This window comes from Miscanthus floridulus, chromosome 1, assembly GCF_019320115.1.
Source record: "Miscanthus floridulus cultivar M001 chromosome 1, ASM1932011v1, whole genome shotgun sequence".
NCBI classification, from domain to species: Eukaryota; Viridiplantae; Streptophyta; class Magnoliopsida; order Poales; family Poaceae; genus Miscanthus; species Miscanthus floridulus.
The window spans coordinates 91,921,234-91,991,629 of record NC_089580.1 but is presented as its reverse complement, the minus strand read 5'-3'; the positions used below and the strand labels follow the sequence as shown (position 1 = coordinate 91,991,629).

General features: G+C 44.5%; 4 protein-coding genes across 12 annotated transcripts; 2 read left to right on the top strand and 2 right to left on the bottom strand.

Annotated features, from left to right (window-relative positions):
- Nucleotides 1-10,202: 10,202 nt before the first annotated feature.
- Nucleotides 10,203-10,919, bottom strand: LOC136507395 (uncharacterized). The gene is made up of 3 exons (XM_066502134.1): nucleotides 10,888-10,919; nucleotides 10,574-10,766; nucleotides 10,203-10,499 (listed from the first exon to the last, which is right to left on the bottom strand). Exons 1-3 carry the CDS (start codon nucleotides 10,917-10,919, stop codon nucleotides 10,203-10,205), a joined length of 522 nt encoding a protein of 173 aa, XP_066358231.1.
- A 603-nt stretch (nucleotides 10,920-11,522) lies between these two features.
- On the top strand, nucleotides 11,523-36,558 carry LOC136537681 (protein OPAQUE1-like). 9 transcript variants are annotated; one of them, XM_066529646.1, is made up of 38 exons: nucleotides 11,523-11,854; nucleotides 12,009-12,152; nucleotides 12,423-12,568; nucleotides 12,654-12,810; nucleotides 12,909-12,967; nucleotides 13,315-13,471; nucleotides 15,584-15,733; nucleotides 15,834-15,970; nucleotides 16,749-16,895; nucleotides 16,966-17,067; nucleotides 17,934-17,991; nucleotides 18,073-18,174; nucleotides 19,249-19,286; nucleotides 19,361-19,487; nucleotides 19,586-19,759; nucleotides 20,132-20,263; nucleotides 20,430-20,539; nucleotides 20,696-20,756; nucleotides 21,937-22,114; nucleotides 28,201-28,406; nucleotides 28,625-28,744; nucleotides 30,919-31,053; nucleotides 31,308-31,529; nucleotides 31,916-32,034; nucleotides 32,109-32,199; nucleotides 32,302-32,346; nucleotides 32,425-32,508; nucleotides 32,646-32,816; nucleotides 32,893-33,042; nucleotides 33,637-33,813; nucleotides 33,955-34,092; nucleotides 34,836-34,906; nucleotides 34,994-35,090; nucleotides 35,166-35,222; nucleotides 35,309-35,365; nucleotides 35,476-35,556; nucleotides 35,635-35,714; nucleotides 35,833-36,558. In XM_066529646.1, exons 1-38 carry the CDS (start codon nucleotides 11,720-11,722, stop codon nucleotides 35,972-35,974), a joined length of 4,557 nt encoding a protein of 1,518 aa, XP_066385743.1. In that variant the 5' UTR covers nucleotides 11,523-11,719; the 3' UTR covers nucleotides 35,975-36,558. The 9 variants fall into 9 exon arrangements, 8 of the variants coding, with proteins under 8 accessions (XP_066385743.1, XP_066385737.1, XP_066385749.1 ...); XM_066529640.1 differs by having other exon boundaries at nucleotides 35,632-35,714; nucleotides 35,833-36,556; XM_066529652.1 differs by having other exon boundaries at nucleotides 30,955-31,053; nucleotides 35,632-35,714; nucleotides 35,833-36,555.
- A 2,902-nt stretch (nucleotides 36,559-39,460) lies between these two features.
- On the top strand, nucleotides 39,461-43,153 carry LOC136537673 (serine/threonine-protein kinase RIPK-like). The gene is made up of 4 exons (XM_066529633.1): nucleotides 39,461-39,942; nucleotides 41,594-41,729; nucleotides 42,023-42,159; nucleotides 42,269-43,153. Exons 1-4 carry the CDS (start codon nucleotides 39,532-39,534, stop codon nucleotides 42,758-42,760), a joined length of 1,176 nt encoding a protein of 391 aa, XP_066385730.1. The 5' UTR covers nucleotides 39,461-39,531; the 3' UTR covers nucleotides 42,761-43,153.
- Nucleotides 43,154-44,810: 1,657 nt separating this feature from the next.
- Nucleotides 44,811-48,905, bottom strand: LOC136537663 (subtilisin-like protease SBT1.8). The gene is made up of 2 exons (XM_066529625.1): nucleotides 47,221-48,905; nucleotides 44,811-45,875 (listed from the first exon to the last, which is right to left on the bottom strand). The coding sequence occupies exons 1-2, from the start codon at nucleotides 48,854-48,856 to the stop codon at nucleotides 45,214-45,216; spliced, it is 2,298 nt and encodes a 765-aa protein (XP_066385722.1). The 5' UTR covers nucleotides 48,857-48,905; the 3' UTR covers nucleotides 44,811-45,213.
- Nucleotides 48,906-70,396: the final 21,491 nt, after the last annotated feature.

Below are 70,396 nucleotides of genomic sequence, written 5' to 3'. Positions count from 1 at the left end.
CATATACAATGAGTTAGAGCATTTAGTGGTACTTTGATAACCGCGTTTCGATATGAGTTTCACCCCTCTTAATAGTATGACTATCAAACCTAAATGTGATCACACTCTCTAAGTGTCTTGATCACCAAAACAAAATAGCTTCTACTATTTATACATTTGCCTTGAGCCTTTTGTTTTTCTCCTTTTTTCAAGTCCAAGCACTTGATCATCACTATCATCATGTCATGATCTTCATTTGCTTCACCACTTGGAATGTGCTATCTATCTCATGATCACTTGATAAACTAGGTTAGCACTTATGGTTTCATCAATTCACCCAAACCAAACTAGAGCTTTCAAGTGGGTCGAGCCGCTCGTGCAGTGGGCCACGCGGTGGATTTAGTCTTCCTTTTTTCAGTGAATTAATAAATGTTTATTCAATATAGTTTGAGCTGATCTTTATAAAATTATAATAAATTCTATAGGTGTCTAAAAATAGTGAAACAAAATTTATTAGGTTCATAAAAAATGCTATCTATCTTTTGGTGTAGTTAGTTTATAGTTAGCTGTGATAATGATAGATTCATAAATTCACTTTAGAAAGCTTAGTATTATTTAGCTTAATATTTGTAGGAATTTTTGTAGCAAATTGGTGATACTTTAGCCATGAAATTTTTATAGTAGGTTCATTAGATTATTATGTGCTCACTGTAATTTTTGTAGCCCTAGAGTAGGTTGATAAATAGAATAGCTAGTACTCCTTGTTTCATCATATATAGAGTAAATCAATATTAAGAATAGGGATTCCTTCAGTTGCTAAGTTAATGCAAGAAACGTTTCATACTTGTTTAGTGGGAATGATGAGTAATGTAGCATCTTAGTCGATAGAGCTAGTTTAGTAGCTTGACATGTGTATTCGTATTTTAAGAGTTGCTGTTGCCATGTTACTAAGTGTTGCATCATTATTTCTTGCATGTAGATAACGAGTTGGTAGAGTTCGTGCCTACGGACAAACGGGACTAGGAGGAGATTATTAAGGAGTATGAGGAGGAGATTCTCATACAGGAGCCCTAGAGCTATTCGCTACTGACTCTGTTCACACACCACCTGCCCAAGGCAAGCCCGGTGCATAACCCCTATTTTTAAATGGTTAATGAATATATATATGATGCACATTTATGTTATAGGCATTTTATGGAAACTACATGCATAGATATATCTACCTATGAGTCCTACTAGTATAGGTCGAGTAGCTGCTACACTTAGGGTATCGGTAGCGTGAGTAACCTGTCGTTACTCACAATAGGGGATAATTATGATCACTCATGATAAAATGGTGGAAAGGAAAATGGAGACCAGGCAGGGATATGGTTTGGGTATTGGTGGGTGTAAGATGTTGTGCCCTGCGGCCAACAGGGCATAGCTTGGTTACACTTTTTCTTCTGTCTGTGTCGGTTAAGGACCGGCCGTTGCATCGGGTTCTAGGCAAGTCACAGACTTATTATCCTGAGCACATACTTGGGTATGGCTGCAGGGAAGACTTGTTATTCTCTTGTCGTGGGTTCTGGCTTTTTTTGGATCGACTGATTGGAGGCGGGGATGGTGGAGGTCTAAGCACCGCACTAAGTCTAGGACTTAGGAGCGGGGCTTGGAGTCCAAGTTTAGACGGAGACTAGACCCCATGATAGGAGAGTGATGGGTTAGTCCTACTTGTGCCTGGGGTATAAGCGGGGTATGTGTTTTTGGGTACCTAGCTGGGGGCATTGATTCGCGAATCCAGTACGGCTTGTCTACAGTCTAGCACCATAGTAAGAACTGAAAGATGAAATGTGATGAAATAGAATTGATTGCTCAACTCTTGCTTAAAAGTAGAACATGTGCTTACATAGAATGGCTAGATAATGAATTAATCATGATTGCTAATAATAACACAAATAAGGATTTACTGGTAGTATTGCTTTCTACGAAAAGGAAACCAGCAAACCATAAACCTTATCATATTCTTTGAAGTCGGGAAATTATTCCCACTAGTTGAATAAGTCTTGCGAGTACATTATGTACTCAGGGTTTATTTACCCCTGTTGCAGGTTTAACTTGAGGAGTTCCCATTGTGTGAAGGATTCTTCTGGTGGGCACAGACGGATCCTTGTTCATTATCGATAGATGTCTATTATCATTCTGCTGTTTAATATTCCACACTCTGGATTTGGTAATGTAATAATGCATTTCTAAGAACTCTGGATGTATGAAATGGACTAAATATTGTAACTCGTTTTCATTATTGGATCCTTGGAAAAAAATATGGACTATTCGGGCTCTCCCTTAGGGTGTGCCCGATGGAACCCGCCCGCTGTAGTTTGCTTTCGGGGTGCTTAGTGTCTGGTGGAAGACGAGCGCCTCCGTAAGTGCGTTATTTCGGACGGTTCTGCCACAGAAATCCAACTAATTTTCCATGTACCGCTCGTGCCTCGTTCCTCTTCCTCATCTGCCTATCTACCCTAGCCGCTCCTCCCTCCTCTCCGGCGGCCACTCTCCTCTTTGGTGACGACTGTGACCGGATTTGGAGATGACCACGACCTACGGTGGCCACTCCTCTTCGCAACGAGCACACAACCTTCGGCGACGAGCATGACCGGATCCAGCGACGACCATGATCGAATCTAGCGGTCGTTCCTCCTTGTGACGAGTGTGCCCTCCGATAACCGCTCCTCCTCTCCAGCGGCGGCTCCTCCCTCTGCGACGAGCGCCTTCCTCTTCGATGGCGGTTCCTCTCTCCGCGATGAGCACTACCTATGACGGCTGCTCCTCAATACGCGAGGAGTGCGCATGGATCCAGAGGCCGCTTGCGCTCGCTAGTTCTACCCACCTCCAACTTCTCCATGGAAGCTGGCTCCCAAACGCCATGCTTTTTGCCGTTTCGATTCTAATCGAAGCCAGCTTAGCGAGGAAGCCATCTTTGAACCAAAGCTTGGTCTAGTAAAGCTGTTCCAAACAAGGCCTATGTACTATGCACTTGTCGTCCATGGCCCTCAGGTACCTGTCTGTGACTCTGCGTTACATGCACGACCCTTTGACCTTTGCCATGTGTCGCGCGCCTCTTTGCGTGTCAGTCTATGGGCCCCCGTGCATGTGTGTTCTTCTGTTTGCATCTCTATTTGGCTGATACATAAGCTGGCTGATAAGCCGGCTGAAGCTATTTTATTGTGAGAGAAAAATACTGTAGATTCTAGCTGATAAGCCGGTTAATAAGTTTAAGCGAACAGGGCCTGGTGGACATTGTCTGTTAGCATCCCGGTGCTCATTCCAATTTATCTATGGGCCTATTTAGTATAGATTATAAGGGCTAAAATAAGCTAAAACCAACAGTCAAATGACACACTATTTTGCAGCTTATTTTAGTTGCGCTTATTCTCAATGCTCTTATTTATACTGAAAAGCAAAAGGCGGATCAGACAAGTTTACTTTGACTGTGCTTTTACTCTATTTGTGCTAACAGGGTCTGTAAAGAGCAGCTACAACCAATAATCTTGAGACAACCTGCTGTCCGCCCGATGCTCATTTCCATTCGTCTACAAGAGCAGCTACAACGTATAATTTTGGCGCCAATATTTGACACGCTGAAAATTACTTTGCTAACAAACTTCAAGATTCAAATTTCATAGCACGATTTGCAACAAATAAATATCCTCGGGACTTTTTGGTTTTTGCTGAAGCCGTTTCTTAACCGTGTGGTGGGGCTTCGGACATAGTGTAGCCGCTCCAAAAGCCCTTTCAAAGTTAAGAACAAGTATATTGATGTTGTCTCTTGGACGATTTTATGTAGTATGTAATTTTAAAATAATTTAATAGACAACATGTATAATAGTTGTCTTTTAAGTTGTTTCACAGTAAGTCATAAATTCTTAATTTGTGTATAGAATAAAAATAAAGTTGTAAGTTGCATAATAACAACTCATATAATGTTATAATGCTTGTCTCATAATCTTAAATTTTAGCTTATGAAGTGTTGTTTCACGAAACAATAATCTTTTTTCTCTCTCTTCTCTTTCCTTTACATCCGTAAAAATCTTACGTGTCACTGTATGAGAGACTGATATATACTCTTTGGGTGTGTTTGGTTCCCAAGCTTAGGGGCTAGCCAGGCTTGCATAATGCAACTTGGGCCTGTTTGGTTGCCTGTATGGCCTGCTAGCTAGGCTTGGACAAGCCCATTTTGTACCGATTAGGTGGCTTGCTAGAAACGCCCACTCCCCTCGTTTTCACGGAGCAAGGCTTGGCTAGGGGCGAGTGGTCATTCGCGTCACCTCCGTTTTCGTCCTCGCGGCTTCATCCCTCCCTCCAGCAAGGTCCTCGCGGCGGGTCCTCCTCCTCCTCCCCACTGGCCAGCGAGCCTACTGCTCCTCCTCCTCCACCCCACCGGTCGACGACCCTCCTCCTCCTCCTCCCCCACCAGGCGGCGAGCCTGTTGCTCCTCGTCCTCCTCCACCCAATCGGTCGGCGATCCCTCCTCCTCCCCACCGACTAGCGAACCTGCTGCTCCTCCTCCTCCTCCACCCCGCCGACCGGCGAGCCCTCCTCCTCCTACCGGCCGGCGAGCGTTCCTCCTCCACCACCCCGACGGTAACCTCTCCATTCACCTCCTGCGATGGCGGCAGAGGTTCTATGTGGCGCGGGTGGAGGTCGAATCATGGCAGAGGAGGTGGTGTCGCCGTGCTCGTTCGCTGGCGGAGCTCGAGGGCTAAGCATCTCGCACGGCCATGGCAAGCAGCAGCAGCAGACAACAATCGAGCGGAGCAGAGGTGCTGCGACCACGACCATGGCAAGGGGGTGGAGGTGCTACGGCCATGGCAAGGGGCAGAGGTGCTATGGCCATGGCCATGGCAAGGGGGCGGAGGTGCGAAGGTGTTGCGGCCATGGCAAGGGGGCAGAGGTGCGGAGGCTGCGGCCATGGCGAGGGGCCGGAGGAGGAGCACCATTACCATGGGCGGCCATAGGAGCTCCATCGCGCCACCACAGATGATGCCTACCAAGTGTTTGACAAAATGCACCAAAGGGGGTAACCATACCTGCTAAAAGATACAGTGATTGTATGCAAAGGAAAGTAGCCAACCAAACATGCCATTTCTAACCCAGGCTTGAGCAAGGAATGCAACCAAACAAGTGCATCTTGCACTACACAAGCCGGGCTGAAGTTGCTTAGGCTTAGTTTTGCTAGCCAGGCTTGGTGAGAAAGTGAACCAAACACACCCTATCTTTCTCAAAATAAGTGACCTTTTAGCTCATGATGATAGCATAGCGCATAGCTAAAAGGTCACTATTTTTTACGAAGAGAGTAGCAAGTGTCTTACAAAACTACATAATTTTGGAAATGCTCGGTTCACCTGGATTTTTTATTTTTTAGCCCTTTTTTGAAAAATTTTCACAAATATGCCCCTGGAGGTATGATTTCAAAATCTGGACCCTTATCTCGGCGCCATTGTTGCTGGAGCCAAGCTTACACGTCTCGGTGCCATATCCTGTGACGTGAACAACAAGTTAGTTTCTTTGGCATTTGCTTTGGTTGAGAAGGAGAACAATGACAGTTGGGGATGGTTCTTGAGGCTAGTCCGGATATATGTGGTTGTGCCTGGTAGGGAGGTTGGCGTCATATCTGATAGGCACCAGGGCATATTTAATGTCGTGCGAGAGCAGATAGAGGGGTATGCACCTTTGCACCATCGTTGGTGTACTCGGCATCTTGTCGAGAATCTACTCTGTAAGGATGGTGTGAAGGATAACTTTGATCTGTTCTAGGAGGCTGCTCGACAGCTTGAGGACAAGTACTTTCAGAAAAAGTTGGAGCAGGTCAGAACCGCATCAAATGCAGAAGGTAGACAATGGCTCACATGTTTGATGAGGGATTTGGAGAAATGGATAAGAGCTCACGACGCCGGTGGATGGAGGTACGAGTTTTAGTGCAGCAACATGGCAGAGTCATTCAATAAGTTACTATTGGGAATACGTGGTATGCTAGTGAATGCAATCGTTCAATTCACCTTCTACAAGCTTATTGTCTGGTTCAACGATAGACACGCCCATGCATTGAAGTTGTAGAGTGATGGAGAGATATGGGCTCCGAAACCAAAGGCACACCTAGAGAAGGCAATTGAAAGGGCTAGCACACATGAGGTTATATGCTTTGACCACGCCACAGGGACTTATCAGATCAAGCATAGGGGTGGTATAATATTCAACGGCGAGATCCGAGAGTCGAGGATGCATGTGGTTATCCTCCAAGATTTCACATGCACTTATGGTAAACCAAGGCAGTACCACTTTTTATGTTCCCATTTGGTGGCAGCAGCTAGGCATCGCAACTATAATGTCAAGAGCACGATATCTCACGAGTTCAGTGTTGACACGCTTGTACACACATGGAGCCTCCGCTTCGTGCCTTTCCGAGACCCTAGAGAGTGGCCTCCATATGATGGACCAAAGTACATTGCGGATCTAGCTTACCGTTGGAACAAGAGTGGATCAAGGAAGAGTAAGAGGCACAGGATGGCTATGGATCAGATACCCGAAAGAACGAGGCGTGGGAGAGGAACCCCATTTCTTACTGACCCCGAGCAGTACGAGTGCGGCAAGTGTGGTAGACCTGGCCACAATTCACGCACTTGCCATTGGCAGATTAGTGAGGTGCGACTATTGGTTGCTTTTATTATTTCATATTTGCCGTATTCATTTAATTAATTATGCATGTCTCAATTTATGCATGTAATTGTGTTAATTACTTGTACATTTCTAAGTTCATGTTTTATTGTATATTGAATTTCTGTTTCATTGACTTTTTTGTAGGATGGCACAATTCCACCTACTCGACCCGACGTACGAGGTGACCCATCGAGGACGTCGCATAGTGGAGGGGCAGGTAAGAATCTATATGTTTTATTCAATTTTTTTTAGCATACATATGTTCGTGAACTAATGGGAGACTATATTTTATTCCATGCAGGACCTTCCGCTCCTTCGTCCTAGAACCCACAATGGGTTCTTGGACATGCAGTACGACAACAGGTATACTCCTTTCCTGCAAAGAGCTGGCCTAGATGTCATTTCTTTTTAGATTTATCATGGGTTGCCCAAGTTCAACTTAGCGGCCATAACTACGTTGGTTGACAGGTATTATCTTCAATCATTACCTCCATTCATGGCCATTTATTCATGCGCTTGTCTTTTTGACATGTAATCTTGCTTTGTCTAAAATATAGGTGGTAGCCGGAGACTCACAACTTCTACTTACCTTTCAAAGAGATCACAGTCATGCTCTAGGACTGTTAGAAGATGCTAGGCCTGAGGATTCATGGCAACGCAGTGACTGGGCAGTGCAGGTCAGAAGGTTAGAGAGCACGAGTAGAGGCCTTCCTTGGGCATGAGGTTAGCGAGCAAGGGGCTTGCACTTCTGGAGTTCTAATCTCCTAGCTCCGGCAAGAGTTCGCATAGTGCCCACATGAACCATGATGATGCATGAGTTCAGGCGCTACCAAGCTCGATACCAACGTGCGACACGTTGTAGACTGAGACTACAATGGATAGAAGATGACTACGCCAACATCGAGTCCTCCAATGATAAAGACACGACGTACGACCAATCTACTCATGCAGCAATGCAGGTGGAGGCAGCACAAATCTTAGACAGAGTGGTAAGTCAATTGTCTTATTTGTCTACATTAAGTTGCATACCAATACATTTATGCGTTTGAGGTATCTATTTTAGTTAGTGCCACCTTCGAGCCGTAGCATCCTTATAATATGTTAGATTTTTGTACAAAAGAAAACAAAACTTGTTGATATCTGTTGAGAAGTATTATTACTAAGAACTTTGTTGTAGGGTAATACCCTCAAATGCTCCGTTGAAGACATTGAGTGCTTTCGTCCGAGAGTCAGGGACGACGACACGCGTAGCTTCCTAGACGTAAGATTCAAAATATTCTTTCAAATATATTATTAATACATTAAATTTTTTCAGTTAACATAATTTTGTACAACAGAGGCTATCACATCGGCTACGCCGTGTGGCTGCTCATTGTGGTTGTAGGACAGCCACGACGCAAGACATTCCGTAGGCAGAGGAGACTTAGGTTCCTCTAGCCAAGCACCTACAGGGGACGAGGATGATGATGATGTGGACCAGAGGCACGAGGAGCTTGGCCCCTCTCAGCTTCAGGACGCTCCCTTGACTCAGCCTACACAACCTTCAAGCACTAGGCGACGCCGTCCACCTGACCCTTACACTCTAGGTACCAGCGCTCTTGGTCACAAGGGTAAGGGTAAGACTAGGAGGCAGTGAGGGTTTATGGTAGATATTAGTATGTATTATTATGGATTTTGTAGTTACTTTTTTATAACTATTTAGGACTATATGGACATTATGGACTATTTGGATTATGCAGGACATGTTATGTTGATTGTGATGTTCGATGTGGTTATATTGTGCTCTTTGGACAATTAAATGTTTGTATTATATAATGATGTCTCTGTTTGTAACTGTGGATGCTCCTGAAATAAGAGAAACTCTTGTGAATTTTTTTTATGAATCATTAATTATACTACACTGCTAAAAAGACATAAATGTAGTACACAGATTAAATATAAATTCATTAGAACGTGTATAGTACAATCATATCGTATAGACGCTTTGCATATAGCATCTAGACTTTTCAGTAACAGTGAACGAATCTAGGTTTTTTAGACAATGAAAATAGACTTTTCTGTTATAAAGATGAGGAGTACGATGACAGCAGCGATTTATTACTTCACTTACATAGTACATCTATAACATCTAGGATTTTCAGTAATAGCGAACGAATCTAGGCTTTTCAGACAATGAAAATAGACTTTTCAGTTACAAGGACGAGGAGTACGATAACAGCAATGATTTATCACTTCACTTACATAGTATACCTATAACATCTAGGCTTTTTAGTGATTTATCATGTCAACGACGAATAGACTTTTCAATAAATGAATCTAGGTTTTTCAGTGTCCATTAAAATAGGCTCTTTAGTGAAACTAATTAGGCTTCTTGTGACCAGTTATAACACATTGAAATGGCAACTAAACCTGCCTCTGCCTATATATATGCAATGTTGGATGCATTGCTACTTACTTTCTAACTAGTATTTTCTTTCGTTGCGGTACCAATGTCTGGAGGATCGTCCAGAGAGAGAGGAAAAGGGAAAAAAACTATCATTGTGTGGGAGGGTTTTCTTGGTCCCGATTTTTTTGAGGAAACTCTTTATTAGAGGTTCTCAGTTGAGAGCAAAAGTGATTTCATCAAAGAGGCACCATTGAGAGGATACGATGAACAGAAAGAAGAGTGGCCAAAATGCATGTATGGTGAGGACTGTCTAGTGTAGATGTTCACTGAGAGAATAGATGGAGATCGTCGTTTCTTCAAATGCCCATGAGCATGGGTAATTGCTATTACTATTTGTTTCTTCAATATGTTCATCTTTTATAAAACTTACATGACATACTTATTGTAGTCTTTCTTGGCCGAAGAAAACTGTGGGTTCACTAGGTGGGATCGATCCTTGATCTATTTATCCACATGCGGAGTACATCTACAACCTGTAGTACCGTATCTTCAATCTAGAAAGAGAAGTTAGCAGCGGTTACAATGACGACGAATATGATGACAACAACAATAGTGTCGATTCACAGGAGGCACTCTGCAATGATCTATATTGCACCTGCCCTAACCACAAGAACAAGGGACCTCCGTTGTCACCCCAGCCACCACCACCATCAATAATGAGAGGCTACTGTAGGGAATGTGTAACATAATTTGCTATGTGGCCACACTACTAGGATTGCCCTATCTTATTTACATAGCATATCCATGTGTTTGTTGTTTGATTTAATTATCTAAGGCATGTTAGGTTTAGTCAAAAAGAACTTTGTACCCTAGTTCGGTACATGTTCTCACATGCCATTTTATGTGTTTTGTGTGTTGAATTATATAATACCCTACTTTGTTAGGTTGTGTTTGCAACACGTGATCATATTTCACTACGTCCGCAACATTATAATGAATATTATGACCACAAATAATAAAAACAACTCCATAATAAAAAGTTCAATACTATGCCATATTAAACAACACAATAATACTAGAAGTACGTGACGACAGTAGACAATATTGTTCATGAATAAACCATAGAACTAGCAAGTCTTGGAGACTATTGAGTGCAACGAGGCCACTTTCCCTTTCTCAGGGCATCGAGGTTCTCCTCCATCACTGCTTTCGCTCGACATGCACGCTCAAGCTTCTTCTCCCTCTCCTCCCTGTACGCAGCAACACGCCTCCTTTTCTCCTCTTTCTTGTGCTCTTTTTTTGCAGCCTCCTCTCCGCGTCTCTTCTCCATCATCTCCTTGTCCTCTGCCTCCCACCGCAACAATTTCTGCATCCATTCCTTATCTTCAGGCTTGATCTCAGTGTCGATCCATTGCTCAAAATCACAGAGTGGTGGAGGGGTCTACAAAAAATATAATTGTTACAAAACAAAAAAATCATGCAAGATGTCATATGACACAAACATCAATTCCTCACCATCTTGTTAATGCGTCGCTGACGAAGTGCAGGCTCAAATACAAAATTAGAACACATCCAATATCTCTGCCTATACGTGTCCTTTTCATTTGACTTGGCTACCTTGCAAGGATCGTCGCAAAAGCACATGGGCACTAGAACACCACTAGGCAGAGGCAATGGATCAAAAGCATTTCCGGTCATCCGGCCATAACTACAATTCAACCAATTTCGTTCTAAGAACCGAAAGCAATTAACATTAAACCCTAAACTTAGGGTTTTCCATTTGATGCACAACAATGAACCCATAACATAACAACATGCGCTGAGATTACCTTGGTCTGCTAGCTTTTCTATACCTTGGCATCATACGATTGTATAATACAAATATTAAAATTTGCATAAAATCCTAAGTAATGGCGATTCTTAGGTTGAAAAATCCGAGTAATATATACCGAATCGATGTGAAAAAAACTAGGAGGGAAGCGAGGATACCTTGCTCTCGAAGATCTATGGATCAAATCAAAATTTCCAAAGTCCAATATACCGATTCGTGAGGTAGGGCGAAGTGGGGAGAGAAAAAACCTGAGAGATAGGAGAAAGAAGAGGAAGAAGGCTCGGACAGGAAGGTTGGGGGCCGGGTTAAAACACCACCTCGTCACCATAGATATTGACATCAAGCTTAGCGTCAAGATCTATGGTGCCAAGCTCGGCACCAGGATCTACGGCGTCGAGCTACCTATCAAGTCACCGTCACGTCTGTGTCGAGCCCAAGACCTCGACGCCAGCAACGATGGCGCCGAGAAGTGTAAGCTTAGCGCCAGCAACGATGGCTGACTCGGCGACAGCAACGATGGCGCCGAGCTAAGGGTTCAGATTTTAAAATCATACGAGTATATTTGTGATTTTTTTTAAAAAAAAGCTAAAAAATAAAAAATTGGGTAGGTTCACCCATCGTCTTCCACACATTCTCTCTCCTGCCCCGCCGTTTCCTCCAACGGTCGGTTCGTCCCACACGCGGGCGCTCGAGCGCGACTTCCGCCGTCTCCCTCCCTTCCTGAATCCCGACCACCTCTCCTTCCATATGGGCAGTCCTACTCCAACCGCCTGGATTCCCCCACAAACCGCAGCGCCACCGCTGCGACGCCTACCCCCGCCGCTGCCGCGATGATCTTCCGTCCCGGCACCGCCGTGTGGGTGGAACACCCGGACCTCGCCTGGGCCGATGCCGAGGTCGTCTCCTGGCCCGCCTCCCCGTCCTCGCCGTCCTCAGTCGCTGTCGTCCTATCCACCGGTGTCAAGGTGAGGGCGCAACGACCCAGACAACCCATCGTTTCGATTTCTAAGCCCCGCTGCGTGCGTTGCAGCATAGGTGTTCGTCGAATTGCTAGCTTCGTGGCTGGGTTGGTTTGCCCGTTTGGTTATTATATTTGTGGCTGATCTGTGGTGTGGGCAGGCTGTAGTAGACGGTAGGAAGGTCCTGCCGCGGGACACGGAGGCCGATCTTGGGGGCGTCGACGATATGACCAAGCTCGTCTACCTCCACGAGCCTGGGGTGCTCTGCAACCTCGCACTCCGATACACGCTCAACGAGATCTACGTGAGTGTCTCCATCTTTTCCACTCTTTCTTTAATCTCACAATGTCCATTGACTGCACATTACTCGTATCCTGTAAGAAGTCTTTCCAAGAGAATAGTGGGCTAGTGGTCTCGTGTAAGATCATGTACGGGTCCAATGTATGTGGAATTGAGGGAAGAGATTATTTTGCCGATCTGTGCTAGCCTGTATGTTGTGTTTTGTGGGAATATGTTGCTAATGTTGGTGTTATTTATGCCATACATTATTCTGACAGTTCTGTTGTTTCTTCAGACATACACAGGGCGCATCTTGATTGCTGTAAATCCTTTTGCAAAGCTCCCCCATATGTATGATATGCATATGATGGAGCAGTACAGAGGTGTGCAGTTCGGTGAATTGAGTCCACATGTTTTTGCCATTGCTGATGCATCGTACAGGTATGAAACATGGAAACCAGCTTGCAGCGTGTTAGTTAGAAATTAGAATATAGAGTTTTACATGGCATATTTCTCTTTCTTGAAGAGCTATGGTTAGCGAGAACCACAGCCAGTCCATATTAGTCAGTGGAGAAAGCGGTGCTGGAAAAACAGAGACCACCAAACTCATTATGCGATACCTTACTTTTGTTGGGGGCCGTGCAATTGGTGATATCCGCTCTGTGGAGCAACAAGTTCTAGAGGTAACTTCATCAATTCTTTTGGTGCATGATTAACATGCCCTGTAGAAGGCTTTATGTTTTCTCAACTCTGCATCTATCCTGCTCTCATTTCAATGCAGTCAAATCCACTGTTGGAAGCTTTTGGTAATGCACGGACAGTGAGAAATGATAACTCCAGGTGAACTTTACTTCTTTCATTGATTTTCTTGGAATCAATCAACTTTTTTTACTATTTTGCATAAAAAGAATGCTTGTTTGATTCTTTGGCCGTACAACTATATACATCTTTTATTTGATAATCTTTGAATAGTGAGGGTGCTATGCTTATTAATTTTTCAAAGGTGCTAGCGTTTTAGGTGTAATCCTCATTATAAAAAGAAATGAAGCTAGACACTTGTATCAGTATACTCATAGGTGTGAGAAAAAGGTTGTAGATAGGCATGATAGTATATTACTAGTAGGTGTACAGTGTACTGCTTTCTTCTATATACCCATATGTTTACTTACTAGTTTATTTCACTGCAGTCGATTTGGGAAATTTGTTGAAATTCAATTTGACAAATCCGGTAGAATATCTGGGGCTGCAGTTCGAACTTACCTCCTGGAACGGTCTCGTGTTGTGCAAATTTCTGAATCTGAAAGGAATTACCACTGCTTTTATCAACTTTGTGCATCTGGGAAGGTTTGTTTACAGACCTTTGGTGATTTTATATTAGTTATTATCCCTGAGACTAATTGTGATGTTCCCCATAACATGAAGCTGTAAAATTTGGATCTGGAAAATCCCCTACATTGTTTTCCAGGGAAGGACAAATTTTCCATTTCCTGAGGATTAAACTGATTTCAGGTGCTACCGATAGATGCAACTGAAAGATTATGCACATATTTCATAAAATAGGGTATGTTGTCGTCTATAACAATGTTTTTGAGGCGCCGCGGCGAGGCGCCGCGCCCGACCCCCTTCACAACGCCTAGGCGTTTGTGGCGGACGCCTAGGCGACGCCATACACATATTGTATACCCCATTTGTTGCCAATTCTTGAGCTCATGTTACTAATCAGTAACATACTAATCAAAGCAAGTGTATACCAATCAAAGAAAGACCTGTTGCTGTAGCAACTGTAAACTAATCAAAGCAAGTGTATACTAATCAAATCCATGTTGCTGTAGCAGTGTATGAGCAAAAGCAGAGCACGAGGCATTAAATACTACAATACTCAGAGCAGAGACAGGATACCAGGCACCAGGCAGGGTCATACCAGGCGGAGGGAACAGAGAGGAGGTAGGAGCATACCAGGCGGAACAGAGAGAAACAAAGAGAAGGCAGGGGCATACTAGGCAGACGGCAGACGGCCGGCGGAGGTGGAGACGTGAGATGAACGGGCAGCTGTGGACAGGCGGACGGCCGACGGAGGCAGACAGTCACGGCGGACGCGCAGATGCGGATGGCCGATGCCTGCAGCGGAGGAGATGCTGGAGCGGCTCCACGGCAGGTGCGGACGACCAAGCAGAGATGCAGGGGCGGCTCCTGGGAAGGGGCGGCTGGCCGGTGGACTCGAGTTGTCGAGCAGAGGAGCAGCAAAGCGGATCTCAAGGTCCGCCTGCTACCTTCTCTCTCCCTCTCCCCTCGCCCGCACTCGCGGTAAATGCCTCGCGTGGTAGATTTCTCGCGCGAAGAGCCTATCTAGGTCACAGTTCCCGCGCCAGGGGCGGACGCGCGTTCGATTTTCCGCAGGCCGCGGTCATTTTCGCACCCTTCCCCTACGGCGCGGAAGCGCGGTCGATTTCCCGTGGACACGCGGTCGATTTCGCGCCCTTCCCTCGCTAATTAGCATCTGGCGTCCATGGCGGGGCTGTAGGCGTCCGTCCGACGCCTTTCTACGCCTAGGCGACGCCAAATTCGATTAAGCGGACGCCATACGAGTGTAGGTCGTGGCGCCCTCGACGCCCAGAGCCTCTGCCACGCCTTGTCGCCTAGGCGACGCCTAAGCGACGCCTAGGCGACGCCTCAAAAACAATGGTCTATAATCTCACATAAGTTTCAACTTGAAATACAACTTGTGTAAAGAGAAACAAAAAAAAGACAAATGCCACTAAGAAGTGAAGCTTCACCTCAAATATGGAGTTAAGTGACTATATATTACTCCCTCCGTTCCAAATTGTAAGTTGTTTTGGCTTTTCTAGGTACATAGCTTTTGCTATGCACCTAGATATACATTGTCTAGATACATAGTAATAACTATGTTTCTAGAAAAGCCAAAATGACTTACAATTTGGAGTGGAGGGAATAGTATTTTCATCAGACAAAGTGAAGCAGAAAAATAGTTTAGAGGGCTATCCTGGACAACCGAAAAACTTGGGGGAGTAAATGGACATTTTTGTTTATGCAGTTCTTGTTTGCGTGCATCCAACTGTAATTGAGTCCACAAATTGACCAATTATGAATTGGGTGCTTTTAACCACTCTGCCATAGATGCTTAACTGGTAGCGTTGTATATCATAAATAGCCAATTTTCGTAAAGAAGGATTTGCACAACAGACAACAAAATGCTTTCGTTTGTGGAATCATTTCTTCCTCAACTTTGTTTGAACTTGGTATTTTAGTATTTGTGTCAACTACTCCATGAAATTATTTTCGTTGTCATGAGAGATTGAGACTCTGTTGGGTTAAACCTCCTCATAGCTCAATATTTATCAATGTATGTTGTCTACATAAGTAACATTGTATGTGCTGCAGTTCAGAGTTACTTAGCTCACAATTAATACTTTATGGTATATTAATTTGTATCACCAGGATGCAGATAAATACAAGCTTGCTCATCCTAGGAACTTTTACTACCTAAATCAAAGCTATATGTATGAATTAGAAGGGGTCAGCGATGCAGAAGAATATTTAAAAACACGGAGAGCTATGGACATTGTTGGTATATGTTTTTCTGATCAGGTTCATCTTGCCCTCAATCCAACACTAGGACAGAAAATTACCAAATTCTTGTTTCTCTTGATAAATAATTTTGACTCGTGATGCTACCATGCACTCTCAGGAAGCTATATTCCGAATTGTGGCTGCTATCCTTCATCTAGGAAACATTGAATTTTCTCCTGGAAAGGAGTTTGATTCCTCTGTTATTAAGGATGAAAAATGTAAATTCCATCTCCAGATGGCTGCTGATTTACTTATGTGAGTATTTTATTATTCTTTATCTTAGTCTCCTGTCACTGGTGCTGTGCAACACAAAACTGCAAAGTGAACATGTTACTTTCTGTTGTGGACATAGTAGGCTCATACTGCTAATTCTCTCAGACTAAGTTATGTGTTTGCATTTGCTACTTATTGTTGATTCTGTTTTCCCAGCTTTCCATAAACTATTTCATCATAGATTGCTAATTTGTGTTGCCTCACCATGAACCCTTCACATCAAAACCCAGTCTCTCCTATTTAGTAACCAAAATTTTAAAGGAATATGCTCCCCAAGTTTCACACTTACATAAAAAGGTAGCCTTTTCTGTAATAAGCTTTGTTGTTCAAGCAAATTGACAAATGCTATTAACTTTTATTTTCTTTACAAGCTTCTGAGATATTATAGCTTCGAATGTAGTGAAGAAATACCTTAATGCATCAATGACTCTGTTAACTTTTCTAGATTCATAAGTATGTCCCATGGCCTTCTCTTTATTTTAGCATGCTCATCAAACAACCCACTTCTTCATTTGAAAACTAACTTTTTGAGAAGCACAGTGCCTTACTCATTTAGTTAGAGCTTTAGACATTGCCTTTTTATGTGCTCTGTTATTTTTTGGGGCAATATATGATATTAGCAGTACTCATGATCACATGCATTGGTTCTTTGTGAGCATCACCAAAAAAATTCATCAACAATTTAAAAATGATTTATAAATTATGTTAATATGTTTTGTCTAGGCATTATTTTATGGGAGTTCTTGTTTTTTTTTCCTAGGGTTGATGCAAGCCTTTTACTTTCAACTCTGTGCTATCGCACAATTAAAACTCCTGAAGGAAACATAATCAAGGCAGTTGACAGTTCTGCAGCTGTCATCGGTCGTGATACTCTTGCAAAGACTGTTTATGCTCGACTATTCGATTGGTATGACCATGTCTCCTCGTGAACTGCTTTACATTTTTTCAATGCGGTGCTTATAGCGTGGCTACTGCAGGCTTGTTGACAACATTAATAAGTCCATTGGGCAGGACATGGAGTCTAGGTCACAGATTGGGGTCTTGGACATCTATGGTTTTGAGTGTTTCAAATATAACAGGTCAGGCTTTCGGTCTTTCTTTCAAACTAATAAGCAGAGGCCAGCCAAATTTTTAGCTTTGTGTCGGTGGCTATTCTTCAAGGAGCTTCATAATTAAAAAAACATTACCTAGTACAAGTATTATTGTATTAATGTGATGCTAAATTTTGATATTTTCTTCAATTTTCAAGAAGACAACCAAAAGCCTAATATTTTCCTGTCAAGAAGCAGGTTGACCAAACTTTGAAGTTTGTTATGTTAGCCATTTTTTGAAGGAACTGTTTGTCTTGAAATAATACCACCACAATTATTTATGCAATGCTAATTTTTGTTAACAAACACCAGTGCCAGATTTGGTTAGCAAATAATGAGCTAGCTCGCAACTCAGTAATGTTAGGCATGTTTGGTTCTCTTGGCTTCTCTTGCATAGCATGCTCTTGGGCAAGGACTTTTGAATGGAATAAGAATTCTGTTGGCTGCCCTTGGTTGTAAGAGAACTTCAAATTGAAAAAATCTCATTCATGGTAATAAAAAAATCTTAATGCACTTCGTTATTCCTTATAGTGTTTGTACTTGATTGATAAAATTTGTATAGTAGACTAGTTGGTATGTTCTGAAGCTGATGGCCCTATATAATACACCAGCACGCACTTAGTTTCATGCACTTTGGTTGAATTCTTTTAATGGTGAATTGTAACATTCCCACACACAAAAAGAGCAGGTTGAAAGCTACATTGTAGTACAATGCAATTCCAACCTACACTGTTAGCTGTCTTACTTCACAATTCACTTGAAGATTCTTCAACTCTATTGTTAATACTTTTGAAAGATTATTTAGTTAAATTTATTTTTCTTTTCAAATTTCTGATGGCCCTTCCTTCTGCTAGCTTTGAGCAGTTGTGCATCAATTTTGCTAATGAAAAGCTTCAACAGCATTTTAATAAGGTATTTTATGACCCTGCCTATGTCCTTCCTCATAATCACAAACATATTTGATTCCTTTGTATTTTGAATTTCTTGATCCAGCATGTTTTCAAGATGGAGCAGGAGGAATATAAAACAGAAGAAATTAATTGGAGCTACATTGAATTTGTTGATAACCAAGATATATTGGATCTTATTGAAAAGGTCTAAACTTCTAAAACTAAGAGAATCTATAGTTACATTTGAAATATTCCCTGTTATTTGTGATGATATGAATGCCAATTTTGTATTGCTTGCTCACATTTTCTTTTAGTTTTCATACCAGTGTGCACATATAATGAATATACAAAGGTCTTGACATGCCTGTGGCATGTGCTAGTGAAGTTTGCTACATTATGTGTTCATAAATTGTTTCTGCACAGAATTATGATATGGTAGTTATATTTGATTTACCTTTACCAGCTTGACTAAACTTTTCAAGGTTTTCCTTTCTCCCTTCTGATTGTGGTAGGCGCCTATATCTGTAATGATGTTTGTAGCGTTGCAATATATAGTAATTGTTTGACATATCTTGGCCAGATTGCTGAACTAAATTCAGAATAATTTTAAAATTGAAACAGAGCTAAAGGTGTTGGTTATCTCCCATTGAATCTAAAAAGGGCATAAGTTGATTTGATGCACAATTTTCCTGTTGACAATAGTTTCTAAATCGTACTTGTCATTTTACAGAAGTATCATTGCTGTAGTTATGCTAAAACCTTGATCTTAATAGTAATGTGTTCTATAAAAACGTAATCCATATAGCACTGGTTACAGACGTACACTTATGAGGAAGAAAGTTGGTACATCCTTCTGCTTGCTGATGTACATGTAATGTAACTGAACATTTGAACTTCTGAAAAAGATGGTATATCACTGCATGTGTTTTCTTTTCTCGAACATATATCACTGAATGTGTTTTTCTTGTCGGAATCTTTCCTCCATTTATGTTTCATGCTAGCATATTATCTAAATATATGAAAAATAATTCAAAGTAACTGTACCTTTAATCACTGTCTTTAATATTTAGAAGTCTTTTTGGCATGTGTCTGAGTGGATATTTAACTTAACTCGCATATTCTATTCAATACCATCTACTTATATTACCAAATTTGCAGAAAATGACTAGTTGCATCCTTGTTGATGGCATCATTGAATATATATCTAGTGCTGAAATTTTATTTGGTTTCACGTATGTGTGGATTTATATAATTGTGCTATTTCTTTTTTGTTTTGCAGAAACCAATAGGCATAGTTTCACTTTTGGATGAAGCATGGTAGGATTTTCATACTGTGTTATCAAACACTTAAGAGTTCAAAATTCTAACTCCTTTCTAGTCTTATTAAACAGCATGCTTGGAAAATCAACACATGAAACTTTTGCGATGAAGTTATTTCAGAATTTAAGAGCACACCCGAGACTAGAAAAACCAAAGCTCTCAAAGACGGATTTTGCCCTGTTGCATTTTGCTGGAAAGGCATGTCCTATGAATCACATTTCTTGTAAGCTATTCTTAGCATTTTGTTGCTCTGACTAGGTTAGAGCATGTGGCAATGAATGGTCTACTTTTTGTAGGTGACCTACCAAACTGATTTATTTTTGGAGAAGAACCGAGATTATGTTATTGCAGAGCACCAGAATCTTTTGTCTTCTTCAAAATGCTCATTTATTTCTGGTCTCTTTGCTTCACACCAAGATGATCCATTGAAACCATCTTATAAGTTTTCTTCAGTAGCTTCACGATTTAAGGTATAGTGCTGCACATTACTGTTTTCTTTATTTCCTCTGGGCATAATTGTTTGTTTTTCCAGATTTTTGCTTTATTTACTGTTTCTGGGTTATTTATCTTTACTTTTCTGGCCAGTGCACATTAGATATTTTTTACAGCTAACAAGAAAGAAACAGTCAAAAGCATAGTTCAAAATCTAGTATTTCATATATATAATTTTTGAACTTTTGCAGTCAAAGGAACTCATTTGAGTTTTCGGCATGAATCTCTCTCTCCCTGTGTGTTGTGTGGAGAGTAATTCTTTGAAAGCCCCCAAGAATAATGCATGCTAATTTTAATTTTATTTTTATTTGATTATACTTATGATATGGTCAGTTATCTAATCCCAACAGCAACAACTCCAAGCACTAATGGAGACACTTAGCTCCACGGAGCCTCATTACATCCGCTGCATAAAACCAAATTCTCTGAATTGCCCTCAGAAGTTTGAAAATGGCAGTGTACTACAGCAACTGCGGAGTGGGGTTAGTTCCATTGATTTTCTGCTCTTACACCCTAATATAGCAGTCTTTTGAAGTTTGATTCATTCCAATGATTTCTCCATTCTGTTTAACTATCTTTTTTTTTATATGCTTCATTCTTGGAATCATTGTGCTACTAATTTAGTTTATTTATTTGGTTTCGTTACAGGGTGTACTTGAAGCTATTAGGATAAGTCTTGCTGGTTATCCCACGAGGAGAACATACTCTGAATTCATCAATCGCTTTGGACTTCTTGTGCCAGAAAATATGGATGAAAGGTGATATGCTAACATTATTGTTGAGTACTTTAGAATGTCAGAATATGGCATCTCTCAGTAGTATAAATGTACTTCTGTCATATTTCTCTTTGGAAGTTTTACTATCACATAATTATAGAGTAAAAGATTACCATGTACTTTTTTTCGCTATTGCAGATTTGATGAGAGATCACTGACACAGAGGATCCTAAGGCAACTAAATCTGGAGAACTTTCAAGTAAAGTATCCTAATTCTATCCAGACTTGGGTCATTTTTTTTCTCAAATGCACTGCAGAGGTGCACATCATTATATTAAGAAGAAGAAAGAGGAGTCTAAGAAGATTCCCTACTAAGTCCATCAGGCCACGGTTTAGTACAAGAGAGGATTTGCCAATCACTAAAGGAAACTACAGCAAGCAAGCAACATAGACACACAATTCCTATTCCTATGGCTAAATACTACAGCATGGCTAATGAAATCTGAAATTCAGCCCCAAACCTGTGTTTTGGTTCTAACAGAGAACAATCCTATGATATCAAGTCCAGCCCATATGCGATCAGGCTGGGTCTTTTTAAGCCATAACCACCTCATTATCAGTGCCCATCTAATCACTTCTAGATCAAGAATTCATAGTCTTCCAAGATCAATTGGTCTTTTGATCCGCCCCCAAGCGACAAGGCAATGGCCTCCATTCACCTCTTTGCAACCTTTCCAAAGAAAAGTTATTTGAATCTTGTCAATTGCTTTAACAACCCATTTAGAAAATTCTAAGGAAATGAGCTGATAAATAGGTATTGGCGTGAACATTGCACTGGCAAGGGTAGCCCTCCCAGCTAGATGCATCATGGCCATTTCCCAACCAGGCAACTTGTCAGCAATCTTGTTAACTATCGCGTACCTCTTTTGTGTTGAGTTTATTTTAACACTAAGATAAGAACATTCAACTGCATTCACGCATTCAACTAGAACTTATGAGTTCTCTGGTTGCCATTTTCTTTGTGTTATTGCTTTCTCTATTTTTGACTTTGTGTATTGTTTAGCTAAGATCTTAAGGGCATAAGTTACTGCTCATGTCTTGAAACTAATCACCACCAAAAATGAAATGTAGATCACCACCAGGCAATTGTTACACAGCATATCCCCGCAGTTTTTGCCGCTCAAAAAAAAATTGTTACACAGGTTGCATATGATGAGAAGTGCTTCTATGTTTGATGTTTTAAAGTTTTATAAAATTTGAAGCTAAACTGAAGGGTTATTTATTCTTACTTGCCCCTTCAAGGGCATTTAAATTTGTGCAACCTTGTTGTGATGGTGAAGCACAGAAACACTTCTTGGAAGTGGCATTATTATGAACTAGTTTCATGGAAATACAATTTAATGGTGTATACCTATTTTGTGTCTGATTGTATTCTTCAGCTTGGCAGAACAAAAGTTTTTCTCCGGGCTGGTCAGATAGCTGTGTTGGACTCCAGACGTGGTGAGATTCTGGACAATGCTTCCAGGATTGTGCAGGGTCACTTTCGAACCTTTACTGTTCACAAGAAATTTCTTTCAACAAGGAAAGCTTCTATTTCTATCCAAACATTTTGCCGAGGTATGTTGGATCTTTCTATGCTTTTCATACTTTACATTTAAATATTAGTTGGGGGGGGGGGGGGGGGGGGGGGGGGTAAACAAACAGGTCCTAAATTTTTTCTTGAGTCTAACCTCAGCTTTTTGCACAAAAATGTTTTTTTATGTCATAAAATAACTAACCTGCAGTATCATATTATGTTTATTTCCTGACCTTTTTTAGACATGTTAGGAGAAATCTTATTGCTCAATACTTCTAAAAAATATTATTGCGTAGAATCCAATGATAGCTTATTACTTTATCTTGTGCATAGTCAACTAATATTCTAAGGACCCAGTAGGGTTAAAGGCTTATGTGTTAGACATTTAGGGTGTGTTTGGTTCCCAGCCACAACACGCCATGCCTAAACTGTGGCCACACCACAAAAACAGAAGCTGCTGTTTGGTTGGTAAGACTACTTAGGCAGCCACAGAAGATTGCAATGTAAACAGGTTGGATTCTCGCCAAAGAGTGTGGCGTCCATTTTTGGCGCCTCAGCTGCGGTGACGCCGCACATGCGGCGTGGTGTACGATGGCCGGTAACAAAACACGCTCATAGTTGTGGGTATTAGATTTCGCCTGGCCCATGCGCCTATATCATGGCCGGCCAGCCCACATACATGTTGCCAGAGTCCTAATCCGGCACACCTGTAGATTGAGTTGTATTAGGCTAGGCGTATCTGAGTACGGTTCTATTTCCATTAGCCACCACACCTATATATACTTGTACCTTTTACACCTATATAATCAATGTACTATTCCCAACTTACATGATATCAAAGAGACCGGATCAATCTGATCCTCTCCTTCCGCTTGCCTCTTCCATACCCGGTATCCTGCTCTCCGCTTCCCCTTGTGTTGCAATGTCCCCATGGCCGGTGATCCCTCTGCCTCTTTGGGAACCACCACCGAAGCCAAGGCCGCCGCCGCCGCTGCTGCTGCTATGAGCACACAGCCGTCACCGCTGAGGTAGCCGCCGCTGCCAAGGAGAGGCTTGCGGCCGCGGCCTCTGCCTTTTTCGACGCCACTGCCATAGCTACCTAGACCAATGCGGATAAATGCGCTGGAGAAAGTCAAGACTGTCGAACGCGAGGTCACCCTCACTGCCGTGGCTCGGGATGCCACCGAGGCTCGCATGCGGGATGCCCTCAACTCACCCAGACCCGTGCTCTGCCCTTGGCGATCTTGGTAAGCCTGTGGAGGACCTTCATCCGCAGCCTGTGTAGGATCTTGGTAAGCCTGTGTAGGACCGTTCTCAACCTCATCCGCAGCTTGAACAAGAAGTATGCCGTCATTGGGATGCATCTTCAACGTTTGAGGCCGTTCCTGACCTTCCTTGCTGCCTGGAGCGAACTTCTTCATGAGGATCTCAACATCGCCAAGGTGGAGGAGCGTATGGCCCCGTTCGGCTTACCTTATAATCCGCACTATTCAGTTTGTGCCGGAACAGTGTTTTTCTCTCACGACAATTCAGCCAGAATAGTGTTTTTCAGCCAATTCAGCCAAGTTTCGGCAAGCCAAACGGGGCCGCTCCTCCACCTCGTCAGACTTTGTTGCCACTACTGGTCGCCCCCATCAGCCACCCCCAGTGCCCTGATTCTAGCAGCAGCAGCCTGCCTCGGGCACTGGGGGCACCCTTCCGAAGAACTGCAGCGGCTAGCGCAATCAGCACAACCAGGAGCACCGCCCTGGTGGCCAGCAAGGCCAGTCCTGGGTTTGCTACTGCAGGCGCTGCTCCTCCTCCAGGCACCGGCACCGGCACTGGCTATTCTCCTAGTCAGTCTAGCACAGGTGTCTGGCCCTCCTTCCACAACCCCTGGTCAGAGGCTATTCAGATCTGGCCTGGTCTACCCTGGTGCCTCTTCCTATTGGCCGGTTTTCTGGACAGCAGACACAGTTTCCTTGGCGGCACCCAGCAGGCTCTTCCTACTGTCTGGCTTTCTGGACAACAGCCACTCGTTCTAACTTTTTCTCCTTTGTCTGCACCCAGTTTGGCAACACCATTAAGACAATGGCCGGGAGTTTGATAACTTTAGTGTGCGCGTGTTCTTCCTCTCCCGTGGTGTCCATTTCCACATGTCATGTCCCTACATCTCCTCCCAAAACGGTAAAGCCAAGCGCATCATCCATTCCACAAATAACATTGTTCGTTCTCTCTTGTTTCAGGTCAGTATTCCCCCTCTTACTGGGTTGAAGCCTCCACATCACCACCTATCGTCTTAACATCTTGCCTACCAAGTCGCTTGATTTCTCTACACCACATCACACCCTTCTTGGCACTCTACCATCCTATTCTCACCTTTGTGTCTTCGGTTGCAAGTGTTATCCTAACCTTTCCGCCACCGCGTCTCACAAGCTTGCCCCTCTTTCCGTCCTCTGTGTTTTTCTGGGATATTCTGCTCATTGTCTCACCAGTGTGTTGACCTTCAGTCAAATCGTATCATTGTCTCTCGCTATGTCATCTTTGATGAGGCCTCTTTTCCCTAAGCCGAGCAGCAAACCACCCCAGCGGATTTCGAGTTCCTCGATGATTACACTAACCCTGTGCTTGGCCCCCTCTTAGCTTGCGCAGCTGGTCAGATGTGTTGTCTTCCCTCCTGTGACTTCCGCTTCATCTACTCTGGGTGACTAGCTTCGGCTCCCACCTCGCCGATGTCATCTCCTTCCCCGGAAGCTGCGCCAGCGCCTCAGCTTCCTCATGGTGCAGTTCTTGTCCCCCCAGTGGCCAATCAGCATGCCATGGTCACCTGTGACAAGCTCGGGTTCCGTCAGCCTGCACTCTACCATTCTGTGCTGCTGTTCCCGGTGCCTCGAAGGTATTGTGCTGCTCTTGTCGATGCCGACCCCAATTGGCGGGCTACCATGGAAGATAAATTCTCCTCCTTTCTGGAGAATAACACATGGGATCTTGTTCCCCATCCTCCCACAGCCAATCTGGTAACCGGAAAGTGGATCTTCAAGCATAAATTCAAGGCAGATGGTTCACTTGAACATTATAAGGCATGATGGGTTCTTCGGGGAAACTCAGTGTCCTGGGATTGACTTCAGTGAGACTTTTAGCCCAGTTGCGAAGCCTGTGACCATGCACACTGTATTCTCTCTTGCTGTCTCTCAAACTGGCCCATTCATCAGCTCGACATCAAGAGTGCTTTTCTTCATGGGGTTTTGACAGAGACAGTTTATTGTTCCCAGCCTCCTTGATTTGAGGATTCTGCACATGCTGATTATGTCTGCTGGCTGAATCGCTCTCTTTATGAACCCAGGGCTTGGTACAGTCGCTTCGCTTCACACTTATTCCAGCTTGGTTTTGTGGAGTCCAAACCAGACACATCTCTGTTCATTTATCATCATGGTGATGACACGGTTTACGTTCTACTCTATGTGGATGATATTATTCTTACAGCTTCCTCGGATGCTCTACTTCGTCGCACTATTGCATCCCTCTTCTTTCCAGCGGCAGTATATGGTTGAGATTCTGGAACGTGCTGGCATGGCAGACTGCAAGCCATGCTTGACACTTGTTGATTTGAATCCGAAGCTCTCTGCAGCCGATGGTGCTCCTGTTTCGGATCCCTCTGACTATCGCAGCCTTGCTGGTGCTCTGCAATATCTCACCTTTACTATACGCCGTCCAACCAGTCTGTCTTCATATGCATGATATAGAGGCAGAACGATCGCAAAAAAAAAAAAAAAATTGATCTAGAGGCAGAGCTTGATCAAGAAATCAGGAGGGGCCAGTCTGTGTAATTATGCTGTAAACAACAATTAACAGTACCGCATTTACTGTTTACTCAGTGCAACTCATGTTTGACAGAAGGGGCCATGGCCCACCTTTGCAGGGCCATCCCAGCCAAAACTGAGGCCCTGTGCAAAGTCTAAAACGGGGCTTCACAGGCTAGCAAATAGGGCCATAAATATTCATTAGTCCTTTGCATAATCTTCATTAGTACATATCATTAGTCCTCACTAATTACTAGAAATTATAAGTAAATAAATCTTCTCAATCAATTGTAGATTGTTTTTCTCAAATACATTTCTTGATTATCTAATGTTATCTCTTGATTGTCTAATATTAAGTGTCTAAATAAAGTAAATATGATGTGAGTCTCCTTTTATCTTTAATTTAGACATTTAGCATTATCTAAGATGATGAGATTAAAGATGATTTATTATAACTCTTTTAGCCAACATTAAAGTTGATATTTTTTTAAGCCGATATCAAGATCTGGCAGTGGTATCGTATAACTTCTTTTTTGATATTTGGTGAACTAGACTCCCTATATGTAAATACTGTCTCTGTCCCTACTCATAGTCAATCTTGTCCAGCTTGTTGCCGTCAAGTGCTATTGTAGCCAAATCAGTAAGCCTTTCTTTTAAGAGCGGCCTCAAGATTTTATTACAGGATACACATGCATACAAAAGATGAAAAGAACAAAATTTAGACATACGGCACATATACATCAAATGCACGTGTACTGATTTAATAATCAGTAGAATTTTAGAAAAGAAGAAAGAAAATTACCTTGCTCGCTAACTTGCCGCAACCAATCATGATCAGGCTTCCTTCCATCTTGGCTGCTTCCCAACTTCACGTACCATCCAAAACGCTCGTCAATTAGCACGGCCTCTCGCGGGGCTCATGCCTTTGACGTCTGCCGTGGCGCCACCGCTCGGCTGCTGAAGTGCGGCAACTGCGAAATGCGTAGGGCTGAGTCGACGAGACGACTCGCGAGCCACGATTCGTCGGGAAGAACGACGGCACGCACCATCGGGAGGAAGTCGAATAGACGCAATTGTTGTTTTCTATACGCATCAATGGGACTTGGGCCAAAAAACAAACAGAGACTAAGCCTATATACTATTGGGCTATGGGCTGTACACAAGATATTGGGGGCCTGTGGGGTCCCACCGGCCACACTTGCCCAGGGACGGGCATGCACCTTTGTCTGAACTAAGCTTCCGCCCCTGGCATGATCCAAGGGAGCCACACCTTGCAACTCTGAAGCACAAACTTCGTTACGTCCACGACACTCTAGATTTGGGACTGGCTGTATGACCTTGCTCTCAGTCTGACTTGGTGACATACTTCGTTCAGTCTTTGACACAGATTGGGTCTGTTGTCCTGATACACGCAAGTCCACATCGGGCTATACCATGTTCCTCAGTGATAATCTCATCTCTTGGTCGGCCAAACGACATACAACTGTTTCTCATTCCAGTGTCGAGGCAGAGTACTGTGCTGTTGCAGATGCTATTGATGACAACTCTTGCTCAAGCTGCATACTCCCTTGCGCCGAGCTACACTGGTGTATTGCGACAACATCAGTACTTTCTACATGTTTTCGAATCCCGTTCAACACCAGGAACCAAACATGTGGAGATCGATCTTCATTTTGTTCACGAGCATGTTGCTCTTGGTGCTGTTAGGTTTCATGCACCAACTAGATGAACCCAAAAGCTTAAGCCATTGAGAAGAGGTGGGCAATCCACCACTTCAACACGCCCACTCATGTGCAGCCACGTACAAGGCGCAAACATGGAAATAAAGAAGCAGAGGACTTAAATGATGCCTCTACCAGGATTCGAACTCGAGACCTCTAGCTTTGATACCATGTTAGGTTTCATGCACCAACCAGATGAACCCAAAAGCTTAAGCCATTGGGAAGAGGTGGGCAATCCACTTATACACTTCAACAGGTGCCAAAGGGTTGCCTTCTACGGTGTTCACGGAGAACGTTCGACCCATTGATGATCCGATTGCGGGGGCATGTTAGACATATAGTTTTGGGTATAGATTGTCCTGGCCCATGTGCCTATATCATGGCCGGCCAGCCCACATACGTGTTACCTTAGAGTCCTAATCCGGCACACCTTAGATGGAATTGTATTAGGGTAGGAGTATCAGAGGATGGTTCTGTTTCCATAAGCTGCCCCTACTCATGCCTATATATACTTTTACACCTCTATAATCAATCTATTATTCCCAACTTACATTATGCACTATAAATTGCACTTTGATGCTTAAAATAATGGTCATTGGCTTTGACTACTGACTTGCTGTTCTGCAGGGTGTTTAGCACTAAATGTGCTTGAAGCTAAGAGACAGATAGCTGCAGCTGTTTCAGTTGAAAGATATGCTAGAAGATGGTTGTGTCGTTGTGCATATTTGCATCTTCGTTCTGCTTCTCTTGTGATCCAGTCTGGGATTCGCTATATCTTAGCAGTTCAGAGGTTGCTATACTTAAAGAATGCTAAAGCTTCTACTGTTATCCAGGTCTTTCTCATCTTTGATTCTTGTAAACTCTAGTTGTTTCTTAATCTCTCTCTCTCTCATTAGTTTTAACTTGTCAAGTCATGGAATTGTTTCATTGGATCGAGATTGTAATTGTCATTTGTAAATCTCAAGTAACATTGTATCCATAAACTTTTCTGGTTTGATCTTTGTTCATAAAGATGATGTATACTGACCAACACTGTTAATTTAATATATAGGCTTGGTGGAGGATGCAGAAGCTCCATTATTTCCATCAGCAATATCGACGGGCAACAGTTCTCATCCAGTGTTGTTGGAGACAGAAGCTTGCTAAAAGGGCATTGCGGAACCTTAAACATGTATGAACAACAGCAACTATCTGCAGTCCAATGTATCTTAAAGCATCCAATTTGAACCCTGAAAATAACAACTAAATTTTTGGAAGCTTCCTAAATTTTGTTCTAAATAAAAAGATAGTCTTCCTAAATTTTACCTGTTGATAGTTTGGTTGCTGCTAGAGGTAAGCATAAGGTTCCAACAAACGGTGCCTTACAAGACGTGACAATCAATTTCACAATTGAATATATTCATTTTCCTTGTTCTTTGCATGATATTAATATTTACTGCCATAAATAGTTCTATAAGGAATGAAGTGGTGAACTGATGGTTCCTGTCTTATTCCATTTAGGAAGTCCCAACCTGAAATTTTGCATATGATGATACCAATTTCTGCTTGCTTAATACAAATCCTTTCCATTGCTAATGACTACACTGTAACTATCTTATTTTTTTGTCCTGGATGTGATATAACACATTTGTTAACATTTCATTAGTCTGCAATCTTGTGAAGTATGTTGCACACTGTTCACCAAAAGCTCTAGGTTTTGGGTGACTGGTTGATGCATGATTTTCAGTGTGGTATTGGAGCCAAAGTTCTTGAGTTATAGTATCGCCTAACACAATTTTCTTCTAAACAAATAGTTATGACAGCCTGCTTCAACTTGATGGAGACTTGATATGACTTAGTAACTAGCAGTGTTGTATGTTATGTCTTAGTAACAATTTTCCAACAACAACAACAGCAACAACAAAGCCTTTAAGTCCCAAACAAGTTGGGGTAGGCTAGAGTTGAAACCCAGCAGAAGCCATCAAAGTTCAGGCATGTGAATAACTGTTTTCCAAACACTCCTATCTAAGGCTAAATCTTTGGGTATATTCTATTCTTTCAAGTCTCCTTTTATTGCCTCTACCTAAGTCAACTTCGGTCTTCCTCTGCCTCTTTTCACGTTACTATCCTGGCTTAAGATTCCATTACGCACCGGTGCCTCTAGAGGTCTCCGTTGGACATGTCCAAACCATCTCAACCGGTGTTGGATAAACTTTTCTTCAATTGGTGCTACCCCTAATCTATCACGTATATCATCGTTCCCAACTCGATCCCTTCTTGTATGACCGTAAATCCAACGCAACATACGCATTTCCATGACACTTATCTGTTGAATATGTCATCTTTTCGTAGGCCAACATTCTGCACCATACAACATAGCAGCTCTAATTGTCATCCTATAAAACTTGCCTTTTAGCTTCTGTGGTACCCTTTTGTCACATAGGACACCAGATGCTTGGCGCCACGTCATCCACCCTGCTTTGATTCTATGGCTAACATTTTCATCAATATCCCCGTCTCACTGTAGCATTGATCATAAATATCAAAAGGTATCATTCCTAGTCACTACTTGGCCTTCCCTCCTCCCGAATAGTAGTGCCGAAGTCACATCTCATATACTCAGTTTTAGTTCTACTGAGTCTAAAACCTTTGGACTCCAAAGTCTCCCGCCATAACTCCAGTTTCTGATTGACTCCTGTCCGACTTTCATCAACTAGCACTACATCGTTCGCGAAAAGCATACACCAAGGGATGTTCCCTTGTATGTCCCTTGTGACCTCATCCATCACTAAGGCAAACAGATAATGGCTCAAAGCTGACCCTTGATGTAGTCCTATCCTAATCGGAAAGTCATCCGTGTCTCCATCACTTGTTCGAACACTAGTCACAATATTGTTGTACATGTCTTTAATGAGCCCGACGTACTTCGTTGGGATTTTATATTTGTCCAAAGCCCACCACATAACATTCCTTGGTATATTATCATAAGCCTTCTACAAGTCAATAAAAACCATGTGTAGGTCATTCTTCTTCTCCCTATACCGCTCCATAACTTGTCTTATTAAGAAAATGACTTCCATGGTTGACCTTCCGGGCATGAAACCAAATTGGTTCATAGAGACCCGCGTTAAACAATTTTCCTCCACAGATAAATAATTTAAGTAAGATGGTTGGTGCATGGAAGTCAGACTCAATAAGTTAATTTTCTGTATGATTAAATTCGAAAGGCATTCTTCTGGTACACTATTCCATAGTTCATCGCATTTATCTTTCTTGTGATAAATTTATCTTGTATTATTGATGATTCACATGTCATGCCTAGGTAGTGTGTTGGTATTCTAATTATGTAGTATGTTGATATTTTAGTTCACTTTGCTTCAAGTACTGAACTTCATTTTCAAGGCTGCTTATGAAACTGGAGCTTTACGTGAAGCTAAAGGCAAACTCGAGAAGAGCTTAGAAGATCTTACTTTGCGATTCACGTTAGAGAGGAGGCAAAGGGTATGCTTCTGTATGATATAGATCTTCTAATGTAAACATTTTCAAAGATGAAGTGCTTTTCCTTATCTAGTATGACCTTGAAGGACATTCACTCTATAAGGGTTTGGTGGGGAACAATTAGCAGCAATGCATCTAAAGTAGTTGAACATCATCTATATGTTTTCTCCATACTTCTCAAAAGCCCAGTTGAGCATTGTATATTAATTGATTTTTGTTACAGTATCAGTTATATAATTATGTGTGTGTGTACACAGCTTGCTACTGAAGAGTCGAAGGCATTGGAGATATCTAAGCTTCTCAAAATATTGGATTCAGTGAAGTCAGAATTAGAGGCATCAAATGAAGAAAATAAAAATAGTTGCAAGAAAATCGCCTCACTCCAACATCAGCTAGATTTATCATCCAAGGATCAAGAAGCTCAGCAAAACAGTCTTTCTCAGATAGAAGAAGTGAAGAGGGAGAATATTTTACTGAAGGTGTTCCCCACCTGTAAATTTTAAATTTAGTCCAATATCCCCACTTCGAGTTTAATTTGGATTCAATATTCCATGCCACTTTCAAAATCTTATGTTTATGCCTCTCATATTTTTATCTCTCATCAGTACTCTAGTTTGTGGTTTGTCTTAGTTTGTGCTTGGTCTAAGAGATCCTCAATGAATTCCAGTGTCTATTATAAATCTGTGTTCTAGATTTGTCAAACACCTACCCCAACTTGCTTGGGACTGAAAGGCTATGTCGTTGTTGTTGTTGTTGTTGTTGTTGTTGTTGTTGTTTGTTGTCTAGATTTGTCAAACCTTATGTTAATTTTGGTAGATTGATTAAATCTGTGTTCTAAATTTGTCAAACCTTTTCTGTAATGCAGACAAAGAATGCAGAAATGGAACAAGAGCTCTTAAAAGCTCAAAAGTGTAGCCATGATAATATGGACAAGCTGCACGATGTGGAAAAGAACTATGGGCATCTCCGGGATAACTTGAAAAAGTAAGTTTTTTTTTTCACAGTAATATCATAGAGCTCCAGAGTTTTTACTAAATAATTTGCACCCTTTTTTCCAGCTTGGAGGATAAGATCTCAAATTTAGAAGATGAGAATCATTTATTGAGACAGAAGGCCTTGAATTTATCTCCTAGGCACAGCCGAACTGGGGTATATCATATTCATTCTAGAAAGACATCTTTTTCTTCTAGTGTCAGTCTGTTCAGTTAAGAATTATTATGTTCTAATGAATGCTCTTATATTTGTTCATAGAGTTATCATTGCAGTTCTTCACCATGCAGTCCAAGACCATTCTTTGTAAGACATGCGACCTCACTGTCATTTTCATTGTAGATCCATCTCAGTTATGATAAATGAAATATTGTCTCCCTTCAGGAATCTTCACCTGTGAAACTTGCACCTCTCCCACATAACCAAACAGAATCAAGAAGGTCGAGGATGAATTCTGATAGATATAAGGTTAAATATATCTTTCTCTAAATATTAAAAAGAACATCATTTTATGTACATGTTCTTTCTAGATATTAGTCATCTCCAGAATGATTTTTTTCGTATGAAGTTAATCATACTCAAAAAAAAAAAAATTGCACTTTCAGGATTATCATGATGTGCTCCAATGTTGCATCAAGGATGATATGGGATTCAAGAAGGGAAAACCAGTTGCAGCCTGTATCATTTACAAATGCCTTCTCCATTGGGGAGTATTCGAGGCTGAAAGAACAACTATTTTTGACTTCATAATTCACACAATCAATACCACTCTGAAGGTTAGGATCCTGTTCTTTTTCCTTAACCATGTAACTGAGGTGCGCTCATTATTGGTATCAACATTTTGCTTTTCAGGCAGAAAACGAGAATGACATTTTGCCCTACTGGCTAGCCAATGCTTCTGCCCTTCTATGCATGTTGCAAAGAAACTTAAGGTCAAAAGGATTCATCATGGCACCCTCTCGATCGTCTTCAGATACTCACTTAAGTGAAAAGGCAAATGAAGTGAGTTCCAACCCATTCAACATATTCACTTTTCAGCTTGCACTTTACAGGTCTCTTTTGTCCGTGCGTTTGGATTTAAGATTCAATTTATCTCTAGCGGTAACAGGTTTACATTGGTCCTGGTCAGTCTGATGCAACTAATAGGGGCCTGTTTGGCAGGGCTCCCAGAGCAGCTTGCTGAATCCAGGAGGAGCTCTCCCAAACAGTTTACTGAGCTGGTTCTGTGAAATGAACCTCTGAAATGAACGGCTGGGAGCTGAAAAAGTAGCTTCTCTTGATTTACCCCATGCACAGCCATTGTATGCATAGAGTTTATCCTAGAGAATCATAGAGAAACATTTTTGGTTTCTCTTAGAGAATCAGATTCCACAGAGTTCTACCAAACAGGCCCATAGTAGCTTACTTTTTCTCAAACGAGATCTTTGAAAGTTGCAGCTGTGTCTAGCAGTTCCCAGAAGAAACCTGAATTCTGTTCAGAACATGTCAATAGAGCCAATGGTGGACCTTGGGTTTTTTTATAGAATACATATTGTTAATATCTGATAAAACACATACCATGGCTATCTATCATTGATTTTATAAACATTCTTACAGGCATTCCGGTCTCCTTTAAGAGCCTTTGGACAACAAACAAGCATGTCACACATTGATGCTCGATACCCAGCCATGCTATTTAAGCAACAACTAACTGCTTCCTTGGAGAAGATCTTTGGCTTAATCCGTGACAATCTAAAGAAAGAGATATCACCTCTTTTAAGCCTTTGCATTCAGGTATGTGATCTAACAGCTCCAGTTTCTTGCTGATTTCATCCAGCACAAACTTTATAGAAGTTCTATGCTGGAGGCTGCACAATTTTGATCAGTTCATATTGGGAAGCAACGGCTTCAACCTTCTATTATCTTGATAAAAAGGCACCAAAACTTGCTCGAGGAGGCAGTGGAAGGAGGTCGAGGTCACCTGATGTAGCCTTGCAGCAACCGATAAGTACTCATTGGGATCGGATTGTAAAATTTTTGGACTCATTGATGGATAGACTACATAAAAATTTTGTGAGTTACTCCATACAAACTTGCAAACATTCTATCAGCAAATTCCATTGGTGGCAACTAATGTTACATGATTTTTCCAGTTGTTATCATAACTTCACAGTCATACAAGTGTACTTGGGAGTTGATACTTAAGTAATTCCTATATCCTTTGAAGTAGTTAATAGATAGTTAGTAGTTCATACATATAACATATACCATAACCAACTTGCCATGCTTGGAGTATGTTTAGTTTTGAATCTGGAACCCTGTCTATCCTCTGAGTATGTTCACATGATTGTGCAATCAAGATCTTCCATTCAATAGGTAGAATTCTAATGTGGTTCAGTATTTTATGCTAGCTGGAACTTAAGTCCAAGGGTTCATCATGCATGATCTAGAGCAAAATTTGCATCCTAAGATTGGTAAATAAACTGTAAAAAAAAAAGAATCCAATCTGGCTGTATTCTAGTCCGCTAACTGTTTTGAGGGTTTCTTGTCGAGTGGTCATTTTGGGAATAAGAAAGGTGGTCCATTTGATTAATGTTTGTTTAATGAACAGAATTTGCGCTTTTCAAAACCCCATTTGCGTCGAAGCAAAATGCTATAGAAGCTTGGGTCCAATTTTTCATTTGAACTTAACGGCCTCTTTTGCACCTGTCCATTGCTATTATATTTTTAGGAAACCCACAGTTCTTAACTCAGTAGTTTGTATTCTTTATGATCTATTCACTCTTAACTGATCTTCAGATCAAATCTTCATACAGGTGCCTTCTTTTTTCACCCGCAAGCTAGTAACTCAAGTTTTCTCCTTCATTAATGTGCAGTTGTTCAATAGGTCAGGCTGTGCATATCAATTATATTTCAGAAAAAAACATTCAGGTTTACAAACTTTTGATTTAGTTTTCCTTTTTCTAATCTGCAGTATGCTCCTACGACGAGAATGTTGCACATTTTCAAATGGAGAATATGTGAAATCTGGGCTTTGTGTGCTAGAGAAATGGATCGTGGACACTGAAGAGGTTCGCAGCAGGCCTTTCTCTCATTTGTATCTTGATCAGCATTCAACAGTGCACCTATTATTTTCTACGTTGTAGCATGCAGGTGCAGCTTGGGATGAGCTGCAGTTCATTAGGCAAGCGGTTGACTTTCTGGTAAAACTTAGTATAATTCATTCATTCTAGATAGCTAGATTTTGTTGTTGTTTTTATGTTTTCTTCTCATACACTATGTACTGCAGATCATTCCACAGAAAAGCAAAAAGACCCTTGAGCAGATTAAGAAAAATATTTGCCCGGTATGGACAAATTTCAATAGTGCTATTCCTATATGGTACAAGTTAGGCATTGATAGAATTATCCTTCCAACAATTGAAAACCCTTGTCTTGATTCAATGATTTCTCCTAGGCATTAAGTGTGAGGCAGATATATCGTCTATGTACGATGTACTGGGACGACAAATATGGTACTCATAGTGTATCAGCTGAGGTACATTCTCATCTTCTCTTCTGTGACATGCAGTCATGTTTCTTGCTTTCAGCTAACTCAGTGTGTTCTTTGCAGGAGGTTGCCAGAATGAGGGACATGGTGAGTAATGACATGCAAAATCCTGTCTCTAATTCATTTCTTCTAGATGATGACTTAAGGTTAGTTGTCCCTGGAGCTTCAGTTCATGAACTTACATATTGTTCTGTCTTAATCTTTTGCATGATTCATGCACTCAAAACTTACATCTAGTCTATCCTTCCTAATTTCCAATTGCAGCATTCCTTTCACGACTGAGGAAATTGCAGAGGAAGTACCAGATGTTGACATGTCAAACATCGAAATGCCCTCATCTCTTCGTCATGTTCACTCTGCTCAGTTCTTGACGCAGCACCTTCAGCCATCTTATTTGTCTCGATGAATTGCCTAGGTTTGCTTTGGTAACAAACAGTGATGCCGCGGTAGTGAACTTAGAGGATTTGATAGGTCGGTGATAACTATAACCCATCCTTTTTTATTCAATCGGTGCTAATATTCATTCCACCATATGTGTTTTTGTTTTTGTTTTTATTTTTGCCCCAAGTGTTGAAGTAGACTACATTCTTTATAGGTTGCCGTCAAATCTAATATCCATTCTCTTTAGTCATCATTATGCTGAAGTCCTTTATATTACTAAAACTGGAATATATCTGTGGTATTTCTCCTTATCCCTGACCTGGACATTGCATAAGTTTGATAGGTCCGACAAAGTTCATAAAGACGACAACAGAAGTATAGCGGTAATGACACAAAAGTATCATGATTTTCTTGAAGTATAAATTTGTGTTAGCCAAATTATGTGGATTGTGGACACGCGCAATTTCAATTTAGAGTGCGCGAGACCATTGTAGTATGTTGGTAATTCTTACCTGTCATAAAGCACCCATGGCGAGCAAATGAGAGTTACTAGCAAACATGTACATATGTTGCATGGACTCCATAATTTGTTGCATGGTGATTTGAACAATTTATGGCTTAGAGATTTATTCAACTGATCCATGACTTGTTATAATACGTCTTGAAATCGAATTATATACTGTTGCTTGACATATTTTGGAATATAATGCAGTATTATTGCTAGATGTGAGTTGTTCTTGTATGAGTATAGATTGTGAACCTGGATCGTATGGGATATAGAGGATGTGGGTGCATTGTGAAAAGTAAAAAAAAAAAAGACAGATACTTCCTCCATTCCAAATTATAAGACGTTTTGTCATTTCTCGATACATTCCTTTTATTATGTATCTAGACATAAGGTATATTTAAATGCATAGCAAAAGCTATGTATCTAGAAAAGTCAAAACGTCTTATAATTTGAAATAGAGGGAGTAGAAGAATACAGGACAGATGGTATGAGAGCATTGTCGGAAGGGAAAAAAATGCATGGAAGGATCCTTTGTCTTTAATACTAACTTATTATTAAGTATATAAAAAAGAAACAGATCAAGTGAGGCCCTTTTGTTCTTGTAAATTGAAATATTAAATCGCAGCTAGACGGTGACAATGACACGGCAGCGATGTCACTCTCTAGCTTGTCCATATGACCAATGTACGACAACATATGTCAATCAAACTTCTAATAAAGTCGGTATATACAGACAACAGCGAGAGTCCGAGACGTAGAGACTGTAGACCAAGTGGATCAGACGTAACTAAAGTCAGTTAGTCATTAATACTCTTCTAAATTGTCAGTGGATAGCTACTGGCTTCTGCCCAGCTTAAAATCGTTTTCTTTAAGGAAGCTCCAGGGGCCGGGCGGTTACCGCCCGGATGGTTTAATTCCCTGCAAAACATTACTGATATGTTACGTGTGTTGCGTACTATCGTTTAATCTTCAAATGTAGAAAAAAAATAAAAACTTCTACCGAAACATTGCCACCAAATTTGCAGCATATAAAACCATCTTATGCAACATCACAAACTGCCTAATGCAATATGTAAAAGATCATGTACTGCAACATCAAAACTATCCACTACAACATCACAAATTCGACGATGGAAAGTATCTGAAGCTAGATATTCTCGTGCAACATAAAAGATCATGTATTGTAAGCAACATCACAAACTGTCTACTGCAGTATCACAAAATCAACATTTGGAAAAGGTAATGCCAATATCAAAACTTAGTTATAATACGTCATTGTTGCATCATTTTTCATTGTTGCATCATTTGGAAAAGGTGCCAACACCTAAATTCACTTGTGATAACACAGAGAAAAAGCTCAAACTCATAGGTTGCTGCAGCACTGGGAGAAAAAGGTAACACAACATCAAAACTTAGTTTTTGCAACACATGAATAATTCATTGCAACGTTCAAAAATCATATGTTGCAACATCTCAAATGTCTCATGCAACATAGAGAAACAATGAATACAACATCATAAATCAGTTACCGCAACATCGTCTACCATGCAGGCTTGGATGTGCAACAACGAGGGGATGGGTTCGAGGGTGGAAGTTTCAGTTCCAACTACAAGTCCTAGCTTGCCACCGTCGAGCTTAAAGGGACCATGACATCTAAGAGAGTGTGAATTAGGCTTTCTAAAATCTTCTACTCTAACTTGTCCTCTATTTCCTTCTTAACAAAACCTATGCAAAGATATAATCAATCTAGATGTGCAACTAAGGTTTTGCTAAGTGCTGCTATCTCTACCGCAAATGAGTTACGCAACTGAAAGCCCTATGTTTGGTTTTGGTAATTAAATGACAACTAGTGGACTAATGCTCAGTGCCAGCTCCCACTCCAAGGGCGGAATCAACCGGCCCTGACCTCTCCCTCCCCCTATGTTGCAAATGCATGTTTTAAGTGTTTCAGATGTTATCAGAGGTACATTGCAAGTGTTTCATATGGATGTTGCAAGAGTAGATCAGGATGTTGCATATTTTGCCAGTATTTCAGAGGCATGTTGCAAGTGTTTCAGAGGCATATTACAAGCGTTTGTTTAAAATATTTCATCTGTTTCAGACATATGTTGCAAACATTTTGATCTGGATGTTGCACATGTTTCACACATGTTGCAAGAGTATGTTCGAAATGTTTCAGCTGTTTCAGTCTTATGTTGCAATAAGTGTTGTCATATTGTAAGTTGCAAGTGTGTTTATCTGGATGTTGCATATGTTTCACACATATATTGCAAGTGTATGTTTCAAATATTTTATCCGCTTCAGACGTATGTTGCATTCAAGTGTTTTCATGTTGCAAGTGTTTCGTGTTTCAGAGGTTTGTTCATAGAGTCATGGGGGCATGGCCCAGGCGTCGGGGGAGGGGCCGTGCAGCGCGCCTAGGGTCCTGCAAACGGGGTGTGCTCGTCCTTATCCTGGCTCCCGGGTCCCGCCCACGTGGAGAGAGAGAGAGAGAAGGAGGAGGAGGAGGTCAGGGGAAAGGAGTGGCCGGTGTGGGGCGGGGTACGCGTGTGGGGCGGGACGAGGCGGATGGGGGCAGACGTGTGCAGCAGCGAACGACGCAGCGGTAGGCGCGGGCGGGCTGGCGACCGAAGCTGGGGTCGCGCTATGGCATTTTCTAATGGGCCGTTCCGTGGGAGTGTGCCCAGCCGTTTGATGGAATCCTATCCATCGCAGCCGCCAGCCATTCCCTATTTTATTAGTCGGATGTATTAAACGATAACTAATGATGTCTATATATGTCTATAAAATTTTAAGCCGAGAGCACAGGTTAATAAACTAATAATAACTTGAGTTCTCAAATCCGTAGTAGGGAATTAGCCTGGCTTAAAACCAAACCTCTAGCTGGAAGTACGCAACTGACCGAACCGAACCGAACCAAACTAAATAAACCATTTTGATAAATTAACTGATGATGATGATGATGACAGCAACTGCTCCAAATAAATGAGGCCACCCCATACAGGCTGACACGGCTGCCAGCTCTTAGACACTAACGACTCCTCCGCACGATATTCCTCCACTTTGATCAGCTTATGGCCATGGGGAAGCCCAAGTCGTCGTCGTCGTGGTCTGCGCTGTTCGGCCTCGGCTGCTTCAGTTCTTCCCATGCCGACCGCTCTAGCGACGGCTCCGGCTCCGGCTCCGGGTCCAAGAACGCGGCCAAGGTGGCCTCCAGTTCCAGGCCTCCCGCACCAGCGCCGCTGCCTTCGCCAGAGGACCTATCACTGTCGCTGGCAGGATCCGACGTGCTGGCTTTCACGGTGGAGGAGCTCCGGGTGGCGACGCGGGACTTCTCGATGAGCAACTTCGTCGGTGAGGGCGGGTTCGGCCCCGTGTACAAGGGCCGCGTCGACGAGCGAGTCAGGCCCGGCTTGCGGCAGCCGCAGGCCGTCGCCGTCAAGCTGCTCGACCTCGAGGGCTCCCAGGGCCACAAGGAGTGGCTGGTAAGCAAGTTTCTGAATCACGCGAACAATCTGATTCCATCGGGTTAGTTTCGCAGATTTTTTCTTTGACAGCGAATAGCGATTAATCTATTCTTCTGAATTCATCTTCATTCGTTGCAGAATTCCGATCCCTCGTTGAAAGTAAAACTAACTCTTCGCAAATACGAGTAGTTGTAATAGTCTCTTTTACTTCTGAATAATGGTTTTGGTTTGGCCATCGGTAGTTGAGCACTTCAGTCCAGAGTAGTAAAAGGATTGGCTTTTTAGTGTTTTTTATTTATCCAATAATAATTGAGGTAATAGTATATTTGAACTAATCAGCTGGCACACTTGGACCTATTTATCATTTTATTAGGTTTATAGAGAAGTTCCACCATTTACACTCCGAATAGGTTTATTGTAAAATATATCTTATGATTAATCTAATGATACACATGCATCATAGGTATTAGTATTTTTTAAACACATTTGATCAAATTTGAAATTGATTGACCCATTGAAAAGTAAAAAAAAATACATTTTGGGGGGACGGGAGACTGGAGAGTACTAAGCAGTAATGTTGAAGTTGAACTGTTGGCCCTGTTCTCGGTACTCCCCTTCCTTTAATCTGTCTTTAGATATAAGACACTTAAGATAAACTAGTTAATTAAAAAAAGTCAATTATCCTGTCATATATTGATTATATATTAGAAACTGAGAAAGTATTGTGTTAGTATTTAAGCACTTATTGACTTTGCAACGAAACTGTACTGAAAATAATAGAATTAAACTGAAAGGTTATTAAATTGTCAGCTCCTAGTCACTGATAATTAGTACTCCCTCTTCCAAATTTTCTATATACATTGTTTTTATTCTATATCTAAACATAATATATATCTAAGTGCATAGCGAAATTCATGTATTTAGAAAAGCTAGAACGTCTTATAATTTGTAATAGAGGATGTATTAGCTTGAATTAACTAAACAGAATTCAAATCTTATACAACTTCAGATAGTTTTTTTCCTACTATTACGAGTGAATGCCATTAAGAAAATAATCATACGTGGAAAGGAAGTTAATTTCTACTGCCATTTTAGTACTTTATTTAACAATGAATTGAGCCCTACTCAAAAGTCCAAAGAAAACAGTAGTGTCGCCATCTATAGCTTAGCTGTGATCACTTTTGGAAGTCGGCATGTCTTCTCCCCTCTTCAGACACACAGTTTCCTTTGAGAGTTCTTTGTTTCGTGCCCTGGAGATGTAGTACGTCAACTTGTCAACCACCAAACTAACACTGCTCATTTGGTCAGACAATTCTACTTTTCCAAGTGTTGGTGGTCAAAATATTCCTTAAAATACTAAGAAAATGCTGCTTGTGTTGACTTGCAACTACTAACTGTGATGATTTAGGCCTTGTTTAGTTTCAAAAACTTTTTCCAAAAAGTGCTACAGTAGCCATCACATTGAATCTTGCAATACGTGCATGGAGCATTAAATGTAGACGAAAAAAAAACTAATTGCACAGTTTGGTTGGAAATCGCGAGACGAACGTTTTGAGCCTAATTAGTCCATGATTGAAACTAATTATCAAATAAAAACGAAAGTGCTACAGTAACCAAATTCCCAAATTTCACCCAACTAAACACAGCATTATTTGTTTTTGCTGGACAGGCTGAAGTCATTTTCCTTGGGCAGCTGAGGCATCCACACCTTGTCAAACTCATCGGCTACTGCTACCAGGATGAGCACAGGCTTCTTGTGTACGAGTTCATGGCCCGGGGCAGCCTGGAGAAGCATCTCTTCAAAAGTACGGCAAATTCTATAAATTTAAATTCAAGTTTGTCTTATATTAACAATAAGAACTCTACGAATTTGAATAATTTTTGCGTTCACCTTAAAGGCCAAATAACCATAGCTCTCCCCTAAGGGCGACCCAAGGTGAGTTTGCACAAGCTACTGACTGTAAGTGGCATAGAGCTTACGGTGATTTGTTACAACATGTTGGATCTGAAATTTACATTGGTCCCAAGACAAGGGTGAAAGCCAGCATTCCTAACGATCTGGTGCATGAATGCTCTCTTCATGGAAATGAAATGACAGAGTACTCTGCTTCCCTGCCGTGGCCGACGCGACTGAAGATCGCCATTGGAGCTGCCAAAGGTTTGGCCTTCCTCCACGAAGCTGCCAAACCCGTCATCTACCGCGACTTCAAGACCTCCAACATCCTGCTGGACTCGGTATGTATGTCTTGAGATGCATGGCCACAAGACCAAGTTGTGTATATATTCGCTTCATGCGGTTTTCCTTCCTTCACAGCTTCACTAATCACTTGTGTTCATCATTCAGGACTACACGGCGAAGCTGTCGGATTTCGGGCTAGCCAAGGCTGGGCCTGGAGAAGACGAGACCCACGTGTCGACCCGAGTGATGGGCACGCAGGGCTACGCCGCACCCGAGTACATCATGACAGGGCATCTCACGACAAAGAGCGACGTGTACAGCTTCGGCGTGGTGCTCCTGGAGCTGCTAACAGGGCGGAAGGCGTTGGACAAGAACCGGCCGCCGCGCGAGCAGAGCCTGGTGGAGTGGGCGCGCCCATGCCTGCGCGACTCTCGCCGGCTGGAGCGCGTCATGGACCGGAGGCTGCTCAACGGCCAGCACCCCACGCCCACCCGAGCTGCCCAAAAGGCCGCGGGGATAGCCCATCAATGCCTCAGTGTAAGCCCCAAATCCCGGCCCCAGATGTCTGCCGTGGTAGAGGCCCTGGAGTCGCTGCTTGCTCTAGACGATGCCGTTGTGGAGCCATTTGTGTACACGGCGCCGCCGGAGAACAGATGACTGTGTGGTCTTGTATTTCGGTAATGCTGTGTAAAGACGTCCGTTCGAACGCTCGGGCAACAGCCTGACTCTCCGCTTACGTATTCCTCTCGGTTCACCGCACCGCCGCGCGCGTGCTCCATCGGGGCCACGCCACCGCAGCGCTCTCTCCACCAGCTCCAGCACTGCCGTCCGCCATCCTTCGTCTCCACCGGGCCATCCGCCCGCCGTGGCGTTCTCCACCGCATCGCCCGCCTTCGCCACCGGAGCTGCGCGCCACCTGCGGCATCGAGCTCCACGTAGACGAGCCTCCAATTGTCCAAGTAACAAGTAAATGTTGTGCTGAAAACACATGTTGCAAGCGTATGTTTCGAGTGTTTAAGATGTTTCGAAGTATGTTGCAAGTTTTTCGTATGGACGTTGCAAAAGTAGATCGGGATGTTATATATGTTGCAATGGTTGTATACGTATGTTGTAAACATCTGTCCCCGATGTTTTATCTGTTTTTAAACGTATGTTGCAAGTATTTATTTGGATGTTGCATATGTTTCACACATATGTTGTAAGTGTTTTATCTGGATGTTGCGTATGTTTGCAATGGTTTTCAAATGTTTTCGGTTGTTCTTGTAAGTGTTTCAGACGCATATTTCAAGTGTTTCATCTGTCTTCAGACATATGTTGCAAGTGTTACATCTATATATTTTAAAAGTAGATCGAGTGTTACATATGTTGCAATGTGACCCACTGCAGTTGTTGGAGAGGGCGCGAGGGGTTGAGCCAGGGCGCAGACGCCGCGTGGGGACGAGGGGGGTGCAGACGCCGTGTCGGGTCGGACGGTACGCGGAGTTGCAGGCGCGGACGTTCATCCAGACGTCCGGTCGCTATTTTGTGCCCTTTTTTTGAGTGGAACTATTTTGTGCCTTTCTGCTACTTCCGTTCCGTGTGGTAATTCCATTTGCTATCCTAACACACACGGCCCATCTCAACCGGGGTAGAGACTCCAGACCCATTGATTGGGCCAGCCTTGCATTGCACGGACGGCAAGCAATCAATCCAGCAGGCCCAAACATTCCGTGAACCGCGTGTTCGCTGATTGATTTCTGGACTGATACTGATTTATTGTGAGAGAAAAAACATTGTTGGCTGGTTAAATAACCAACAAGCGAACTGGGTGGTTCGTTACTTTTGAAGTGGTAAGCAAGTGATCCTCACAATTCGTTTTACCTGACTCTACTCTAATCGTAAGATAACTAGAAATAGGAGATGAGAAAGTCGAGTAGCAGCACTGAAACTAGAATCCAAATCCCAAACCACCGTTGGTATTGATCCTGCTGGCTGCTGGAAAGAGAAGGCGTCGACGAGGATGGTGGTACTGGCAGGGAGCACGCGTGCTTTGCAGGCGTACACGCACACATGCCGGGGCGAAAGCGAAAGGCGGCGTGGCGAGACAACGCACGCAGCCTTTTTCTTTTCCGTGTCCCACAAAGCAGATCGACTGTCCAGTACCTGCAAATGGCACACCAAGCGGGGATCTGTGTTATGTCTTCACTATGGTAAGGCCTTGTTTAGTTCCATGAATTTGGATTTTGGGGCTACTGTAGCACATTCGTTTTTATTTGGCAAATAGTATTCAAACATGGACTAATTAGGCTCAAAACGTTCGTCTCGCAATTTCCCACCAAACTGTGCAATTAGTTTTTCTTTTCGTCTACATTTAATGCTCCATGCACGAACCGCAAACATTCGATGTGACAGGTACTGTAGCAACTTTTTGGAAATTAGGATGGAACTAAACAAGACCTAGATTGGTAGGATGATTTCGGGCAAGAACCTTCACATAGCAGTAGCACCATTGTATGAAACAGGCAAGCATAAGCAGCAGCTCCTGTGGGGAATTCGGGTCAAAAATAGAAGAAACATCTGCTGAAACTGAAATGTTCAGCGATGCACATGTTTAATTCTTCATTTTTAAAATAGGTTTATAAAACATAATAAACTCCACAGAATATGTCCAAAGACACAAAACCACGTCAATTCAACTTGACAAGGTAGCAGAGAAATCCAGTCACATTCACTGTGGTGTGGAATCAATACAGGTTCAGCAGCCACTGGCACGCATATAGGGCAACACCAAACGGCGGATTCATTCAGACTCAGGGTTACTTGATGTCTGAAAACATACAATAATAACGCTAGAAAAAAAAAAGGAAACCTCACATGTTAATTCCTCAAGTTTAGTTTCATGCCGGACTTCTGAAAACTACAGGCCAAGTTGAGGTCCGGCGAGTTACCGACCGACCCACACCCGGTAGCCAGGGAAGAAACAAACAAATACAGGTTTGCAGTCGAGAGCTTCACGCCGATTCTCTTTGTGAAGCGATCAGCAAACTACATCAAGCTATCATGTCCTTCATCTGCTAAGCAGCATGATTAGACGACTTAGACACCAGGAAGACTCCAACTTATTACTCACCTCACATCTTCCATGTATACGCGACTGGGCTGCGAACGACGTGTTCATCGTTCACCCAGGATATCCACCCGAAATCCGGTTTCGCGTGGCCTTGCCCAGCCTTGGATGCAAAGGTGACATGGTACCTGAGCTTCTGCCCCGCCTTCTTGAACGTGAGTTTCGCCGGTGCCACCATGACAGCAACAGACTCAGGGCTGATCACCTTCACGTTGTAAACCGAGGTCGCGGGGCCAACATTGGTTAGCTCCCTTCTGAACCTCTGGACCCGCTTTGATTTCTGATTGAACACCACGGAGAAGGATGGGTAGTTGAGATCACCGGGGCGGAATTTCTTCGGGCAGGAGACGTTGGACGTCTTGGTGATCACTTGGATGTGCGGGGGGCTGTAGTTCAGGGAGCAGAGGAAGGCAGCGTAGTCATTTGTAGAGATGTCGTACACAAGGCCTGGAGAAAGCGCCTTCTGTGGGTCGACATGGCCGGCGCCATAAGCAAACGCGTTTGCAAGTGAACCGTCCGCGGCGTCCCGGAGAGAGGCGTTTGTGTTGTCGACGGTGTATGCAGTGGTCATTAGCGCAGACTTGATGGCAGCAGGGCTCCAGTCAGGGTGAGCGGCCTTCATGAGCGCAGCCACTCCACTAATGTGAGGGCATGACATCGATGTCCCTGCAGGAATCAAAACAAGTAATCAATTGGTATTCAGCTCGTAGTAGCAGGCAAACTGATGTATTCAGCACTGAGGAATGTCAACCATGAAAGAAACTACAACTATATAAGCATGAGTAATAAAATAAATAGTACTTATAAGAAGTTGACAGTTTAGCATACAAGAGCTGTGCCTGAACGAAGTCTCGACAACTCAGTTTTCCTTGCATTCTACTGTGTATATTATCAACTATTCTAAAAAAATGAGGAATCTGTCTCTTTTCTCATAGGAAAGATCCACAGCATGGTGAAAACAGCTAGCAGCTCATTAGTTCAACCGCCATGGCAACAGGAAGCAGCAATTCTACTCTGTAAACAGAATTATCTATTCAACTAAACTAATCTGCTGATAACAAATCAATAACCCAACACTCACATATACAGTACATATTGTTAGAAATCGATCTATTTAAGTGTAGGAGAGAATTAGAGACTCCTACACTAATTAAACAAATACTAATCAATGAGAACTGAGATCTCAGAATTATTTGATTAAATTTCAGCAGTGACGACACCTTTGCTAAGCTAGTACTGAAAATACCACCACAGTTTTGCAAGATCCTTCGTTTCAAAAAAAAGTGTTGCAAGATCCGGTTTATAGAGTTCAAATCACTAGTGTCCCCTTGCCTCATGCCTTTTGAATTGTCAAGAAAAAAAAAAGCAAAAGTAAAAGGTAACTTGTCCTTGCTGCTGTTGCCTTTTAAGCGGTTCATATCTAGCAGAGCATCGCATGTGCAACCCTGACAAAAGATGGTGAAAGCAAATGCGATTTCTTACGACACAAATGAAACTTAAGATGAAACGGCCTTTCTGCAACAGCATGAGCGCGACTGAGGCCATGTTCGGCTTATCCTATATTCGGCCTGTTCTGCTTCTTTTTTCAGTCGGAACAGTATTTTTCTCTCACAACAATTCAGCCGGAACAGTATTTTCAGCCAAGTTTCAGACCAGCGAACGGGCTGTTCCGGCTGAATTGTTGTGAGAGAAAAACACTGTTCCGGCTGAAAAAAGAAGCAGAACAGGCCGATAAAGGTCCTGTTTGCCAGTATTCTCTCTTTTTACTAACTGAATTGTCTATGTGTAGGAGTAGGAGCAGTAAATCAGTAGTAAATCCCAACAGGCTAGCAACATGACAATATGTGAAATGTTAAATCTGGCCACTAAGCGCGAGCAGTGCAAGAGCTTGATAAAGACGATAGCAACAAGACAAGATGTGAATCTGAACAATGCAAGAGCTTCGCAGGGATAGTGAAATTTTTGAATCTGAACAATGCAAGAGCTTTGGTAGGGACAGTGGGGCACTGACCTGAGATGATGTTGAAGCGAGTCCGGCGGCTGTCTTTGGCGAGTCCAGTCGGTCCAGCGACGCCGGTCCAAGCGGCCAGGATGTTTACCCCCGGGCCGATCATGTCCGGCTTCAAGATCTCCGGCACGACGGTGTTGGGGCCGCGGGAGCTGAACGCCGCCACGACTGGAGACGGCCGGACGCCAAGAACCGTGCCGCCGAAGCTCAGCATTGCCATGGGCCTGCCGCCGCCGCGCGCCGCGTACTCCCGTATCTTGTCACCCACCATCCGCCCCACCGCCACCGCGGGGAGCAGGTGGCTGTCCGCCACGAGCTCCTCTCCGCTGGCCGCCGTGTTGGCCAATATCATGCCGGCGCCGCCGGCCGCCTTGACGACGGCGCCCTTCTCCACGCGCGCGTTCACGCCACGGTCGCAGAGAACTATTTTGCCGCGCACGGCAGCCGGGTCGAGCGTCCCAGAGAGGCAGAGCTTGCTGGCGTTGTCACGCCCGCTGCCGTAGAGGAGTGGGAGCATGGCGGGGCGTGGGGAGGGAGAAGGCCCCGCGTAGAGGGACACGCCGGCCAGGCGCGCGCCTGTGGGGAGCGTGACGTATGCCGGGAAATCTCGGTCGAGTGTCCCTGCGCCGACGGTGGCGACCCACGGAGCCGAGTTTGAGACGGTGGCGCCGGATGGACCGGAGTTTCCGGCGGAGCAAGAGACGAACACGCCGGCCGCCGCGGCACCAAAGGCGCCCACCGCTACGGTATCCCGGAAGTACGGAGCTGAGCCGCCGCCGAGGGACAGCGACAGCACGCCCACCCCATCAGCAACAGCGGCGTCAATGCCGGCTAGGATGTCGGAGCCGAGGCACCCCTCCGGCCAGCACACCTTGTACGCGGCCACGCGCGCCCCGGGCGCCATCCCGCGCGCCGTCCCCGTGGCGTACCCGAGCAGGCTTGCGTTCGCCACCACCGCGCCGGACGCCGTGGACGCCGTGTGCGTGCCGTGCCCGTCCCTGTCCCGGGCCGACCTGAACGTCCTCTTCCCCACGCCTATGGCGCCGCCGTTTGCCGCACGGAGGCCGCGCGAGAAGCTGCGCGCGCCCACCAGCTTCCTCCCGCACAAGCTCGGCGGGAAATCCACGCCAGCCTCGCACACCCCCTTCCACCGCGCAGGCGGTGGCGGCAGGTTGCCGCCCGCAAAGCTCGGCGACTCCGGCCATACGCCGGTGTCAAGAACCCCTATGACCACGTCGTGCGTGGCCGCCTCCAGATTGACGATGGCGGGCTGGTAGGCCGGCGTGAGAAGGCCCAAGAACTCCGGAGAGCGCGTGGTGTGGAGCTGGAACACCTCGTCTGGCACCACCTGGAGCACCTCGGGGCTGCCGCGGAGCAGGGGCAAATGGCCCGGTAGCAGCGCCGCTGCAAATCCGTGCGCGGCGGCGGAGTAGGAGTACAGCAAGTGGCGGGACGGGTCGATGGACAGGGATTCGAGGTGCGCCGCGTGCCAGTGCGCCGGTGTCCGGTGCACGGCCGGCATGCGCGCCGGGTCCATGAACACGATGTACGTCGTCGTGTTTCCGGCGTCGCCATTGGCATGGGCAAGCGAGGGGCTTGCAAGGAGTGCAAGGAGGAGGAAGGGGAGAGCAAGCTCCATTGGAGGAGTGGAGGGGAGTGAGATTGAGAGTGAGGGGGTCAGGTGGTAGTGATAATGGCGGCTGGGTGGGAAAGCAGGTAGGGCCCTTGTGCAGAGAGGGTTTTGGGGCTTTGCAGTGGATGAAGTGAAGATGGAGAATGTCTCTCGGTTTTTATAATAAAATAATAAAATAATAGATTAGGAGAGAAATGGTGAGTGGGTAATGGAACATCATTTTAGGATTAAAATGAATTTTGCAATTATTTGGCTAAAGACTGTTTCTAAAGTTCTACTGCTAAGGGCCTATTTGGTTCGAGCTACTAAACTTTAGTAGCTACGTTTAGTCATTTTTAGTAACTCCAGAGTTACTAGAGAGGACTAAAGCTTTTTTAATAGCTTTTAGTCATAGCGTTCGGTTAAAAAGTTACTAAAATGACTAAAAACTACTAAATTTAGTAGCTACTAGGTGAACCAAACAGGCCCTAAGTTTGGTACATCCAGCTCTGTTATCTTTATGAAGTACTATGTTTAGGAGCTTTGGAAGGTTTTGGAGCTTTTTATTAGGATTGTGACTACTGATACAGAGGATCAAGCAGATAATCGTCATTTTTTTTAAAAAGTTGGTGGTTTGAGTAGTATGTAATGCATCATCATTTCTACATTAATGGATTTGACCGATTATTATTTGGGTGAAGTATTTTTTTAAAAGTGGTAACAGTTCTGTGATAACTGTTATAAAACATGTTGTCTGCGGTTAGGACATTTTCATCTCCGTGTCTCATGATCAACATAATAGATGAAAATATAAAAATAAATAGACACAAGATGGGAGACTATTCTTTATTCCTCTAAATATTGGTAATTACAACATAGAGCTCACACGTATATATAGTCGTATAAAGGCCTAATTGTTTGATAAGAGCTTATAAACAAATGGACTAGGATTAGGATTCCTCCTTCTCCTTTTCTTCTAGGATAAAGTCCGTATGTTTTACAACACTCTTTACTGGGCGATTACCACGATATGCGCATGCCTCGTTAAAAACTCCGTCTAAAAATTCAGTGGAAAAAACGGTTCTTAGAGAAAAGAGTACATCACATTCGTTAATTGCATTTCATATGTTGTCTCTTGTGTGAGAAACCTTCAAGTAAAAACTCACCTAGAAAAAAAAGAGTATAATCATGTATTCTTCAGGATATTCTATTCTTCATGAATAGATATTTATCTTCATGATAAATGCATAAACTTCAACGTTTTAGCAAATATGATCTTCTTGATATTTATAATTTTAGTGGTTTACCTTTAAGATAGATTCAATTAGATATGCTCCTCCTCATAAAGCCATACTTTGAACTTCATTGTTCAAATCACACTTCTCATAAATGTGTGCTTAATTAATGATATGCAGTACCACAATACTATATCCTTAAAAAAGTTAGCTCATAATTCTTCTATTAATTAATAGAGTAAACAAGAGCAATATGCTTCATGCAAGACCACTTATTAGTTGTGCAAAACAAATAAAAGTTAACCTTTAGGATAATAAATATGTTACAATATTCAATATCTTCTAGATAGTGCATCAAACTCATACTAGAGTTTGAATACTTATAATTCTTTCTTAATGGATTTTTAAATTGTATGTTCTATAAATCTTCAGGATTTTAATTATACCAATAATAAATTCAGTCTCGCATTTGGCATTTAGGGGATAATTCATTTATCAAAATCACCACTATTCTTATACCTTCTATGGTATTTAGAGGATATGATCACTTCATTGCTAGCTTTATAATATACACTTTTTCTGAGTGTTTCTATGATACCTTCATGGTGTTTTGGATTCCTCATTTTTATTCTCTCGGGGTCTACATTTACTTCAGGGATTACTAGTGTTTATTTAAGAATCGACTGGTAAATCCTTTAACGATGTTCTCATTCTTATTGAATAATATTTTTCTTCTATGAGATATATTCTCTACATGATAAATTATTATATGATATACACAAGGAGATAGTGTTATTGACTACAAAGTCATTCAATTACTATTCCTTCTAGGATATGCTCTTCTAGAGACTTCAATATTTATTCAAGAATATATTATACCTTAGACTTCTTAATACTTGGTATGAGATTTAATTTTCATATTTTGTGATTTATATTTTTAAGGAATTATATGGATTTTCATAGTCCACTTATTAACTGCATATTTCATATTCATTTATTTCATTTGCCAGAGATATAGCAGAACATTTATTTCTTCTCAGTAGGAGATTTATCCTCAATTGTTTTCTTTATTGACCCAATATAATCGCTTCAAGCGACTTTGCCATAGACTTTGTTTTTCGGATCCGGGTTCTCATAAGAGAAACATTTGCAATTATAGAGGTAGCGTTGTCGACAACTATTATTTTCTCCCAATATTCTCATAATATGAGATTATTTTGTCTCTTTGTTATTTTCCAAACAAGAGATGATTTGTTGTTCTGCATACCCAACACTAATGATGCACGCGCTTAGTGTGTTGGATTTCATCTTCATGATGATCCATGATAATCCTCTTCATAAGGTGCTTAACCTTCTTCATGAGGTGTTCTCTTCATGAGAATGGAGGAGTCTCATTTTATTTCTATTCAAGAAGTATACACTAAACTAGAATCCACAGGCGTCTCCGTGGATTTTAGCTTGATAGCATACAACATTTAGTTTACTACTAGTAAACACAACTTATGGTTTGTAACTTCAAGTTATTCCTCTCATTTTTCTAAAATATATGGCATATGCTTTGCTTCATGCTTCACAAGAGCATTAGTCAAACTATTGTTTGATTTAGTGCGTGATACTATTCCCACTTCAAGCTTCAAGGAATATTTTTCTCTTATAAGATTATTTCCTTCTATGAAAATAATATTTGGCATTCAAAATAGGCTTTCTCTCCCCCTAATGCCAATATTAGATCTTTAATAGTATACTTCAAAAGATATCCCCTATCATGGGCTTAAAAGAATTCAAATTTTATGCATCTCCGGCTACAAGTGGAGGCCCATTAATGAATGTGTCGGTGTTTCGAACAAATACCAACTAGTAAATTTATATTTGTTGCGCGTTAGGCTCAGATGGTGTACTAAAGGACACAAAGTTTATACTGGTTCGGACAGAATGTCCCTACGTCCAGTTTACTGTTGCTCGTGTTATTAGTGTCGAAAAAAGTTTGTAGTAGGGGGTACAAATGGTCAATAGAGGGACATGTCCCAAGTCTCTGATGGAAAGGTCGAAAGGATGCCAAGAGCTCAGTTGCTGCTTGGTTGTATGTGTTGTGTGTGGAATTGATCTGTCCCCTTAGTGGGGTGCCCTGCCATCCCTTTTATAGACCAAGGGGGAGCAGGGTTACAGATGGAAGAAAGAGGAAAAAAACAAAGGTAGAGAAGGTCCTTCGAAGGTGTCGAGTCTTCCTTTTCCCTTGAGCCTGCCCTACTGTCATGGTAGACTACGCTAGGGATAACATGCTTCGCTGATCCTAATAGGGTTGGGCCTTGGCTTCATTTTAGCGAGTGGGCACATTCCATCCTCCCCTGACGGACGGTGCAGTGTGTCAGGGTGCCGAGCCATGACTCTACGGGGAGTAGACAAGAAAGTGACTATTCACCTGTTACTGTTGATGACGTGAGTTCTCTCTTGACTGTAGTGGTTGTCGTATACCTGTGTTAGTATTCATGCCTGAGGGCTAATGGCGGCGCCTATAACACTATAGGACAAAAGTCAGTGCATACAACACTGTTCAGGCTCTATTAGGTCAGAAAGGGCTTAAAGCGTCCGTCCCGTCGTATCCTGATGGTACCTTCCTACAGGCGTGCAGAGCATGGTCCTCGATACTATGGTTGACTCGAATGTTCTGTCATACCATGTGCTCATCATTATGAAGGAGCAGGGTGCAGTCATCGGGAGAGGTAGAGCCTACCCTTAGATGTCGGACGAGGCAGAGCCTACCTTCAGCTGTCGGGCGAGACGGAGCCTGCCCTTGGCCGTCGAGTAAGGCGGAGCCTGCCCTCAGCCATCGGGTAAGGCGGAGCCTGCCCTTAGACATCGAGCGAGGCGGAGCTAGCCCTCAGCCATCGGACTAGGCAGAGCCTACCCTCAGCCGTCCGACGAGGTGGAGCCAATCTTCAGTCTTCTAGGTAAGAAGTGTAGTTGTGTTCTTTTCTATTTGGAAGCATCAATGTTTGATGGTTATTAGTTCCACCTCATTGGGTACCCTAGTATTATATCCTCGATAGTAGCCCCTGAGCCCTCGGGTGATTCAGATAGAATCACCCAGGGGTTGATTTGACCTGCCAAAGGGTGCGCACGAGCACACCCGATGAGTGTAGCCCCTGAGCCCCTGGGTGATTCGGGTAGAATCGCCCAGGGGGTATTTTGATTCGCTAGAGGGTGCGCGCGAGCGCACCCATCGGGTGTAGCCCCCGAGCTCCGGGTGACTTGGATAGAATCACCTAGGGGGTAATTTCGGACCCTTCGCAGGTATGGCTATGAGATTTGGTTTTTGTCAACTGGACAATTTAAAGGAAACCCTGGTATCCCGTTCGTGGGGATTTGTCTAGGGTTAGCCCGGTTGGGGCTCGATCACGGATCAAGGCTCCCTTGAGGCTTGTGCGCCGGAGTTTTGGTCGCTCATGGGCCCATCCCTCTTTAGGATGGTCGTCGAGACTGTTGGGCCATCCCTTGAACTCCTAAGCCCAAACGGGCCGGAGAAAAGCTTTTTGACTCGTATCCCCTCTATGGGAAAAGAGTCTTGGTCTACTTGGGAAGGCAAAACATCTGGCATGATTTTGGTGGGAAAGGATAGAGATTGTGGGCACATATCCCACGATGTGACGTGGTGGTGTATCATGGCAGGCTCGGAGACCTAGGTGGGCGGTTGCTCTTCTCGCATCCATCACCCCTATAAAACCAAGGGGTTTGCCTCTAGGGTTTCGTACTTTGCCTCATCACCTTTGCATCTGCAACCTCCACCGCCAATCACCTGAGCCTCCAGCACCCGCATCGCAGCCGCCGTCAAGCTTGCATCCGCATCGCAGCCATCATCAAGCTCATATCCACCCCCTCCTAATCGTTCAATGGAGCCATGGTGCAGGTTTGACATCACCCCTTAGTGCCTGGAGGGCCTCGTTCGTCATGGACTCCTTTGCCCATTGACTGTTGCTGAGGAGTGGTGGCTGCCCGGTAATGTGGATGAGCCGGCGCCGCCCGAAGGGTATGTAGTGTCCTTCGCTCACTTCCACGAGCGAGGATTTGCCATACCTGCCCACAAGTTCCTTCGTGGGCTATTGGATTACTAAAAGGTGGAGTTGTAGCACCTTACTCCCAATGGGGTCCAGCACATTACAGCATTTGTCACCCTATGTGAGGGGCCCCTAGGGATTAGTCCCCACTTTGACCTATGGCGGTATCTCTTCGCCGTCAGCCTTTTAAAGAAGCGGGTCGGGAAGCAAGAGCTGAGCGTGCTGATGGGATGCACCGACATTCATCTCCGCAACAACCGGGTGAACAAATACCCATCGATGCATCTATCGACCTCCAACAAGGGGTGGCATTCGCATTGGTTTTACATCAAGGACGATGTCACCGCCCCCTTGCCAGTGTTCTCTGGGTGCATCATCGAAGAGGTCCCAGGGTCATGGAAGTCAGGTGTCCTAGACAAAGACAATAAGAAGATCAAGGACCATCTCGCCATCCAAATTCTAAAGGAGAGGGGCATGAAGGGATTTGGGATCATCGGTGCCTACCATACGCGGAGGGTGGCACCGCTGATGAGCCACGTGCTTCCCCTATACCTGATGGTGCCTAGGGCGTCACATGAAGGGATGACACTTGTCGACGAAGCGCTCCCCCCCACTGAAGTGGCGTAGCGCATCAAAGACGCGATGGAGCCTTCAAAGGACAACATCGGTGTTGTCCTCGATTTTGTGTGTCCGGTGCCAGGGCTTCCCCCAATGTGGCCAGAACTGGGGTTCATCGATTTTGTAAGTTCTCTTTCCTCATGCCTCCTTTTTACTTGAATTCCCAACCCCTTGATGCTGACCTCAGGATAGCAGGACCAGCCGAAGAGACTCGTCTTCACGTATAGCCTAGCTTCGCTGCTGAAGGATCGGCTCATGGCGACGGTGAATCGCACCGCGACCGAGTGGGATAGGAAGACAAAGGAGCTCAAGAGGAAGAAGATGCTACAAAAGCAACAAGCACGAGAGCGTGGAGAGGAGACAGACAGTGACAACGACGACAAGGAGGAGTTTGATGAGGTAGTTGCCAATGTAGAGTGGGATGTCCTAGAGGGCGAGGATACGCTGATAGGTACCCACTTGTCCACATAGGGACCCTTCTCATTCCATGCTGGGGAAGTGACTTCGTGAGGCCAGCGGAGATGGGCTAAACCATCGGCCCGTCCCTAGGACTGGTGGGAGCAAGCGAATCTGCCACCATGCCCGAGGTGCCAGTGGAGGAAGGTGGCTCCACTACCACGCCCCATGAGCTGATAGGGGCAGGAGGATCTCCCATCGCGCTCAAGGTGCCAACAAAGAGCGGTGGCTCCGCCGCCAAGCCCTCGGAGGCAAGGGAGACGAGCCCCTCTGCCCAAGAGCAGGGGGTAGGCTCAAAACAGTCCTACCCAGACAAGTTGGAGCAGGAAACTAGGGGTTCATCCCCAAAACATCCCTACCGCCCAACAGCACCAACGTAAGTCACCGGTTCCCCTATTTTTCCTATTTTTATGTTTTTTTAGTGTGACCTTATGTCTTTTAACTCTTGCTAAGTCTTGCGACTAGGCCTCTCTTTGGCGCTGGCGCCCAAGAAGAGTGTTGCTCTTCAGGCGGAACAGGTGTCGTCGCCTGATGTTGCTCCTATTTTGGGTAGGAGCGGAGCCGATGTTGCGGCCTTGTCGACCGGTTAGGCGCCACCTACGATGGTGCCCGTGCCCTCAGCAGGTCAAGCTAGTGCTGGGGCTGAAGAATCACCCTCAGGAGTCGCTGAGCAAACGGCGACGGAGGTGATTCTACCGCCTACGTCGGAGCGGACAGAGCCACCGCTCACACTTATGGTGCCCTCTGTGGTGGGCATGACACTGCAAGCCAAGGCCCTAGCCTTGCAAGTGGAGGTGGCCATGACTATGACAAGCCAGGTGCAGCTGGACACAGCCATGGTGGTGTCCGAGGGAGCGGCGCAATCCGTGCCACTAGCGGCCCTGGCGATGGCGCTCGAGGTGGGCCGGACAGAGGGGGACATGGCTGGAGGGTCCCTGGGCATCATGGCGGTGGTGGAGAGGACCAGCAGGGGGTTGCCCTTGGCCCTGATGTCAAGGGGCAGCCACTCACCCACGCGGGGTGAGCTGCCGCTCCAGTGGATGGATCCCCGAGACCCAATGTCGACTCTCTTCTCGCTCGATAATGCTACCAAGAGCATAGAGCGGGGGAGTCTCAATGAAGGGATCTCGACAATGATGGATGTCCTGAACCAGGCCAGGGGCGTCCTTCGTGACGTCATCATTCCCAATGGTCGGGTATCCGCTTGATCTTCCCTCTCGCTTTCTTCTTTCCTCATGTATTTTTGTATTTTTGACACTGGTCTTCTTTTTAGTCCCTCATTGCTTGTAGCCGGGAGAAATCCTGGTTCCTCCATGAGCAGAAGGTGGAATGGGACCACCTCACCAAGGAGGCCTAGCTTCATAAAGATGTGAGCGCCCAGCTTGCTACCGCCCAACAGCGGGAAGCCGAGGTGCGTCGTGACGTGGAGGAGATCCATGGGATGTTCTAGGATCTATTGGCGAGGGTGCAGCAGGACAAGGAGGCGGCCACCAGGATCCAAAAGGAGCAGGATGAGCTACTCTAGAAGGATGCTGAGGCCTACTAGCAGGCCGTCGACCTCCTGGCCGAGCTAGAGACGGAGCGGGATCTCAAGCTGGAAGCCAAGGATAGGTCTATGGCCCTGCAGTTGAGGGCGAATCAGGATGCCAAGGTGATTGCCTAGCTGTGCAGGGAGCGAGATGAGTTGTGCTAGACTACAGAAAGACTTCACTCAGAGCATGGTATGGCTCATGAGAAGTGCAACCAGGCCGTCCAAGAGCATGATGAAGCGCGTCAGGGGGTCAGCTCCCTCTGGGCGGATCTTGGAGCCACGGTGACTCGAAGTCTAGAGGCCAAGAGCATCTTTGCTGGGCTAGGCACGGAGCTTGCCGAGGTGCAGGAGATTCTTCAGGCCAAGAGTGATGAGCATGATCTCCCACGCGCTGCTGTTGGGGTGGTTTTCGATGAACTGGGGGTGGCGTGGTCGGAGGAAATCGGCTCACTCATGGCCCGTGCCATAGATATCATGGTGTGGGTGCGCCAGGTTGAGGAGAACGCCTTTCACGCTGGGATCACCCAAGCCTTTGCTGTTGCCCGCTCTCATTATGATCAAGAAGTTAACTTGGAGGCAATGGGCCTTGGCTTCGCGCCTGGCTACAAAAACTCTCAGCTGGATGAGATTAAGAAGGCGGTGACTCCCATTGCGTAGAAGCTGGTGAACAGGCTAAAAGACATAGTTCTCCCTCTGAGGAAGTAGTTAGTTGAATAAGTTTGATAAACATTTATCTGTATTATGTGGACAAGTGTTGGTACTTTTGTGTCCGAAAACAGATTCATAATTTTGTTTCGCAATTTTATTTTGTTCGTTTGAGCTTACTTTCTTCCCTTTTGCAATTGAGAAAAAAGGTTTATGTGATTCGACCCTTCCGTTCATTAAGACCATAGGGCTTGAGGTGTATAAGGGGAAAATTTTGGTTATGCTGGTGAGCAAAGTTACCGTAGCCGTCGGGGCATGGGCTTTTTGCAGTCTTACCAGGCATGCTCATTTATCTGCTCCCACAAACCATGCCACTAACCTTAACGCGAAGAAGAGGCCTGATGCAACGACTGTTTTGAAAAGAAAAGGAGGTATTTATACCTTTATTAGCCCCCCAAGTGAGATCTGACCCCTTGCGGTCGCTGGGGCCGGATGTTACTGGAGACCGAAGCGAGGGTAGCAAACTTACTCTTGTATTCGCACATACCCCTTACTTAGGATTTTGGTGATCATTTCGTGACCATGCATTTGGTCTCATTGCTAGCTCAGCCCTCCTTGAGCCCCCACGCCTGGTGGGGATTTAGTCAAGGGTCGGCTCATTTTGTGACTGTCACCCCGTCCACGGTTTTCGCAACTGGAGGGGTTGAGGTGATGTCACTTGCCTCGATGGCTCGAGTGACATGCTTGATGAGCTCGCTAACGGGGATGTTCAAACAGAATCTGATCCTGTTGCTTTGCGACAGGGTCGGCAAAGCCCCCAGGTGGCGTTTCGTTGCTCCTTGACCTGCCTTCCAACAGATTCCCCCTCAATGGGGGTTCTATGGGCTCGGCTAGAGGCTAGATTGAACTAGAAGGTTAAGATGACCCTATCCGCCTCAATGCGGGTTGGGCAAAGGCCGCTGAGGGTCATCTACGTTTTCTCCTTAGCTCTTGTTTAACACGAGGCGGCCTTGGACCCTTTGTGGGCTAGCCTTCGAACCTCGGTCTCTTGATCTCGGATTGAGCGGTTTGAGCCCCTAAGCCCCTTGGGGTCTGATAGGTGTCAGTCATGTTTCACGTGTGACCCCGTCCTCGGTTTTCACAACCAGAGGGACTGAGTTGATGACACTTGCTCAACAGCTCGAGTGTCATGCTCAATGAGCTCGCTAACAGGTATGTTCGTGTGGAATCTAGGTCTATCATTAGCTGACGGGGTCAGTAGAGCCCTCTTGTGGCATTCCACTACTTCTTAACCCACCTCCCAGCAGATGCTCGAGCCGTTCGATAGGCTCAGGTGGCCCGTTGGCCTCCCCTCGACAGAGATTTTGTGGGTTTGGCTCAAGGTTAGAATCGAATGAGAAAGGTTGAGATGTCCCTGTCCGCTTTTGAGCGAGGTCGGGCAAGGCCATTGGAGCTCATCTTGGTTTTTCTCCCCTAGCTCTGTTTGACATGAGGTGGCCTCGAGCCCTTTATGGGCCAACCTTCGAACCTCAATCAGTTGCCGCTCATATCGAATGAGGCGGGTGCCGCTTCGTGGAGCGACACGAAGCGTTGAGATGCAGCGATTGCATATGCAACATTTGGATGTATGGGATTAATGTATGATTTAATTGAAATGAAAGCGGGGTTGGTAATGTTACCTTGGTGGCATGAGCGACGAGAAACTCTTACTAGACATATCCATGTAGGGTTCAGGTTTGACGTTTACGATGGGGCCAGCGTGACCTGCACGAGCTTCGCAATTTTTTGTTTGTCTCTCGGCGGCGATCTGAGCCGTTCGATCGATTTTAGGCGACCTAATAGCTTCTTCTTGAAGGAGATTCTACAGGAGGGCCCCTCCAAACCCTTCTCAAGAAGGTGGATGCTAAAGCTTGGGGTGTGGGGAACTATGAATTTGATTATACTGGTGAACAAAAACACCATAGCCGTCGAGGCATAGGGTCTAACAGTTCGTCCAGTTTTACTCTGAGTTTTACACCTGCACACCATGTCTCCAATTTTTAAATGTAAGGAGGGGTTAGGCGATGAGGATGTCTAAACAAGTAGACACTCTCAGCAACCCCCAAGCGATGTTCGTGCCCCTGCCATTGCTGGGGTCGGAAGCTCGATAATAAAATTAACATGCAAAGTAAGTAAACAGAGGTGCTTATCTTTTAGCGATCGTTCGTTCATCGTTTACCTAGGCCGTTCAATCAACCCAGGAGGCCAGTTGGGCCCCATGTTCGAGGGTTCTGTCGTTGGGTCATTCCATGGTCCTACCTGGAGAAGCGGAGAGTCGCCTGCATGTGGGTGCATCCTGATTCTCGCTCCCGACAAGCGGTAGTGGTGGGCCATGCTCAGGCAACGTCCCATTGGACTAGGCGACATCTCATCGATCAGAGTGTGTCTCATCGGTCCAGGCACGTCCCCTCAGTCCAGGCACGTCCCCTCGAATTCCTGTTAGCCTTGATTTCCCATTTGCATTGAATAGGGGAAGGGAGAGGGTTTTTCGTCCCATCCTTTCCCCTTTCTTTTGCTGCTGTGTCTCCTCCTTAAATAGGGGGAGGGAGGGGGTTCTGGTCCCCATTTCTTTGCCTATTCTTGAGCTGCTACCTTCTCCTCCTTCCTTTTCACCGAGCGTGTTCGCATGTCGCGGTGGTTCCTAAGTGAGAGAGGGTAATGTGAGGGAGAGGAGAACTCACAAATCCGTTCATGAATCCAGAGTGCGATGTCGAGCTAGAGGTCTCCAATGTAGATGAGATGGTGCTGGTCGCCATTGCTGAGAAGGGGCTACTTTCACCGACGGGGGAGGCGTACTTGAGGGTGCTGAGCATCGTCGGCTTTGTCGTCGTCCGTGAGGCCTTCGTCGGAATGGAGCTGTACGGGTACTTCTTCCAATGAAGCTTCTCCGGGTGAGCCCTATTGGTGGGAAAGCCGCCAAGGACTACGTCGATAGGGGCTTGTGCCCTTGTTACTGCTCAGATCGGCCAGTTCATGAAGCCCGATGAGATGTTAGAGACATCCATCAGCCATGGTGGCCTTTTTTCGGTGGGGAGCGCCCCCCGTCTAGGTGCAGTTGTTAGGGTTGTGGCTGATCATGATGGCGTAGTCCCTGGATGCCCTAGCGAAGGCACCATAGTCACCAACATGGTGCTCGACATTGCAGGCGATGGCACCCTCGAGGGTCTTGTGGAGCGGTAGGACATCGCCAATGGAGAGCGTGGCATGGCGACCGTAGTAGTACTCATAGTAGAACTGGTCAGAAACTATAATCGAGTAAGTTGTGGGGGAGCCCCCAAGTGAACAGTCTTTTATATTTATGAATACATCAGTCCTTTTTGTGATGAAATCACTTTGTAAGCGATGAATTTGTGCGAAAAATGAATAAGTTTTCAACTTTCGTTATGGCAAATAGCTTTTCAGCTTTTCTCCCTCTTTTTGTAAAAGAGGTTTGGTGCCTTTCGACCCTTCTCATAGTTAAGGTCACAAAAAACTTGGGGTGCGGGCGAGCCAATTCTGATCACGCTGGTGAGCAAGGAGGCCGTAGCCGCTGGGGTGTGGGTTTCCTATAGTCCTACCAGTTATACTCAGATTTTGTTCCCAAAATCCTAGCCCTTAGGACTTTCCATAAGAAAAGAGGGGAAACATGGAGAGTGTTTGCAAAGATAACACAGAGAGTGTTTGCAAGATAAACATACTTATATCAGCCCCCGAGTGAGGTCCGACCTCTCGCACTTTGTAGGGGTCGGATGTCACTAAAGATCGAGGATTTTTTATGACAAAAACTGACAAGAGAAGGTATGCGTTTATTTAAGGGTAAAAATAATGTAGCTGTTCAATGTTCTAGGTGTTGGTGAAGCCCTCGCCGTCGATGGTTTTCAACTTGTAGGCGCCTAGCCGAAGTACTTCTACGATGATGTACGGCCCCTCCTAGGGTGGGGAGAGCTTGTGGCGGTCCTTGTTGCTCTACACGAGGCGGAGAACCAGGTCCCCAATGTTGAAGGCTCGGTCCTACGCCCGTCGGCTGTGGTACCATCATAGCACCTGCTGGTACTTGGCCAAATGGAGGAGGGTCATGTTGCAGGCTTCATCTAGCTAGTCCATGGCATCCTCGTGGGATGCCTCAGCTCCCTATTCATCGTATGCTCTGATCCTTGGTGCTCCATAGTTGAGGTCGGTTGGGAGGACGGCCTTGGAACCATAGACCATGAAGAAAGGCGTGTAGCTGGTGGCTCGGCTGGGAGTTATCCTTAGGCTCTAGAGCACTACAGGGAGCTCGATGACCCAGCGTGCGCCAAACTTGTTTAACCGATTGAAGATCCTAGGCTTGAGGCCCTGTCGGAGCATGTCGTTTGCGCTCACAACCTACCTGTTCATTTGGGGGTGCATGACAGCGGCCCAATAGACCCGGATGTGTTGTTCATCATAGAATCGAATGAATTTCTTATTGGTGAACTGTGTGCCATTATCCATGATGATGGAGTTCGATACTCCAAAGCGATGGATGATGTCGAGAAAGAATGGCACAGCTTGCTTGGACTTGATCATGGAGATCGGCCGAGCTTTGATCCATTTTGTGAACTTGTCTATGGTGACAAGCAAGTGGGTGTAGTCCCTGTGTGCCTTCTTGAGAGGCCCAACTAGATCAAGCCCCCAGACCATGAAGTGCCACATGATGGGGATCATCTAGAGTGTCTATGCCGAGAGGTGAGTTTGCTGAGCATAGTACTGGCACCCTTTGTAGGTGCGTACGATCTGCTCGGCATTGGCTACTGTAGTGGGCTAGTAGAAGCCCTGTCGGAATGCGTTCCCAACCAAGGTTCTAGGCACAGCGTAGTGATCACAGACGCCACCGTGGATATCACTCAGTAGAAGCTTCCCCTGTTTGATGGGGATACAGAGCTACAGGATCCCAGTGTGGCTTCGTCTGTAGAGTTCGCCCTCTACAAGAATAGAGGACTTGGCGTGATGTGCGAGCCATCGAGCTTTCATCTTATCTGTTGGTAGCATATCACAGAGGAGGTAGTCAAGGTAGAGTGTTCTCCAGTTGTCCAGAGGGTTGGGCTATGTTGCTGGATCCTCTTCAAGCTCCATAACCTCGGGGCTGGACGGAATCGTCGGTTGATTAGCCCCTGGGGTTGTATCAAGTAGGCCATCGTCAGCCTATTCTGACCCTTCATAGTGCACTGAGGGTTTGTGTTGGTCACTAGCGAAGACACCCGTTGGCACTGGCTCTCGACCGAATGTCACTTTTGCAAGTGTGTCGGCCGCCTCATTGAGGCGTCATGGGATGTGATTGAGTTCGAGGCCGTCGAACTTGTCCTCCAGCCATCGGACTTCTTGGCAGTACGCAGCCATCTTGATGTCATGGCAGCTCGACTCCTTCATGACTTGGTTGACGACTAGCTAAGAGTCGCCCCAGATATCGAAGTGTTGGATGCCCAACTCGATGGCGATGCGTAGGCCATTAATGAGTGCTTCATACTCGGCCACATTATTTGATGAGGGGAAATGGAGACAAACCATGTACCTCATGTGGACCCTGAGGGGTGATACGAAGACCAGCCCTACACCAGTGCCCTTCTTCATCAGTGATCCATCAAAGTATATCATCCAGTACTCTTGATCGACGATCGCCGGTGGTGTTTGGACCCCAATCCATTCCACGATAAAGTTAGCCAACACCTAGGACTTGATCGTTGTTCAAGAGGCATACGTGATGCCTTGATCCATCAACTCGAGTGCCCACTTCGCAGTTCTTCTCGTGGCATCCTAGCTCTAGACGACCTCGTCGAGGGGGAACAACATCACAACCGTCATGGGGTGTGACTCGAAGTAGTGGCGTAGCTTCCTCTTGGTGATGAGAACGGCGTATAGGAGCTTTTGGATTTAGGAGTAGCAGGTCTTATAATTGGATAGTACCTCACTGATGAAGTACATAGGACGCTGCACCTTGAGGGCGTGCCCCTCTTCCTCCTGCTCTACCACTAGGGCAGTGCTGACCACTTGCGTGGTAGCCGCTATGTATAGCAGGAGGGATTCTCCATCACTTGGAGGAACTAGGATCAAGGGCCTTGTCAGAAGTAGTTTGACCATGTCAAGTACCTCCTGGGCCTCAGATGTCCACTCAAAGTGGTTGGATTTCTTCAAGAGTCGATACAGGGGGAGACCTTGTTCGCTGAGGCATGAGATGAATCGGCTGAGGGCGGCGAGGCACTCTGTGATTCACTGAATCCCCTTTATGTTTTGAATTAGGCCCATCCTTATGATGGCTGAGATCTTCTCCGGGTTGGCTTCGATGCCATGCTCAGAGACGATGAAGCCGAGCAGCATGCCCCTCGGGACCCTAAAAACATATTTCTTGAGATTGAGTTTGATGCCATTCGCCCAAAATTTCACAAAGGTTTGCTCAAGATCAGCAACGAGGTGGTCAGCTTGTTTGGACTTAACTACGATGTCATCAAGGCCTCAACGGTCCGCCCGATGAGGTCCCTGAAGCATCTTAGCATACAGCGCTGGTACATAGCCCCAGCGTTCTTCAGTCCAAACAGCATTGAAACGTAGCAGAATGATCTGAAGGGGGGTGATGAAAGACGTCACGAGCTGGTTGGACTCTTTCATCATGATTTGATGGTAGCTAAAGTACGCATCAAGGAAGCAGAGGGTTTCACACCCTAAGGTTGAGTCGACTATTTGGTCTATACGCGGCAAAGGAAATGGATCCTTTGGGCATGCTTTGTTGAGACTCGTATAGTCATCACACATCCTCCATTTCCCACTCTTCTTTTGCACAAGAACGAGATTAGCTAACCACTCTAGGTGGAATACTTCCTTGATAAATCTGGTCGCTGATAGTTTTGCTATATCTTCACCGATGGCCCTACGCTTCTTCTCGTCGAAGTGACACAGGCATTGCTTTATTGGCTTGGAGCCTGGATGGATCTTCAAGGTATGCTCAGCGACCTCCCTTGGAATGCCTAGCATAACTGAGGATTTCCACGCAAAGATGTCTTTGTTGCCGCGAAAAAAGTCGATGAGTGCGCTTTCCTATTTGGAGGAAAGTGTGGAACCAATGCGTACCATTTTACCTTGGAGCTGCTGGGATCTATGAGGACCTCCTTGAAGCCCTCTACCGATTCGAACGACCCGGTCGATTTCTTCACGTCGGGTGCTTCTTCGGCGACCTCCTCCTTGAGGGTGGGGAGTTCTCCGGAGGCGACGATTGTTGTGGCATGGCCACAGCACTTGACCTCACACTTGTAGGCCCGCTAAAAGGAGGTGCCGATGGTGATGACCCCGTGTGGGCCTAGCATCTTTAGCTTTAGGTATGTATAGGTGGGGACGACCATGAACTTTGCATAGCATGGACGTCCCTAGATGGCATGGAAAGTTCTAGGGAACCCAACCACCTCGAAGGTGAGGGTCTCAGTCCTATAATTGAACTGACCCCCGATGGTGATGGGCAGATCGATCTACCCCGGTGGCATGGCCTGCTTCCTAGGAACGATGCCGTGGAAAGGCGCTCAGGTTGCGCGGAGGTGCGTCCGGTCGATGCCCATTTCGTTGAGTGTCTTTGCATACATGATGTTTAGGCTGCTGCCTCCATCCATCAGTACTTTAGTGAGTTGCTTTGGGCTGACGATTGGGTCGACCACAAGCGGATATCTCCTCAAGTGTGGGACAATATCTGGATGCTCGGTCCGATCGAAGGTCATGGCGGACTCCGACCACTAGAGGACGGGAGGTGTGGCCGGTTGGGCCATATAGACTTCGCGGCATGCGACTTTCTGACAGCGTTTGGAGTCATAGGCCGTTGATCCTACGAAAATCATAAGGCAGTCATCCGATGTTGGAAAGCCATTGTCCTTCTCCTTGATGTCGTCCGTAGTGGGGGGAGGGTCTTTCCCCTGCTCCCCTTTGTTGGAGCCTCCAGACAAGAACCACCGCATGAGGCCGTAGTCCTTGAGCAGATGCTTAATAGGAAAGTCATCATTATCCGCACCACCGGCTTGATAGTCAAGCCGATAGTCTTTGAGCCAAAGTCTAGGGTTTGTCTCCCTAGAGTACTTAGGGATATTGGTATGTAGTCGGTACATTGGTGGGAAAGCAGCGTTGAGGATGTGCCGACTGAACGCCTGAGGGCCTGATAGGCTGGGGCTTGAGCTCCGGTCCTCATCGCTGTCGTAGTGTCCGCCACGACGAAGATGATAGCCGTGGTGGGCTCCTTCTCTTGGGTCATTGTAGGTGCATCTACGGGTGTCGAGTGTGCTGCGTGCGTCGTGGTTGCAACCGAGACATTGATGTATTGGGATCGTAGCGCACTGCCTGCCACCTTGTGGGGCTTGGTGGACTGATGCGTCCCTAGCGGGGCACACCAAGGGCGTACACTGGCTGGTGTCGAGCTTGCATCGCCGAGACAATGAGCTCTTCGCCTGCTGCGCCGCCACTCGCTCAAGTAGCATGTGAATTTCATGGTGGACCCAACGATCCTTGGGTGTTGCGGCCTCTAGAAGGCCATCGAGCAAGGTCATTATGGCGGTGATGTTCTGGCTTGCCCAAGTGAAGTGAGGAAGGGTTTCATCATTAATGACGATCATTCGTTTTACGTCATGGGCCACGACGCGTGCGCGCCCATCGTCTCCATGACATTTGATCTCCTAATCGACCTCCACGTATTCCCATACAAGCTGTTGTCTGGCTTCATCGATCTCTCGCTTTTGGGATCTTAGCTGCTCCACCCCTACACAAGGTGGGGCCATTGTCTCCCCTTTGGTTTTGCCACCGAGGTTGCCTGTCGGAGTAGCCTCCTCCATGGAGACGCTTTCGACATGTCCCTCGGGGGTACCCGCCATGAAACATTCCCAGGAGGGGTGATGGCTCCCCCTGTTAGAGTCAGAGCTAGAGTCTGATCCCGGCCCCTCCATGAGGAGTTTGTGGAGGGATTCCATGATGCTTTTGATCATCCCCACAAACTCGTTGTTCGTGGGGCATGGGATCATGCGCTGTGCCACAAGGTGGCTAACGGTCGCCACGACGTTGCGGAGACCGAATGGAAGCACCATCGGGGTACTCCATGCGGGGTGTTTTGGAGAGAGGGTGAGGTGGCATGGGTCCTCCCTAGATGGCTGGGGTCCAAGGGAGACGCCGGGCTAGTGCTCAAGCCTCCCATAGTTGAAGCCGATGGAGGGGAGAGATTGGAAGGCGGCAAGGGCCAACGCCAATTCTCCTCCCACCATGACGATGAAGTCCAGGTCATCGAAATACATGTGTATGACTGAGACCCAGCTGATTACGTGGATAGCCATCTGAGGCCTGATTTGGAATGCGCAAAGGCCCTCACCTAGCGTGCCAACTATCAGTGTTTTGAACAAACACCAACTAGTAAATTTATATTTATTGCGCGTTAGGCTCGAATGGTGTACTAAAGGACACAAGATTTATACTGGTTTGGGCAGAATGTCCCTATGTCCAGTTTGCTGCTGCCCATGTTATTAGTACAAAAAAAGGTTCATAGTAGGGGATATAAATGGTCAAGAGAGGGATAGGTCCCAAGTCTCTGATGAAAAGGTTGAAATGATGCCAAGAGCTTAGTTGCTACTTGGCTGTGTGTGTTGTGTGTGGAATTGATCTGTCCCCTTAGTGGGGTGCCTTGCCCTCCCTTTTATAGACCAAGGGGAGAGCATGGGTTACAGATAGGAGAAAGAGGAAAAAATCAAAGGTAGACAAGGTCCTTCGAAGGTGTCGAGTCTTCCTTTTCCCATGAGCCTGCCCTGCTGTCATGGCAGACCACGCTAGGGATATCATGCTTCGCTGATCCTAATAGGGCTGGGCTCTGGCTTTGTTTCAGCGAGTGGTCACATCCCATCCTCCCTCGGTGGATGGTGCGGTGTGTCAGGGTGCCGAGCCATGACTCTACGGGAAGTAGATGGGGAAGTGGCTATTTGCCTGTTACTGTTGATGACGTGAGTTCTCTCTTGGACTATAGTGGTTGTCATATGCCTGTGTTAGTATTCACGCCCGAGGGCTGATGGTGGCGTCTACAACACTGTAGGATAAAGTCGGCGCCTACAACACTGTTCGGGCTCTGTTAGATCAGAAAGGGCTTAAAGCGCCCGTCCCATCCTATCCTGATGGTACCTTCCTGCGGGTGTGTAGGGCATGGTCCTCGGTACTGCGGTTGACTTCAATGTCCTATCATATCCTATGCTCATCATTATGAAGGAGCAAGGTGCAGTCGTCGGGTGAGGCGGAGCTTGCCCTTAGCCATTGGGCGAGGTAGAGCCTACCCTCAGCCATCGAGCGAGGCAGCACCAGCCCTCAGCCATCGGGCGAGGCAGAGACTGCCCTTAGCCGTCTAGTGAGGCGGAGCCAGCCCTTAGCCATCGAACGAGGCAGAGCTTGCCCTCAGACATCGAGTGAGGCGGAGCCAGCCCTCAGCCATCGGACAAGGCAGAGCCTACCCTCAGGCGTCAGGCGAGGCAGAGCCAATCTTCACTCTTCTGGGCAAGAAGTGTAGCTGTGTTCTTGTCTGTTTGGGAGCATCAATGTTTGATGGTTATTAGTTTCACCTCATTGGGTACCCTAGTATTAGGTCCCCGATAGAATGCTATGATAATTTTTTTGGAAAATATTCATGCAAATATTTAAATACAGGGGTTATTATACATTATATGTAGTGAGCTAGAATACATAAAGTGCAATAAAGAATGTTCATCATTCCTTTAAACTCTAGGGTGTTCTTCCACTGATTTGCACATATCATAGTTTAGAAAACTATTTCATTGTCTAGCTTCTTTATTGTTTAGCCTAAAACAATGATCCAAATACTCATACATTTAAAAAAATAGACCATACACTTCAAATCAAATGTATAAAATACGCAACATTCAAATTCACATGAAATTTCTTCTAGAATTTTGAATTTCCATTAATGCAAAATCCCCAAATGCCTTTTTTCGTAAATCACAAATCATCATTAGTGTGTTATCCACCAACTCAATTTCCACCACTTCTCCACTAAGCCAATTTTAGATTAACCAACTCCCCCTGATCTTAGGCTACTTGGCCCTAGACCAATTTATTGATTATGCATATGATATGATGCACATATAGACATAGCGTGTTAGCTAGCCAATCTAATTAAGAGGGAAGTGCAAAGGTTGCTACTAGCTACCAATATAGCTGCTATGCTAATATTCATGTAAGAGTAGAGATAGTTGTAGCTCAAGGAGATCACAACATAGTGATACACATTCATATGTAATGTGGAATGTTGGTATTCAATCCAACATAATAGATAACAACAAAAATCCAAAGCTACAAGCTTACTTGTAATTAGTGCAATGTAGAGAAAGTTAACTTAGCCGAAAGGGACGTGGCTAGGACTTCAAGTTCTGATACATGCACTTAAAAATAGATTTAGGAAGGCTATACCTATTAAATATATATTACCCATATTTTCTTATGCCTTTACCCAAAATTCCTCCCCTTTTCATGCCATAATTACTTTAAGTAGTAATATGATTCATACATCATCTATGAATAATCATTTTCAATGTTCCATAGAATCAAATCATACTTCTAGTATTCAATGGTTCTAGCATAAAATTCACATATCCAATAACTATTCAGTGTACAACAATAGATTTAGGGTAGGACATAAACTTCTAGTTTTAGGGCTGAAGTATTAAATACTTAGTTTATGGATTATACTATTTCATGGCTAAATTGATCCTTCTAAGATCAGTTTATATGCCAGTATAGTCCAATTATTCAAGTACTTCTAGGAAATCCAATTTTTCTTCTACCTATATGGTAGTAGTACACAAAGAATTATAACCTTCATGGTTAACCGAGGCTTCTTTGTGGATAAAATTAATGCAAAATTTCTTTAGATAGGCAATAGGCAATTATTTATATGTAAAACATATAAATCTAATTCATTCCGTGCAAGAGTAACATATATTACTACAAGTAAAAATTGCAACTAAGAATATTAAATGCTTCATATTAGTCTTCAAGCTAATAAAGTAACCATTAACTCTTTTATGAGTATATAAGAACCACTTAATTCAACGGGAATTAAAACTTAATGCACCACCACCACTACTACCAATGCTTCATGATAGTAATTTCAAAGACAAAACAAGTCTATAAGCACATGATTAAAGTTCTTCTTCAAGAAAACCTTTAAATTTTCTAAATAATATTCATTCTCGCATGCGTTAACTTCTATACATGACAGAATAAACTTCATGCTTTATTCAATAGTTATGATATACAGTCACAAGCCTTCAAGGGGTGTAACATATGCAAGCCAAATATTCAAATTTATCGCAACTAACAATATCCTGGTTTATAAGTTGTCTAAAAATTCCAACTCACTTTTTTTGAGTAATTTCTGATGATAAATTCAAATACTTCATGTATTGCATTGCTCTTTGATATTCTATACACAAGAGACATTTCTTCGAGAACATTCATTGATAAAATCTTATTTATCATCTTGTATTCTAGACATTTAATACAAAGCTTCAAGCTATTGTTTATAGAGCAGCATTATACCTCAATCCATAGATATACAAGCTTGAAAATTTGACTTTCAATACAATATGATATTCTATAATCATAATTTGGGATTTTTCTCATGCAATGAGTCCCACAATGCATTTGTTATTTCTCTCGGCCATATACTCATTCTAGAGAGTAATAAGAAAATATATATTCTGAGTTTACTACACTTCAATGGTAGCAAAATATCCTACATGGATTTAATAATGACCATAACAAATAATTCTACTATTTGGGGGTAATTCTAGGATATTTCTTCTTCTTTTAAGGCGTGCATATTAACATATTTTGGACCATGTGCATATAAGTTTACTACACGTAAATAAGTAGCAAGGTGCAAAAAGGTAGTAGACGATTATTCAAAATATTCTTAGAAGCATCCCGACACTTTTTCAGGATTATGGTATATGCAAATTTTCAAAATTAATGCTAACCACTCATT

What these genes read in the sequence shown, in the direction of transcription:
- LOC136507395 (XM_066502134.1), bottom strand. Translation starts at nt 10,919, where the DNA reads ATGCCAAGGTATAGAAAAGCTAGCAGACCAAG. An exon ending in AGAAAAGCTAGCAGACCAAG is followed by an intron (nt 10,767 to 10,887) that starts GTAATCTCAGCG and finishes GTTGAATTGTAG; the next exon opens with TTATGGCCGGATGACCGGAA. An exon ending in AGCGACGCATTAACAAGATG is followed by an intron (nt 10,500 to 10,573) that starts GTGAGGAATTGA and finishes TATTTTTTGTAG; the next exon opens with ACCCCTCCACCACTCTGTGA.
- LOC136537681 (XM_066529640.1), top strand. Translation starts at nt 11,720, where the DNA reads ATGATCTTCCGTCCCGGCACCGCCGTGTGGGTGGAACACCCGGACCTC. An exon ending in GTATATGTTTTTCTGATCAG is followed by an intron (nt 15,734 to 15,833) that starts GTTCATCTTGCC and finishes ATGCACTCTCAG; the next exon opens with GAAGCTATATTCCGAATTGT. An exon ending in AAGCTTCTACTGTTATCCAG is followed by an intron (nt 28,407 to 28,624) that starts GTCTTTCTCATC and finishes TTTAATATATAG; the next exon opens with GCTTGGTGGAGGATGCAGAA.
- LOC136537673 (XM_066529633.1), top strand. Translation starts at nt 39,532, where the DNA reads ATGGCCATGGGGAAGCCCAAGTCGTCGTCGTCGTGGTCTGCGCTGTTC. An exon ending in AGGGCCACAAGGAGTGGCTG is followed by an intron (nt 39,943 to 41,593) that starts GTAAGCAAGTTT and finishes TTTGCTGGACAG; the next exon opens with GCTGAAGTCATTTTCCTTGG. An exon ending in GGAGAAGCATCTCTTCAAAA is followed by an intron (nt 41,730 to 42,022) that starts GTACGGCAAATT and finishes ATGAAATGACAG; the next exon opens with AGTACTCTGCTTCCCTGCCG.
- LOC136537663 (XM_066529625.1), bottom strand. Translation starts at nt 48,856, where the DNA reads ATGGAGCTTGCTCTCCCCTTCCTCCTCCTTGCACTCCTTGCAAGCCCC. An exon ending in TCGCTTCAACATCATCTCAG is followed by an intron (nt 45,876 to 47,220) that starts GTCAGTGCCCCA and finishes TGATTCCTGCAG; the next exon opens with GGACATCGATGTCATGCCCT.